Source organism: Esox lucius, chromosome 20 (assembly GCF_011004845.1).
Source record: "Esox lucius isolate fEsoLuc1 chromosome 20, fEsoLuc1.pri, whole genome shotgun sequence".
In the NCBI taxonomy this organism is placed as follows: domain Eukaryota; kingdom Metazoa; phylum Chordata; class Actinopteri; order Esociformes; family Esocidae; genus Esox; species Esox lucius.
In genome coordinates this window covers 38,387,771-38,448,718 of record NC_047588.1, presented here as the reverse complement: position 1 = coordinate 38,448,718, position 60,948 = coordinate 38,387,771, and the positions used below count along the sequence as shown (strand labels likewise).

At 42.9% G+C, this 60,948-nt stretch overlaps 3 protein-coding genes across 4 annotated transcripts; 2 read left to right on the top strand and 1 right to left on the bottom strand.

The window, feature by feature from the left end:
- Positions 1 to 4,668: 4,668 nt before the first annotated feature.
- gtf2e1 (general transcription factor IIE, polypeptide 1, alpha) lies at positions 4,669 to 19,541 on the bottom strand. 2 transcript variants are annotated; one of them, XM_010902901.5, is made up of 5 exons: positions 19,427 to 19,541; positions 18,308 to 18,920; positions 8,071 to 8,272; positions 7,688 to 7,932; positions 4,669 to 6,110 (listed from the first exon to the last, which is right to left on the bottom strand). In XM_010902901.5, exons 2-5 carry the CDS (start codon positions 18,753 to 18,755, stop codon positions 5,635 to 5,637), a joined length of 1,371 nt encoding a protein of 456 aa, XP_010901203.1. In that variant the 5' UTR covers positions 18,756 to 18,920; positions 19,427 to 19,541; the 3' UTR covers positions 4,669 to 5,634. The 2 variants fall into 2 exon arrangements, with proteins under 2 accessions (XP_010901203.1, XP_010901204.1); XM_010902902.4 differs by lacking the exon at positions 19,427 to 19,541 and adding an exon at positions 19,138 to 19,323.
- Positions 19,542 to 20,066: 525 nt separating this feature from the next.
- rabl3 (RAB, member of RAS oncogene family-like 3) lies at positions 20,067 to 27,434 on the top strand. Its single transcript, NM_001303955.1, is given in 8 exon segments — positions 20,067 to 20,121; positions 20,476 to 20,567; positions 20,963 to 21,092; positions 22,366 to 22,480; positions 24,210 to 24,360; positions 24,505 to 24,576; positions 26,856 to 26,894; positions 27,009 to 27,434. Coding segments are annotated over 8 exon segments (702 nt in total). The 5' UTR covers positions 20,067 to 20,075; the 3' UTR covers positions 27,066 to 27,434.
- Positions 27,435 to 43,583: 16,149 nt separating this feature from the next.
- Positions 43,584 to 44,540, top strand: LOC114829717 (trace amine-associated receptor 13c-like). The gene has a single exon (XM_029115534.2). It carries the CDS (start codon positions 43,584 to 43,586, stop codon positions 44,538 to 44,540), a length of 957 nt encoding a protein of 318 aa, XP_028971367.2.
- The last annotated feature ends 16,408 nt before the right edge of the window (positions 44,541 to 60,948 follow it).

Below are 60,948 nucleotides of genomic sequence, written 5' to 3'. Positions count from 1 at the left end.
GACAGACAGGCAGAGAGACAGAGACATACAGTCTGACAGTGACAGACTGAAAAAAGACAAACACAGACAGAAATGGAGATGAATAGACAAAAACACACAGACAGACATGCAGAGACAGAGAGACAGAGACATGCAGACAGAGACACAGAGACATACAGACAGAGACAAACAGAGACATGCAGCCAGAGAGACAGACAGAGACATACAGACAGAGAGAGAGAGACATGCAGACAGAGAGACAAACAGAGACATGCAGCCAGAGAGACAGACAGAGACATACAGACAGAGAGAGAGAGACATGCAGACAGAGAGACAAACAGAGACATGCAGACAGAGAGTCAAACAGAGACATACAGACAGAGAGACAGAGACATGCAGACAGAGAGACAAACAGAGACATACAGACAGAGAGACAGAGACATGCAGACAGAGAGACAGAGACATGCAGCCAGAGAGACAGACAGAGACATGCAGACAGAGAGACAGAGACATGCAGCCAGAGACATGCAGACAGAGAGACAGACAGAGACATGCAGAGAGACAGAGACATGCAGCCAGAGAGACAGAGACATGCAGCCAGAGAGACAGAGACATGCAGACAGAGAGAGAGAGACATGCAGCCAGAGAGACAGACAGAGACATGCAGACAGAGACATGCAGCCAGAGAGATAGAGACATGCAGCCAGAGAGACAGAGACATGCAGACAGAGACATGCAGACAGAGAGACAGACAGAGACATGCAGCCAGAGAGACAGAGACATGCAGCCAGAGAGACAGAGACATGCAGACAGAGAGACAGACAGAGACATGCAGACAGAGACATGCAGACATGACTGAAGATCAATCAGTATGTAATCTCTTGATCATCAGTCACCATTACAAACCCCACCAGAGACACTCTACCCCACCCAGCCACCCTCTCCTCCTCACCCCTCAGACCGGCAGCACTCCACACAACCCCATGAGCTTCCGCCGCAACCCAACCAGGGGGGCCAGAAGCCAAACCTAATCCCCGGCTTGTTCTATAATTCCCTCTCAACTGCACCGACGGGCACGCCCAGCTCCCACAACACACCAGGGCAAGGCAGAGGAACCAGCCAGGGCTGTTCCGCCCTCCCATGCCACCACCCTCTGTGCCAGATCAGGGGTCTCAGTGTGAGGCCAGGGCTTTTAATGAAGCGGTGATATGAGGCCAGGTGAGTTTAATGAGCTTGAGGTCGTGTTTCATTCTGACCTTTGAGGGTGGGCCCTGCAGGTGGACATCCTCTCACATCTCCAGAGGTCTCGGTACTATATGAAAATCAACATCACTATGGTATTTATGGAACTCTTTGCTTTTAAAGGTAGGTTCGTAGATGTACTAGTTCCGACAGCAAGGTGTCATCTATCGCTCAACAACTAAGATGAACCTGGGCACATTGTCAGCTGCTGTGTGTCTGTGTAGCATAATCTTGCATTTTGCTCATCTCAACATCCGCCACTCTGCTCAGTGTCATTTAGCAACTCTGCTCAGTGTCATTTAGCGGAGTCCACAAGGAATCAAGGGGTGAATGGAGGCCAGGTGAACTAATTATTTAAAGACTGTGATCATGCTGAGTTGGAAATGTATTTGACTAGGTGGATGTATTTGACTGATTATAAATGTATTTGACCGACTATAAACATACTTTACTAGGTGGAAATGTATTTGACTGGAAATGTGTTTGACTGACTGAAACTGTATTTGATTGACTGTAAATGTATTTAACTGACTGAAACTGTATTTGACTGACTGGAAATGTATTTGACTGACTGGAAATGTATTTGACTGACTGAAACTGTATTTGATTGACTGTAAATGTATTTGACTGACTGAAACAGTATTCGATTGACTGGAAATGTATTTGACTGACTGGAAATGTATTTGACTGACTGAAAATATATTTGACTGAGTAGAGATCTGGGGAACATGGACATTCTCGTAGTAGAAGTGCTGAACAACGGTCATAATCCACTCTTAAAAAAGATCAATCTTTGATGAGCACTTCTACACACACACTCTGAGTACAGACCCATAGCTAATTGGTCCAGAATATCCAAAACATTTCAGGCATCAGCATGGGCAATTAGTTGCCTGACTAACAGAATGTCTTTAAATAGCTTCTCCTCCTGGCCTGCTCTACGACCACAGATCTGACAGCACAGGTTAAACCTACGCTTGCTATGTGGATGGAGTCACACATGGACAGCCACTGAGGGGCTTAGCTTGTTTTTCTTCACTATTTAATTGGCCCATGCTGTAGATGCATTGGGAAGCAGTGCCGTCTGAGTGCGTCTGTGTGCATGTGTTTTAACCGAGTCCTGTGGTATAGCATTTTACCTTATTTAAACTTCACGGCGGACATCTGAATTAATATGAATTGGCAGCCTTTGTAACAGCCTGTTGGCAAAGTTCTCGACAGCCCCATAAGCAAGCTCAAGTTTCAAAGCCGAATTGAAACTTTTCACTGTTGACGAGGCAGCATCAACCTCTCAGAGGATGAACGGGAAGACAAGGCGACAGAAAACACATCCTCTACAAATGATGCAGCAGAAAGAGTGCCGAACCAGACTGACCGTGCATTCAGTTTCATCCTGCGATCCACTAGTCTATTGCTCACAGCTGTTAGCGCCGGACACCATAGAAGCAACATCCCTAGGTGACCTCAGCGGCTGAAAAAATTTACTATAAAGGGGTTATCTGGGGTTTCTACATCAAACTTATTTTGTATAAGTTCTCTATGCTCTTCACAAAATAATACAACATAAATACTTCATGTGCTTGGTTTAACTGTTCTCCCCAAGCATAAGCCAACAGTTTGTTGCAGTCCAAAGTTTGGAAACATTCTCCACAGCTCCAGAAACATGGTTTTAAACATCATTTATGTATCATGGAAGTTCAGTCCTTGCACTTCTAGCGGTCTCTGAATTTTCAGGGTGGCAAGGTGGTCTTGTGTTCAGGGCATAGACTGTATATATAAGGTTCAGGGCATTCAACCACTGTCTGAAAGGACTAATTCTCCTAGTGCCAATTTGAATGCTAAATTGTTCTTTCACTGAGTAAAGCTTAACAAATTGCTCCCTTTTCCCTGAAAAATTCACCCCAGGTAATTGCTGTAAATAAAGGTGTACGTTTTATTTATATCTTGAATTCTAAAAACTCACTGCTGATTAGCCTTATCACAGTGGTAGCTTATGCCCCTATTTGAGCACGGGGGTCACAAGGTTTGAACAACTTGAGCATTGGGTTCACCGCTAGTGTACGGCCAACGGCTAATACTTGGTCTTTCATTGATGTCTACACTACAGATTACGGTATTGTACTAGCCTAGACAGTATCCCAACCCATAGAGAATATATGTTTGAGAAATTAGCTAGTCTGAGTTAGTCTGAGAAGAGACTGGAGAATTCATCAATATTTTGGACACATCAGAATCAAATGTATTTTTTTTACTACTCACCCCAATTTAGTGACATACAATTTGTAATTGAGTTCCTGCTTTATTGCAGCAACACCCACGTGACTCGGGACAATCGATGTCAAGATATGCATTTCTGAAGCAAATCCAAAGCTTTTTTGGTTCTGATCTCACTGCTCCATCAACCAGGAAATCTAGACTGGAATCGACCAAGCCATCACAAGGAATGACTAGAATGCGATAAGGCACGGCAGCCCCATTTGATTTCTAACCCCCAAACCCAGATGGTGCTGGCCAATTGTCTGCAAGCATGATTTTAACGCTGGTGCCTCATAAAGACAAAGCTAAACGCGTTGCAGTGACTTTACCACTGTGCCCCCAAACTTGTGTACTTTCAACAGATGTCAACAGCTGAAATTAAGATATCAGTGTGTCAAAAACATAAATAAAAGGCCTACAGAAAACGAAACGCACATTTTCCACAGTGCTCAGGATATGCCATTCCATGTGTGAATTTTTTTGTCAACATTTGTTTTAAGTAATAACCTTAATTTGCCCTCCATGAAAATGTTTCCATTTTTGGTTATTTAGCAGAAGCCTTTAACCAGAGGTACTTAAAGTGCATTCGTACAAACCCACTGAACTCTGTCTCCGTCGAGGTGATTGTTGGCCTCTATGGCTTCTTCCACAAACATCATTCTATGAGCGCTGGATATTGAGGGCCAGCCTTCTCTTGGCAGTGCCTGGCAGGTTCGGTACCATCCACTCACGGATGTGTGATCTAACTGTTCGCTGGGATTATTCTAACGCTATTATTTTGTACCATTTTCCTGATATGCATAGTTAAAACTTCATCTCTAACTTCTGTAAAATGCTCTTTGGTCGGCAAAGAGAGGTGTTGCCTTTTAGGGTCATTTCTTTCATCTGTGGAAACAGGGGGTTTTATAAAACAAGACATTTAACATATAACAAAATAGAATTGAAATACCAATCACAACAAACGTAAAATGTACCATTTGTAATTCAGTAAAATTACGGAATTGGTAAAGGATTTGAATTATTTTAGCAAGGCCCTGTATATAAACATTAACTTTGAATAACCATGACTGTTTTAAGGTACTGGACGTACGGCGTATCGCCATACAGTATGTAAAGCAAATGGGAAGAACAGTGACATGGATCCAACAAAGACCAGTGGACCAATACTGAGAAACAAATTCTTGACTGGAATCATCAAAAAAATACCATCGGTTTTATTGCAGAAGCATTACAAATCATTGAGCTCTAAGTGGGGGACAAAGGGCCCTCCACTGACAGGTTTAACTACAGACAAAAAAAGTACTGTTCAGAACCAAAGTAGAGAAAAAAGGAAAAAGAAATACCAGCCTGTGCAGTCAATGTTCACGTTCAGCCTCGACGTGAGAATCAAGACACTCTTGGCACATTTATTCGTTTATATTTCAAAAGGTTATATAAAACAAAGTTAAAGACATTTCAATATCTTAAATCAGTCTTCTTTCTCCCAATGTTTAAATAAAAACAACACTGACAAAAGGAGTTCCCCATGCACCGTGACTCCCACATAGACCGCTACAGACACACTGCCGTGTACTGTCGCATCCCGGAGAAGAAGAAACAAGCCACACACGCTCGGCAAATGTCACCCCCACACCACAGATAAAGGGCCCGGTCACCCTGTCCCGGGGGTTACCGCGGTAACATCAAAGCCGGTATTATTCGCTTCCAGAGTCGTCCCTTTCTCTGTGGAAGGAGCCAAGGGAGGGAAAAAAAATCCCCTCATAGGACAAAAAAAGGGGGGAGATTGTCTGTGTGTGAGCTGTGTGTAGATGGAAAGAGGAGAAATAAATAATGTACAGTGCGGAGCGCTGAGGAGAAAGGGAAAGAGTGATGGATGTAAGGAAAAGAGAAGGGATGGTTGGATGACAATGAGGAGGGTTCAGGGAGAGGCTGTGCCCATCCAGTAAGGCAAGATTTCATTCTTCCAAACAAAAACCACACCAACACTGTTGGTCCTGTCAGGACATGCAGATTTTTTTTTTTTTTTTTGCTATAGCTTGAAAATATGGCAATTGCTTGAAAAAACACATGCAACTCTGGATACATAATGATGTTTGTTTCAACCAAAGGGGGGGGGGGGGGGGGGGTCAGACCCCAGTAAGGACAGCGTGTGTTCAGTCAGAAGTACATGTCTTGGAAGAGGTTCTGCCCCATCTCGATGTAAGCCTCTTTCTCCTGAGAGCTCATCTGGTCCACCAGCTCAGGTCTCTGGCTGACCTCCCGGTAGGAGAAGGACCTCCCTCCTACCGTCACCATGGGCTCATCGTCCCCCACCTCCTCAAACTCTTCGTCGTCATCGTCATCCTCCATCTCCATGCCCGTCGGCCGCCGCTGGACCGTGGCGTGAGCCACAGGCGGTGGAGCCCCCGGTGAGTCCTCGTCTGATTCGCTGGTGTCACTCTCCGAGTCGCTGGCGTTGGCTGCTGACGAGGAAGTGAGAGCCCTGGCTGCCGCTCCGGCCCCGCTTCCTGCCGGCCCAGCGCCACTTCGCTTCTCATGGATGAGCAGGGCCCGCATCACTTCCTCGTTCTCGTCCAATTGGCCACCGCCAAGTCCGGCTGCACCCGTCTGAGATCCTGCCGCGTCTTCTCCGGCTGAGAAGAGGAGATCAAGTGTCAACCAGCAGCGCCTCATCGACTGTGTCCTGGCACAGCCAAGCAATTTAAGCCTGTTCCTCCAGGACACATGCAAAACTTAGCCAGCATGGGCTCAAATCCAATCCACAGGCCATTTAGAACACATTCTCCTACTTCTCAGCCCTGTCTCTAACCAATTTACATACAAAGTAAAAAAAAATTAAATATATATTTCACAATGTGAAACTTACTTCAACCTTCATGATCTTCTCTTAGGACTTCACTTAATTATGATTAGTGGTTTTTAATTTCATAGATATTGGCTGATTGTTACTCCAGTAGACCAAAATGTGAACACGTTAAGTGTCATTAAGTGTCCTTTATCTGGAAATCTACAGCCTCTGGAGCCAGTAGAGGAAAGCCAGAGGTAGTTCCACGACCCAATAAAAAGGCTTTCCATGAGTCCATCTGAGAATAAGGGGCTTCAGTTACTCGGCAACATGAGACTTCTGGATTACACCCCAGTCAGACATCAGGGTTAGGCAGGATAATGAAACACCTGATATTGCCAAGCACTAGGCTTCACTTGAGGAAACCATGGTAGAAATGATTAGAGGAGCCTGGTAGATCTGTAAATCCCCACTCTGGCACTGGCTAACAGGGGAAGCACTAAGCTAACTCTGCGTGTTGACATGGAGCACAAGGAATCGGTCTTCAGTGCAACAGAAATGTGTCCAGACACATTGATGCTGTCAAGTGAAAAGTTACAGGTCATATGGTGAAATATTCAGGCAAATGTGACCATAATGGCTGCGCCGTAGAGCAATGCAGCCAGCAGCGTACACGTAACGTTACAGCAGTGTAACAGTATACCCGTAACGTTACAGCAGTGTGACAGTATACCCGTAACGTTACAGCAGTGTGACAGTATACCAGTAACGTCACAGCAGTGTGACAGTATACCCGTAACGTCACAGCAGTGTGACAGTATACCCGTAACGTCACAGCAGTGTGACAGTATACCCGTAACGTCACAGCAGTGTGACAGTATACCCGTAACGTCACAGCAGTGTGACAGTATACCCGTAACGTCACAGCAGTGTGACAGTATACCCGTAACGTCACAGCAGTGTGACAGTATACCCGTAACGTCACAGCAGTGTGACAGTATACCCGTAACGTCACAGCAGTGTGACAGTATACCCGTAACGTTACAGCAGTGTGACAGTATACCAGTAACGTTACAGCAGTGTGACAGTATACCAGTAACGTTACAGCAGTGACAGTATACCCGTAACATTACAGCAGTGTGACAGTATACCCGTAACGTTACAGCAGTGACAGTATACCCGTAACATTACAGCAGTGTGACAGTATACCCATAGCGTTACAGCAGTGTGACAGTATACCCGTAACGTTACAGCAGTATGACAGTATACCAGTAACGTTACAGCAGTGTGACAGTATACCCGTAACGTTACAGCAGTATGACAGTATACCAGTAACGTTACAGCAGTGTGACAGTATACCCGTAACGTTACAGCAGTATGACAGTATACCCGTAACGTTACAGCAGTGTGGATAAGGGAGCTCACCATTCTTAAGTGGGTCTGGATCACTGTACGTCCCTCCGTGCACGGTGCTCTCCGTCAGCCAGACGGGCCTCTCCCTGGGAGCTTTGCCCTCACTGGCCAGCCTCCTCTGGTGCTCCTCCTGCTCCCCCATGCTGATCTCCACGTTCTGGGTGTACATGTCTGCATACGTCGAACCCTTGGTGGACCAGGCCTCACGGTGGTGGCCGCCAGCTGCCGTCCCCGCTGCTGCGGCCGCGCGGTCCCGACTGCCGGAGAGGTCAGGAGGTCAGTGTGACAGGACAGACACACAAGAGTCTGGGACCAGCAGAGCCCAGACGTTTCCTCGTGAACCCCGAACACAGACTGTCCGACAGCAGCTAAGAAGCGGCATGGCTGTGACAAACCTCTGTTTCAGGGCAGGGATCTCGCCGGGTTCGGGCTCCAGCAGGTCGTTGGACAGGTGAACATCCTCGGTCTCCCTGAGCAGCACATATATGGGCTCGATCTGCTCGTTGAAACGGGCCACCAGGGTCCGGGCGTCCTTCTTAGGCACCGCAGACTCATCCTCCTCCACCTCAGTCTGACAGAAGGTGCAGCGAAACGTCCCTGGGGGGGGGAGAGAGAGGAAGAGCAAGAGATGGGTATGAGTTTCAGGCATCTAGATATGGCGCAGGGCTTGGTGCTGTAAAAAGGCTTGGCACTGTTAAAACGCTTGCATTTACATGGCTGATGAATATGCATGTAAGTGCAGCTCCAGAGAACAGATAAGACTGTGACTGTGTGTGTGTCCCTCAGCTCTGCTGGCGAGGTAGTTTCACAGCCCCCCCGCCATAGAAAACCCATCTACACCCAGCCACGGGGCGCCAGCGTCCAGGCAGATGGAGAAGAAGGCAGGAGACTTCAGACTGTAAGAGGGTCGGTTGCTATCAGTTTAGAGACATATAACATCACCCGATAATCACCACTATCACTTCCTAGCGGCCTGACAACGTGCATTGTTATTAATTAAATGTTTTATTTTTTTTAAGAACTATTAGCTCAAAGGCACATGTGACAGGAGGGGGTTGAGAACTGATGAAAACGTTTATACGGCTGAGCAGTCAAAAGTTTAAGTGGAAACAAATGTGTTTAAACAAGCTGTTCCTCTTTGGTGGGAGCTGTGGGCAGAAGACGACGATAGCAAAGAAATTCCAGGGCACGGAGCACATATCGGCAAAACGTGACAGTTGTTCCGGGGACCCATTTATGCTGAACAAGTTGTCACCACATGGCTACAGTGTTTTCTTTGGCTTCCTAAAATCAGCCTCAACGTGGGCTTTGTTGATTAATGGCATCCTTCCTGGCACCCTACCGTATCGACCAGGTTTTATTATGGAGTACCTTCATTTCTATCGCATTCAGTTTACTGTTCAACAACATGATGACTACATAGTCTGAAGTGAAAATAGTATCCCTGCAGACTGATGCAGCGGGGGCATGAGTCACAACCAACAGAACTTTGGAAGAACTTTGTGTTTCTGGAGGACTTTCCAGTTTGTACATTGACAGACGAGAAGAAAAAGAAGGAAAAAAGGAAATGTGCCAAACAGAGACAGGGGAGCAGATGTCTACGGGTGGGAACACCCTCAACATGACAGCGAATGGTATCGACCAGCAAGAGGCCAAGAAAGGTGCGATCTCGCGTCAGACCTTTCACATAAACACACATTTCTCTCTTTCTCTCTGACACATTCCAAAACACATCACTTGTCGCGGCAAAAACACAGTCTGGTTTTGTCCCTCCGTTTCGGAAGTCCTCTGGGCTTCCGGCATAAGTGACACAGCACCACAGCCTCCAATGAACCAGATAGTACCAACAGAAACAAAATGGCCGCCGGCTAACGAGAAGGTGAGCTTCGTCAACACTGACACCTCCACACAGAGGAATAGTGACTGACAAGAAGGGAGGTGTCACATTATCATTACTGCCGCAGGATGGAAGGAGGAGAGGTGACATGACAAAACTCTGGCAGACAAACAGACCAAACTCTCTGCAAAAAGAAAATCTAAATGAAAAGCATAAAATAACTCCTTAGTAACAACTGCCAAACAGCGCTATCAGGAGAAGTCTGATAACACAGACGAAGTCAGCAGAGGAGCAGAGAAACCTAGACTTCATCAAGCACGCAGACATGCAGGCACACCAATAGACAGGAAGACAGACAGGCGATTAATGAGATTTATAACAATGTTACAACAGCACTGCCTGTTGCACTGTAGTCTTGAAATAGTCTGTGGTAGTCAGTCTCCCTCGATTAAATCCTACAGTCTGACAACAACAGTCTGGTAGTATTCTATGGTAGGCTGTTAGTAGTCAGTCTGCTTCCATGTATCCTACAGTCTGACAACAACAGTCTGGTAGTAGTCTGTGGTAGTCTGTTAGTAGTCAGTCTGCTTCAATGTATCCTACAGAATGACAACAACATAGTCTGGCAGGAGTCCAGGGCTAGTCAGCCTCCTTTCACTATGTAGTCTAGCTCAGATGGGGCTTCGGTCAGACACCATTGGAGATGGTCTTAAACAGGAGAGACCAGAAACGAGGAAAGAGAGTGTGTTGCTACATGAGTTCTCCCACATACAGGTTCTACATACAGTATAACACTGTGTTTTACCAGAAAAGACCTACAAAGGAAAAAATTAAGTGCCAGTGGTGTCCACCACCACCACCACCACCGTTATCCCCTCTCAGACAAAGAGAATAAAAGAAAATCATTTTGTCTTTGATTCTCATCAAGATAGCGCTTCGCAATTTACACATAATCACAGGCGAAAAGTAGAGTGTTGGCTGGCTGACATGCTTAGACTAGAGAAGGCAACAGAGAGCCTCAAGACAATTAGACTGGGTGACTGAGACAATGAGCCCCGAGGAGGCCTTTGTCACGAGAAAAGAGGAGATCTGGAACTATCCGAAATCCTAATTACAGCTCATCGCAGACTTTGGTAGATTTCTTTGTTTGTGCCCACACTCCCTTTCCATTCGCCTTAATGCTTATCAAGTATGAATATGAAGTTAGCCCCCACCATTGACAGTTATGAGGTGGGGGGGGGCAAAACCCCTGAGCATCTTTTGTGAAGAAGGCCAAGCTACATGTCGGTACTGGGACAGCAGATGGATTAAACTGGGAAGCAAGCGACTGATTGCGTTATAGGCACAAACAGGGAGTTGGAGAAGACTGCCCGTCTGCGTTTGATGTTCACTCAATTTAAAGGTAAACTCACTGAAATGCTGTCACAAGTAGTAGAGCAGATGTATAAGACATTGCTGTTACTGTCACACACAAACACACACACACACACACACACACACAAGCTGAGAAGTTGAACAATGTACTTTTGCTTTCCTTGTCGTTGCAGAAACGCTCCCACTATGCCGTTTACCTGCATCCATGACATTTAGCTGAGTCCACCCCACGAGGAGGCCTCTAATGTAATGGGTTTGGACCCGGGCTTGACTTCCAGGTTAATCAACGGACTCGAAGGAAGTGAATTCCAGAAAACAGATTATAAAGGTTCATATACAAGGATGAAGGTAGATTTAATTTCCGACCAGTACTGACCTGTGGATGCTTGGTGTGTCCAAACGTTTGACAGGCTCAGTATAAACATTACTTTTTTCTTACGCTTTTATTCACTGCATTTCCTATTTCAAGAACTTTATATTCTGTATTGAGCAGGGCTCATTAGTAAAAGAGGGCTGATTCCCAATTTGACCCACTTAAAATACACAGTGCATTCATTAAGTATTCAGACTCATTCACGTTGTCCACATTTTGGCAAGTAACAGCCTCATACGCATTTTGTCCCCCATTAATCTGCACACATTACCCCACGATGACCAAGCAAAAACAGGTTTTTGAGAAATCATTGCCAATGTATGAAAAAAGAAACATCACATTTAAATAAGTTTTAAGATCCCTTTACTCAGTGCTTTGTCGAGGCCCCTTTGGCACCGATGACAGCCTCTAGGCCTCCACAGATCCTCTCTTTAGCGCCATCAGGCTGGATGGGGAATGTCGCTGCACAGCCATGTCCAAGTTTCTCCAGAGATGTTCCATTGGGTTCAAGTGCAGGCTCAGGCTGGGCCACTCGAGATCATTCAAATGTGTGTCCCAAAGCCACTCATGCGTTGTCCTGGCTGCATGCTTAGGGTCGCGTTTGGGGCCTGCTAGAAGGTGAACCTTCACCCCAGTCTGAGGTCTTGACCGCTCTGGACCAGGTTTTCATGAAGGATTTACATATGTCAACTATGGCAATGTCATGGGTTGGCTGTTGCTCTGACACACAGTGTCAACTATGGTAATGTTGCAGCAATGTCACGGCTTAGCTGTTGCTCTGGCACGCACTGTCAACTATGCCACCTGATATATACAGGCATCTATTTTCAAATCGTGTCCAATCAATTGAATTTACCACAGGTGAACACCAAACAAAATGAAGAAACATCTCAAGGATGATAAATAGATACATAATGCACCTGAGCACCATTTCGAGTGTCAAAGCAAAGGGCAGGCATACTTATGTAAATGCCAGATAATTGTTTATTTTCTTAATACATTTACGTATTAACCTAACAAACTGTTTTTACTTGATCATTGTGTTATATTCTGGTTAGGGTGATGAGGGAAAACCTCAATTTAATCCATACAGTGAGAGAAAAAAAAGTATCTGATCCCCTGCTGATTTTTGTACGTTTGCACATTCACAAAGAAATGATAGTCCATCATTTTAATGGTAGGTTTATTTAAACAGTGAGAGACAGAATAACAACAAAAAAATCTAAAAAGTTATGAATTAATTAGCGTTTTAATGAATGAAATAAGTATTCAACCCCTCTGCAACCCCTTGTAGGCAATCACAGGGGTCAGACGTTTCTTTTAGTTGGCCACCAGGTTTGCACACATCTCAGGAGGGATTTTGTCCCACTCCTCTTTGCAGATCTTCTCCAAGTCATTAAGGTTTTGAGGCTGACGTTTGGCAACTCGAACCTTCAGCTCCCTCCACAGATTTTCTATGCGATTAAGGTCTGGAGACTGGCTAGGCCACTCCACGACCTTAATGTGCTTCTTCTTGAGCCACTCCTTTGTTGCCTTGGCTGTGTGTTTTGGGTCTTTGTCATTCTGGAATACCCATCCACGACCCATTTTCAATGCCCTGGCTGAGGGAAAGAGGTTCTCACTCAAGACGGTACATGGCCCCAACCATCGTCCCTTTGATGCGGTGAAGTTGTCCTGTATCCTTTGCAGAAAAACACCCAGAAAGCATAATGTTTCCACCTCCACGTTTGACGGTGGGGATGGTGTTCTTGGGGTCATAGGCAGCATTCCTCCTCCTCCAAACACGGCAAGTTGAGTTGATACTAAAGAGCTCGATTTTGGTCTCATCTGACCACAACACTTTCACCCAGTTCTCCTCTGAATCATTCAGATGTTCATTGGCAAACTTCAGATGGGCCTGTACATGTGCTTTCTTGAGCAGGGGGACATTGTGGGTGCTGCAGGATTTCAGTCCTTCACAGCATAGTGTGTTACCAATTGTTTTCTTGGTGACTATGGTACCAGCTGCCTTAAGATCATTGACAAGATCCTTTTGTGTAGTTCTGGGGTAATTCCTCACCGTTCTCATGATCATTGCAACTTCACGAGGCGAGATCTTGCATGGGAGCCCCAGACCGAGGGAGATAGACAGTTTTTTTGTGTGTGAAAGCCCAGACCTGAATCCAAATGTGAATATGTGAAGAAAAAGGTTGACAAAAGTTGTTCACAACTATTTTGCAAAGAAGAAAGGGCAAAAATTGCTGCATTCGCATGTCCAAAGCTGGCAGAGACTTATATAAAAAAATATAGATATAATCTGTAAAGGCTACGGGGCCTCTACCAAATATTGACTGAACAGGGTGAATACATATGAAATCAATTATTTTCTGTTTTGTATTTGTAATTAATATACAACAGTTGGTAGGTCTAATTTTTCACTTCGACATTATTGTCTTTTCTGTGATGATCAGTGCGGTAAACTCCTAATCAAATCCACGGTGAGTTCACGTTGTAACATAATAAAACATGGAAAAGTCCAAGGGACTGAATACTTTTGACAGCCACAGAAATACTATTCTATTTACTACTGTCATTATCAATATTAATGTCTGCCATTGGTCAAACTATAGTTGGCCAATGACATTCAGTTTTAACAACAACTAGAGAGACTCAAAAGCAGAAAGGATTCTGATCGATTCCCACGGTATCCATGAGAGTCGCAATCCAAAGATGTGTTACAGGAAGTGGTGGAAACATCTGCAGTGTCATTGGTTACTCCCTACGATGAGGCGCTGAGTGCTGCTGACCCTTCAGAAACGCACCAATCATATTGGGCAATGTTGAACCCTGCCCCCAACCCCCCTGCAGGCAGGCCTAGTGCCGGAGTACTGCCAGTGCCACGGCAGCACCACCTGATATGGACGGCAGGAAAAGAAGTGCCTGAGAGAGACGGCATCTCAATAGAGTAGGGAAACAGCAAAAAAAGGGTGTGAGCAAAAAAAATTCTCCGGAGATTTTCCAAACTTTAGTCTTACATAAGCCTGCGGTCTGAATCGATACGCTTCCTTGTCCTTTTCAGGGGCCTTTAAGAGAGTGGGCACGACATGTTTGGCACACCGGCTAAAATGTATTTTAGATTGTGACGTTGATAGTCAAAGCATGTCTTATCCGCCAAAGACCTTCCATTAAGCCAGTAATTTATGAAGGCCTCAACCACTAATTAAGCCACTCCAGAAAGTTTTTAAATGGGTATCAAGGTTATTCTATCAAACAAGTTAAAAATGGCAATTTGATGCCCATGAAAAAGTTGGAAAGGTCTCATCTAAACAGGGTGTCAGGGTTTCCATGATTAGGGCATCTGATGTGTAATCGAGAAGTTGCCAGTTTGAATTTTGTGTGGCCAAGGTCAAAATCTGTTGTTCTTTATCTGAGCAAGACAAGTAAGCATATTTTACATTCAGCAAAACAAAAATGTATTTTGTAGACCAGCTGTTCAGTTCCAGTGTGTAGTTCTAGCAAAAACTACGGTATAATTACACTTGTGCTTCGTCACAATACATACATTGAAGACTGGCATGGTATTAAGAAAACAGAAAATTCATGTTTTCATGACTTTGAAGACAAACATTTGATGTTCCTAGCCAATAAAACTCCAGAATGTGCCCAAATGAGTCAAACAAAAGATCAGTTTATCTGCCAAAGACAATAACTTATTTTCACGACAACCATTCAACTGTAAGAAAAGAAAATGTTGACGCTGTCCTAGCTCTCGGTCTGTGGCTTTTATCCTTACTCAGTGGAGATGACACTACAAACCTGCTGAGAGCAACTACACAGATGTAATCAATGCTGGTTGAGGCAACAGTGAGAACCACTAAAAGCAACTTTGCACCCAACTCTGCAGACATTTTAAGACATGCCCTTCCCCTGCAGAAATCAAAACTAACAGTTTCTTCTAAAAACAGCTCAGCTTCAAGCCACCATTTCTGGTTCACTGTATTTGTATGCAGGATGACTGGAGCACTACCCCTTAGCGGACTGTCTTCCACACCGCGTATCCTAGCAACAGCTCTGGTTCACTGACGTCTTCCTGTTTGGCGGAAGACAGAGTGCTCACAGCACGGCGCGTCACCTTGACAGAGAGACAGTCAAGACTTCACCCTGGTGATGATGAATGCGTGGCTAATACTGTTATGCAACGGTGCAACTAAACTTCCATATATTTCCGGACACACATTAGCAATGTGGGGCAGACCAGCGCAGACACACGCCTGGCAGTGCCAGCTAACCGTACAGTGTACGGACTCTACCCCCGGGTCACAAGACCAGTCTAGCTTCCTGGAGCCAACCTAACACTGTACGGCTTCTACCCCCGGGTCACAAGACCAGTCTAGCTTCCTGGAGCCAACCTAACACTGTACGGCTTCTACCCCCAAGCTACAAGACCAATCTAGATGCCTGGAGCAAACTGGACACATTGTACGACTTCTACCCCTAAGCTACAAGACCAATCTAGATGCTTGGAGCAAACCGGACACTGTAGGGCTTCGACAGCCAAGTCACAACACTAGTAAACAGCGAATCAAATGGCAAATGACAAACTGTACACCCACATTCACACATGTCCACACAAATGCCCATGCTCATGGCTTTGCTCTCATCTTTTTTAATGTTTCCATCCACTGACATCTATTCTTCTCATTTGAATACAATTACTATATTGCCTTCTCGTTGTCCTTCAACGGCATCTTTTTTTTGGTAGGCACACAGTCAACCACAAGGCCTGTCGTATGCCGGATGTGCTGTGAACACAAATGCAATTGATTTGGCACAGACAGCAGAGCGTGCCATAGTGCCCTGCTCCCGGCACAGCAGGGGCAGGACGTGACGTTCTGTACCAGCGCAGCCTGGACATGTGCCAGTCCTCCAGGCGAGGGAACGAGGAACGAATAGACACCAGCCTCCTCCCTCTGTCACAGAGACTGCCCCCCCCCCCCCCCCCGTCGGCACTAACCAGGACCCCGGTGTGTAAGCGCACGGGCACAGCATTGCACTGGCGCTGAGGACGACCGTGGCATTAGCCGGCGCTTAGGGAGCCGTGTGTCTCTATTAGGCCATTAGCTTGTTATGACCGCACCAGTGGACTCCTGCTCAATGTTTGTCTTGGCGGCCGCAAGTCTTTGGCTATTTTATGAGCTCTTAGTTGAATTGAATGAACCAGAGTTAGAAATGAATTTGTTCAGAAATTATATAAATGCCTCGCTGCCACTTAGGGCTAGATAATCACAATTATCTTCCAGGTGAAGCAGGAACTACACTAAAGGCTAATCACTCCCACAGCTTGTTCAGAGCATAGCCAGGGCCCCAGAACCACTTTATATACAACACCATTACCAATTAGAGCTTATTGGTGCTGAATTTAAGAATCCATAGGCCTAATTCTATCACCAGGTGGTCTGATTGGCTAATGCACTAACTGGTAACTGTATTGTTTATAAAGTGGTTCTGGGGCCCTGGTTATGCTCTGAACAAACTGGGGGAGTGATTAGCATTTAGTTTAGTTCCTGCTTCACCTGGAAGATAATTGTGATTATCTAGCCCTAAGTGGCAGCGAGGCATTTATATAATTTCTGAACAAATTCATTTCTAACTCTGGTTCACTCAATTCAACTAAGAGCTCAGAAAATACAGACAATATTCCCCAAAAGTAACTCCCAATTTCTCATCCTTGGAGCAGAAAATTAGGAGAATAATCAGAAAGCTTATTATAGGAAACATTGCAGAGTAATAATGAGTTTTCACAACAAGCGTAATTCTGGACGGTCAGATGTCACACTAGGCTTCATTGAAGCACTGCTCACTAAGACACTTCGAAATCCTCTGTGAGACCTTTACTGGTGCTGTAGCTAATTAAAGAGGCATTGCAGGTTTTTAGACAACTATTTGTAAAAGTGATGCTGTTAAGCCAAAAAGGGTCCCTGAATTGGGTATGATGTCATGTATGTGCAGATATGTACACCATGCCACCCCAAAACATGAGCTTTCAAACTTGGAATTTCATGGCTATCTGATTGTGATTCTACTTATAGATTACGCACATAAACAGCATATTATCCAGCTCAAAAAAAAAAAAAGAATTTGTTCCTTGCAACAGCCCCAGACTGCATCTATAAAGTACAGGTTCGGAAAAAATTAAGAGACCACTGCAAATTTAACGCTTCTTTTCCTGACAAAAAAATTTCCTTTTCAACTTTTTTTGGAAAGAAAAAGGTGCAGTGATCTTTTATTTTTTCCCAGAGCTGAGAGTTTAAACATCTTCTGATGAAGGACAAATCATTCACAGGTCTGGGGCCTGGTTCCCTGACTGGGCCTGCATGTCTGGGGCCTGGTTCCCTGACTGGGCCTGCATGTCTGGGGCCTGGTTCCCTGACTGGGCCTGCATGTCTGGGGCCTGGTTCCCTGACTGGGCCTGCATGTCTGGGGCCTGGTTCCCTGACTGGGCCTGCATGTCTGGGGCCTGGTTCCCTGACTGGGCCTGCATGTCTGGGGCCTGGTTCCCTGACTGGGCCTGCATGTCTGGGGCCTGGTTCCCTGACTGGGCCTGCATGTCTGGGGCCTGGTTCCCTGACTGGGCCTGCATGTCTGGGGCCTGGTTCCCTGACTGGGCCTGCATGTCTGGGGCCTGGTTCCCTGACTGGGCCTGCATGTCTGGGGGTTTGTTCCCTGACTCTGCTTGCCGACCAGGGCCCTGCTCCATCCTTTCTGCCCTGTTGGTGCCAAGAGAGCGTGTAGCTGGAGTACCACTGTTTATCTTGGCATCTACTGCCATCTAGTGCAAAATCTCATGAACAAAAAGCAGCAACAGACATGCCTGAAAGGCAGCCTATGTTACAACTCCCCTCTCTGCCCATTCCTCCAAAGAAAGGCCAAATACACAATGCTTACACATGCCCTGTTCTACACACACGTGCATACACATAAGTGTTGTGTGTGTCTGTGTGTGTGAGAGAGAGAAATGAAAATAAGTGTTAACATAGACCTTTTCACTCTGCCCCACCTCCTCTCTCACCTGTCATGGGGTCAAACAACTGATTGGCCTCCAGATCAGTGAAGGTGCTGAAGCAGCAGGGACAGCGGAATGATGCCCGGTTGGTCGAGTCCCTCTCGTCCGTCTCGATGCGCCGCCGCATGTGATCCAGCTTGTACTTGACCACGTTGACCAGCAGCCGGTAGTTTATGAAGTAGTAGTTGTGGCGCGTGGTCTTTCCATCCGGCGCTGTCTCCACCCGCATGCGGCACTTGACGAACTTGTCCCCCTTCAGCGTGTTGAGCACCGAGCGCAGCTGCTTGCGGTCGAACTTGAGCAGCTCCAGCATGTCCTCCTCACGGACACAGGGGTTACGTATGAGGACATCCAGGGCCAGCGCATGCTCCACACCGTAGAAGCCCCGGACAACCTGCTTGGCCAGACGCTTCAGAGACGCTGGGACCTCTGTTAACACTTCTGGTTCTGACATGTTTTATGCTAAAAAACAAAGTGTTTCCAGAATACAGGGCTAATAGGTAGCCTGAAAGGCCTTTTTGGGTGACAGTTGAAAGATGGAAAATGCAAGGCAGAAATTAGATGTTCTTGAGGGGAGAAACGAGGCAAAGTTCTATGGGGTCCTTCTCTTTGGTGGTATCTGCAATGGAAATGGAAACATGTATATCATATACCATAGAAGGCAACACATCACTACCTGAGCAGGACTAAATGAAGGTTCAGCACTTCCCAACTTTATGTTTATACAACCGTTTCAAAAAAGAAAACAGGAAAACGTGTTTGGCAAACGTGAGTGTACAGCGGGAGGCAGGTAACGAGGTTAGCTAGTATGTATTTTATAAATGATAGCTATATACTTGAAATAGATTAATTGACTTGGTCGCAGTAACCACGAGGTTAGCCAGCATGTGATTCATTAAATTATACCGTTAGTTAACTATACTCGCGAATTTAAACGAAATAAATAGCATTCACACCGGCAAGCTAACGTTAGCATCTATGCTAGCGAAACTTGTCTGATCTATCTAGCTCGAAATCTCAGTGAAGATAATGTATCTACTAAATGAGCAGGTAATATTAGTATTCTTATTACATGTATGTATTATATGTAGGTTACAACACGTGTGAAGAACAGACAATACGAACCTCACTCAATAAAATGTGCTCTTTTGTAGCAACTTGAAAGCGTGAGGCTCATGATCTGCCTTGTACTTTTTCAGTATTTGTTATTTTACCAGCGTCTTGTCAGCGACATTATAAACCTACTTCCGGGTGAAGAAATTCATTTTTTCTTCAGAATAAAGGCTCACCCAGTAAGAGGACTTTCAATCAACATTTTACAAATAATTCTCAGAATATTATCTACGATTTATTTTGTTTTACATATTTAATTATATATTTTTTTTTTTACCATCTTCCATGGTCACAGAAATAGTGAAACATACAACCAATGTAGAAGAAAAACAATAATAAAATAATCGTAAAACCTTAGTCCAGTCTACTCATTAGAGACCCCACAACACAGAACAGGTATTTTGAAGAAATATCCAAAATATGGAAGTCAAAATTATGCTTGCGGTTGCCCGCGTGATGCTAGTCTTGTGGCTGTGAAAAAAATGGAAAGAAACGCTTTGACACGAAATAATATTACATCCGATTGGCTAGTACGTAAGGATTTACTTCAAAGGCCAATAAAATGTCCGGTTTTAAACGGAAATAGTTTTCTTAAACCAATCAGGGAACACGAGGTTTTTTTTCTGGGCGGGAGTTTTATTGTTTACTTCCTGGACGAAAAATGGCTTCCCTTGACAGAGTGAAAGTGCTAGTTCTGGGAGATTCGGGTTGGTATCTTATTAATTTATGAGTGGATAGAGGTTGTATTATTTTGTGAATGTTGTGGAGTTGTATGTTATGACTCCATTAGATCAAACAGTATTGTTGTCTCTTACAATAATGCCCTGTTGAGTGTTACCGTTAGCTTGCTAACGTTGGCTCAGTGTCACATTCATTAGTTAGCTAGTTTGCTAACGACCTGGACACTAATGTTGGATGTTTAAGACTTTTGGCTTTACTTATGCTCGTAGACGTATATTATATCAAAATATAGGGAAACATAAGCATACCAAGTGCTTTAAAAACAAAACATTCCAAGTGCTTTAAAAACTAAACTGGATGTCTCAACCATCATTATCCAGGTGTTGGGAAGTCCTCACTTGTACACCTGCTGTGTCAGAACCAAGTCTTAGGAAACCCATCATGGACTGTAGGTTGCTCTGTGGACGTACGGGTGAGAATGGTTGCCAATTTTGAACTATTGACTTTTGATGCTAATCGTCTATTTTCTTGTCTGTGGTGTTTTATGACGATTGTATTTTATTTTTATTTCTGTTTTACATATGTTCATGCGGTTCTGTGTGTTGCCTTGGCACCTTGCAGTCAAATTTCAAATTGCCTTTGGCCCAGGCGATGTAACTGGTGAAATATAATTAATAAATAAAATGTCATGCATATATTTGTTTTGTGTGTTGTCTTGTCATCTTGCAATCAAATTGCCTTTGGACAGGGTGTCATTGGAAATTAAGAGCTTAACTGGTTAAATAAAATTTATATTTTAGTTTTTTATCTTTAAAGATGTTTTACTTTAATCTCTGTCAGGATAATTTATGTTATCTGTTCTTTTAGGTCCATGACTACAAAGAAGGCACACCAGAGGAAAAAACCTACTACATAGAGTTATGGGATGTAGGAGGATCTGTAGGCTGCGCCAGCAGTTTGAAAAGCACCAGAGCAGTCTTTTATAACTCTGTCAATGGTAACATCATTGCATTTGCTGGCTGTATCGCTCATTACATTTAAGAACCTATTTAAATCAATGCTATTTATTGTTGACATCATTAGGTAACACATAAGTACTGTATGTAAATCACTGTGTATATACAGTGATGAGCCAAAACTTTATGACTGCCTGCCTAAAGCTGTTGGTCCTCCGCGTGCCGCTAAAACAGCGGCCACCTTGTGGTGTGGTGTGCTGTGGTATCTGGCACCAAGAGCAGCATGTCCTTCAAGTCTTGTACATTGTGAGGTGAAGGCGCAGTGGATCAGACTTGTCAGTCCAACACATCCCACAGATGCTCAGTTTGGAATTTGGAGGTCAGGGCAATACCTTGAACTTTTCATCGTGTTCCTCAAACCATTCCCGAACAATTTGTGCAGTGTGATAGTGCGCGTTATCCTGCTGAAAGAGGCCACTGCCATCAGGGAATACATTTGCCATGAAGGGGTGCACCTGGTCTGCAACAATGTTTAGATAGGTGGCACTTGTCAAATTGACACTTACATGAATGCCTGGACCTGAGGTTTCCCAGCAGGAGATTGCCCAGGGCATCACACTCCCTCCTCCGGCTTGTTGTCTTCCAACAGTGCATCCTGGTGCCATCATCTGGAGCACACGGACACGGCCGTCCACCAGATGAAAAGAAAGTGGGACTCATCGGACCGGGGAACCTTCTTCCACTGCTCCATGGTCCAGTTCCGATGATCGCCTGCCCATTGTAGGTGCTTTAGATCATCATCATGGGCACTCTGACCGACCTGCGGCTACGCTAGCCCACACGCAGCAGGGTGCCAAGCACTGTGTGTTGTGACACATTCCTCCCGTAAGCATTAACATTTAATGTGACTTGTGGCACAGTAGACCTTCTGTCGGTTCAGACCAGACGGGATCGACTTCATTGCCCTCGTGCTTCGATGAGCCCCGGGCACCCCCGTCGTCGGTGTGTGGCTTGTCTCTCCTCAGACCGCTGTCGGTGGGTACTCACCACTGCTGACCGGGAGCACCCCACAAACCCTGACCCACTCGTCTGGCCATGACAATTTGGCCCTTGTCAAAGTCGCTCCTGTCCATTTCTCTTACGTCCAACACCCACTGACTATGAGTGAAAGCACTTTGTGACAAATGCTGATGTAACGTTATTCGCCTCACCTTTGAGTGGTCATATTTTTTGGCTCATCTATGTATATGTTGGTAGCATGTACCAACATATACTGGCTTAGATTGTCATGTATGATTTTTTTTATCCTTACAGGCATTGTGTTAGTTCACGACCTGACCAACAAGAAATCCTCCCAAAATCTGTATCGCTGGTCACTTGAAGCCTTGAACAAAGACTCCTCCCCAACAGGGGTAATTGTTTCGAATGGGTAGGTAGGCTACCAGGTCCTCTATCTCATAATGTTGTAATTAAAAAGCTTCCATGTGGGTAAATCCATTTTAGCAATTAAAAAAATGTATAATTTACTTAAGTTTATTATGACTGCACTGCTCAAAGGCAAAACAAGATTCATATTTCATGTTGCTATGTCTGGGAGTTCAACAAGAAATTATCAATTGGTGGGATTATTAATGAAACCTTGTCAGAAAAAATCTCAGATCAAGTGTGGGGAGAGACGTACGATGATCCCCTAGTGTGATTTACAAAACTATCGCACCTCTTCGAAATGAGTGTAGATGTCATCACAGATTGATAAAGCCGTGAGAACAAGCTGCACCTGTCTTTATCTACATAAGACACACTCTTAATTTATGCAGGTGTGGCAATCATCAACCTATACATTAACAGCTTTCAGCATTAATTATAGCCTAAAACCGCTAATTAGCCATTCATCATTTTCCATGAAAAAATCTGCATGGTCACTGAACACTCTTTTGCGTCTCAGTTGTAATGACCATGCATGATCTCCAAGTACGTCGATACTGTAGGCATGAGTGACTTAGGAAAAGCAAGGCAAAACAAGTTTATTTGTCAACCACAGTGGTTCCCAACCAGGGGTACTTGGCCTCTGCATCTCAAACAGACTTCAGAAAAATGCTCAGAAGTCAGTATACTGTGAAGGATACTTTTATTTTGTATTGTTATTCATTAGTTATTATACTGGCTTTTCACATTTATATTTTTAATACGGCAAAATATATCATTGGGGTACAGAAAACCTGGAAGAAAAGTAATTTCCCTTATTATAATCATATTTGATAGAAATCTAGAAACACTGGTGACACTCTTCATCTGTCTCCACTCATTTGAATCCAGTACACATTGAGCAAGACTTTGGTAGGCATGGGTAGTATCTGTCAGGAAAGTGTAGCATGTATCTTCTGCAAAGTAATGTGTGACAATTAAGATTTTCACCTGTTTACACGATACATTTTTTAAATCTCAGATGCAAATCTGTCCACAGTCTCAATAGGCTTCAGTATAGTTAGTCAAGTGATTCCTCCTTGACTAACTATAGTATTTATTAGTATTAGTATTAGTATATTAGTATTAGTATAGTATTTATTAGTAGTATTAGTATTTTCAGGTATGTATGTATTTTTTTTGAAAGATCAACCACCTTTCGTCTTATTTGTGTTCTCTGGCCTGTCCCATTTGTGTATTCTCTGGCCTTTTCTCTGGCCTTTCCCATTGTGATTGACTCCTGAGTTCAGCCTGTGTGTCATCAAATTCCTGTACCCCAATTAAACTGGATTTCATGGATGACCACAGAGTTCCCAAAGACTCAGATAACCTTAATATGTAAAATGTTAACCAGAGTCTACATCCATTTCTTCATCGCAATATGCATCAACATATTTTTGTTCATAAGATATTTTAGGGGTGCCAATGATTGCCGTGCACATGTCTTTTAAGAAAATAATTATTATTCTTAGTCTTCTCAATTCCCAATTTTCGCACAATTAAAGGTTAGATTCATACGATGTTTGTAGTGTAAGATTATGAAGAACAATTACATTTTCATATTTAGCTATAGTGCCATTACTTCTGGAGAACACTGTATATTCAAATGTTTACAGTTCATTAGGAACTTTGAATATTTTTTTATACAATCACAAATCTGTTTTCTATGTCTTCCCTTGTCTGGAAACGTCCAGTGATTACGACCGAGAGCAGTTTGCTGACAGCTCTGTGCCTTTGCTCTTGATCGGCACCAAGTTTGACCAGATTCCTGAGAACAAGAAAAATGATGTTCTCACGCGGACAGCTTTTCTGTCTGAAGATTTCAACGCAGAGGAGTTAAACCTGGTAGGTTAACCGTCGCCTCAGTACTCACTTACTCGCCACTCGGTCAGTCTGTGGGCAGTGTTCGCACATCATATGTTTGGTTATTGCTATTGTTTTATGGGAAGTATTGAGACATTTACATCACTTTTTTAACTCATTTGACAGGACTGCACCAACCCAAGATACCTTGCTGCAGGCACATCCAATGCTGTGAAGTTGAGCAGATTCTTTGACAAGGTGAGGTAGTCAGGGGCCATATAGAAATATATAGATATAGATAGAGATATAGATATAGATGGCCCCTTTTGTGAGATATTTATCTCACAAAAGTGAGTACACCCTTCACATTTTTGTAAATATTTAATTATAAACAACTGACAAGACCGAAGAAATGGTTGTATAACAGTGTTAATTTGCTGTCCCCTCAAAATAACTCAACACACAGACATTAATGTCTAAACCGTTTAAATTTCCAAATTGGGCCCAAAGTGTCAATATTTTGTTGTGGCAAGGTGAGGTACTCAGAGATATATATATCTGGAAAGATTTAAGAGACCACTGCAAAATGAACAGTTTCTCTGGTATTACTATTTATAGATATGTGTTTCAGTAAAATCTACAGTTTTGTTTTATTCTATAAACTACTGACCAAGCCCTTCATCAATGACAAGCAAAGAAGAGCCAGGCTGAAAATGGCAAAACTTTGTCTTCTCTGACAAGTCATATTTTCAGCTTTGCCCAACACCTGGTCGTCTAATGGTTAGACAGAGACCTGGAGAGGCCTACAAGCCATAGTTTCTCGCACCCACTGTGAAATCTGGTGGAGGATCTGAGGATGCTTCAAGGCTGGATTCAGGCAGATTTGTCTTTGTGAAGAACACATGAATCAAGCCAAGTACAAGGTTATCCTGGAAGAACACCTGCTTCCTTCTGCTCTGACAATGTTCCCCAACTCTGAGAATTGGTTTTTCCAGCCAGACAATGTTCCATGCCACAAAGCCAGGTCAATCAAGGTGTGGATGGAGGACCACCAGATCAAGACCCTGTCATGGCCAGCCCAATCTCCAGACCCAAACCCCATTGAAAACCTCTGGAATTTGATCAAGAGGAAGATGGATGGTCATCAAACAAAGCCAAGCTACTTGAGTTTTTGTGCCAGGAGTGGCATAAAGTCACCCAACAGCAATGTGACAGACTGGTGGAGAGCATGCCAAGATAAAAAATCTGGGTTATTCCACCAAATATTGATTTCTGAACTCTTGTTTTCTTTGCATTATTTGAGGTCTGAAAACAAATTTCTTGGGGTTATTTTGACCAGTTGTTGTTTTCTACATATAAATACTCTAAATGGCAATAGTTTTATTTTGAAATTGGGTGTAATCTTTCCAGTAGTAGTCCAAAATGAGAGTTGTGTTCAGGTTCTCTGTAGTAAGTCGGACTCGTTCCAGGTGGGGGTTGGCCTCCGCCAGGGCTGCACTTTGTCACCAATCATGTTTGTAACTTTTATGGACAGGATATCGAGGCGTAGTCGGGGTGGGGAGGTGTTGCAGTTCGGTGGGCTGGGGATCTCATCGCTGCTTTTTGCGGATGATGTGGTCCTGATGGCATCATCGGTCTGTGACCTTCAGCACTCACTGGACCGGTTCGCAGCCGAGTGCGAAGCGTTTGGGATGAGGATAAGCACCTCTAAATCTGAGGCCATGGTTCTCAGCAGGAAACTGATGGAGTGCCTCCTCCGGGTAGGGAATGAGGCGTTACCCCAAGTAAAGGAGTTCAAGTATCTCAGGGTCTTGTTCGCTAGTGAGGGGACAATGGAACGGGAGATTGGCCGGAGAATCGGAGCAGCGGGGCGGTATTGCATTTGCTTTACCGCACCGTTGTGACGAAAAGAGAGCTGAGCCAGAAGGCAAAGCTCTCAATATACCGGTAAATTTTAGTTCCTACCCTCATCTATGGTCATGAAGGCTGGGTCATGACCGAAAGAACAAGATCGTGAGTACAAGCTGCTGAAATGGGTTTTCTCAGAAGGGTGGCTGGCTTCTCCCTTAGGGATAGGGTGAGAAGCTCAGCCATCCGTGAGGATCTCGGAGTAGAGCCGCTGCTCCTTAGCATCGAAAAGAGCCAGTTGAGGTGGTTCGGGCATCTGGTAAGGATGCCCCCAGGACGTCTCCCTAGGGAGGTGTTCCAGGCACGTCCAGCTGGGAGGAGACCTCGGGTTAGGCCCAGGACTAGGTGGAGAGATTATATTTCGACACTGGCCTGGGAACGCCTCGGGATCCCCCAGTCAGAGCTGGCAAATGTGGCTCGGGAAAGGGATGTTTGGGGTCCCCTGCTGGAGCTGCTGCCCCCGCAACCCGATACCAGATATGCGGATGAAGATGAGATGTTTCCAGTAGTTTATAGAATAAAACAAAACTGTTAAAAGGTGCAGTGGTCTCTTTATTTTTTCCAGAGGTGTGTGTGTGTATGTATGTATGTATAAAATAACAATATACTTGTCTTTCATGTTTATTTAGGTTATAGAGAAGAGATACTTCACCAGAGATCCCAGTCAAGTAAGTTTTTCTCCTTAAGTTTCCATAATAAACATGAAACTTGCCAATGATCCTATGATCTTGCCAATGATTGAACCATGACAGTGAACATGAAATCGTCTCTCCATTCACCAGGTAACAGGTTTCACAGAGAGGAAGCGCTTTAATTTCAAAAGCCTCCACTATGATTGAGACAGCGGACCTCAGCACTGCAGTTTGAATAATTCAGACATTGACTTCAATGAGAGACAAACACCATTTGGTTGATGTTGCAGACTCTCAATAAACCAAGAATTTTGTTTTGACGGGAACATGGAAAAAGGGTTCCCCTACTGTCAGTAGCAGAGAAAAGCAATGAGTCATTTCATTGAAATTCTGTTTCTAGGTGAACTTTTCTTCTTCTAATCCCCAATGATTTGCTATGATAGCAAGTTGGTTATATGTTTTGTTTAAATGACTAACAGCTGTATGCTTACGCAGTGAGTATTTTGAAGGAATTTCTATTGTTTTGTTTTCCATTCCTCTTGTTATCAATAATAGAATAAAAAACGTATTCAAATGTTGCATTTGCTTCCTAATATTTGTGTTGTAATGTATTGGAGTTTAGGCCACCAAAGTGTTTTAGAAACAAATATTTTAGCTTTAGCCACAAAATTAGTTTTGGACCTTAAGTTTTGAACCTGCTTGTTAGAGTTTAGAACTGGATCAGAACCTAAATGGTTATTTGACTGACTCCCATGTATCCTGTACTGTTCTAGTAATAGCTGGTTTTGGATGTATTTTCATTTATGGCTGTTTGTCTAGGTTGAAATTGCAACCCCCTGTTTGTTGTGTGTGTAATACACATATATTGTGTGTGTTTTACCAATATTGTAAAACAAGCTTGTCAGTGTGTAGGGGCAAACATTTCCCGAATCCACAACCCAGTGGTGTTGACTTTTAGTGCCATGCTTTGACATGCTCTACCAGCTGACCTAAGGTCATGGCTTGAGCAGAAAGCTGCCGACTGGTGATCCTGTAGGTCAGTTGGTTGATCAAAGCACTTGCAACGCCAGGGGGGGTAAGGGTTTGATTCCCATTTGGAGCCAAAGTGAAAAAAGGGTTAAGAGCATCCGCTAAAGTTCATTGTACATTGTTTTAGAAACCTCTATATAATGTATTTTAGTAGACCTAGAATCTGATATCCTTGAAGGTCACTTCAAAATGTCCACGTAATTCTTCAGTTTTCCCGGTAATTACATTTGTGATGGAGAGAAATATCTGATGTGAGATGCACGTCATCACGCGAGTATACCAGCTTTTACATTACCAGCTCATGTTAGTAACTCTTGACAGTGATCATTTGACTGATCTTAATACTATATGGCTCCCTGTTAAGAGGAAAGACTCCTAAAGAGGAAAGGGGTAGTTGGGGAGAAAATGGTATGGTGTTCTTTCTCACGACATGTGACATAGTCATGATCCATGGACTAATTTAGGGTTGGACTGAGCCCGATTTGCTGAGGCCAACAGTGTTTTAATAAAAGTTTTACTTTTTGTGCATAAACACATTTGACACTAGAGTTGTACTCCGTGCCACTGCAGGTTAACTTTGTATGTTGATGTGGTATTAGGGCCTATTGAGGCCCTGGAGTAAAGCATGTGTCCGCAACACCTTTAATTGGGGGAACTCCTGAGGGTTTTGGCCCCATATTATTACAGTTCCTTGTGTACAGATGATGACGGAACCCTCTGGTGTGAGGAACTTCCTAAACAAGTCTAACATCATTAAAGAGTTGTTCACTAAACCAATAGAGACAATAAGGTGACATCAGCCAGAGCAGTGTTAGTTTGGCTGATGTAATATGCACTTTGGAAAAGGTAATGGCACACTGAGAAGTGAGGGGCCAACCTTAACGTTGACCTTTAAGTATCAAATGAAGCCCTCTGGTTACAAAATTGACCTATATTCAGGATTGCCATCAACTGACAGGTTTGTGTGAAATTATGTGGTTTAGTGATTAGTGAAATAACCTGTTCATGAGTGGATAGCTCTGTCCTACTTCAGCAACATCTGATTGAAGGTTAACAATATACCATGCCTAAGGGCTGTATCCTGTTGTGCTGTGCCTAAGAACCTCCATTAGTCTTGGTACAATGATCATATACCAGACCCACTTGTGCCTTATAGCTAAAGTATACAAAAACTGTGTACATATTCTGTATGTATAGTAAGCAATACACAATCTGGGCATAATACAGTGCAGTATATTCCACATAATACTATAACATTCAGTTTGGTATTCTATAGCAGCAGGGCCTGTTCTTTTTCAGGAGGCAGAACCAGGGACCAGGGACCCTTCACATCCAGGCCACAAACTGTTTGTCCTCCTACCATCAGGCAGGCGGTACAGGTCTCTTCGGTCCCACACCAGCAGGCTCAGTTTCCTTCCATCTACTGTAACCCTGCTGAACCCTGTGACCCATCACTACCCATACCCCCCCTTCCCGCCACTCAGGGACCACGACTCCCTTTGTACTACTGGACTCAGTTGTTCCATACATGTCTACCTCAAGGCGTCAGTGCTGCTATCTCATTCCGGTTGCACATGCTACCCTACCCCTTCCTTTTGCCTTGATCGCTCATCTTAGAACTGCCCTTTGTACCCGCGCAACTATTTATCCCACTTGTAACGTACACAATACTTAATGCTTACTTTTTCTCATTTTACTGAAACACGTACATTTCTCTGCCCTCCTCTATTGCCTTAATTGCCCACCTAGTATTGCCATTTGTAGTGCTTTTGCATTCTTTGCTCATCTATATATTCCACTTGTAATATACATTTACTTAATACTTGTAAATGTTCAGCCATCTTTTATTTGCACTTCTGGTTAGATGCTAAGTGCATTTTGTTGCACTGTCCTCGCATTTGTTCAATGACAATAATAAAGTTAGATCTAATTGAATCTATTAAGCATGACAGGTTCCATGGATACCATATACCATGGCTATAATGGCTGTTCAGGTTTCATCACGGCTAAGAGCTGTTCTTATGTGCAACGCATCGCCGAGTGATGTTTACTGCCGTGGTATATCGGCCGTATATCAAAAAAACCCTCAGGCCTTACGGCTTATTGTACCACGGCTATCAGCCAATCAGCATTCATGATTCAAATCTGCGGTTTATAAGACAGTATACCAAGGGTATGACATCACATCACTTACTGCTTGAACTGCATCACATCTTACTGCTTGAACTGCTTTCATAACCTGTTCAATAAGCGAATAAAGGCATATCGGGGGTTTGTGATATATTGTCAATATAGCATGGCTAACCGGTATTCTTAGGCACGACACACCAGCACAAGTTTAGGCTGAACCAATTTGCCCTTGCCTTCGACGTGACTCCCGTCTCTGTCTGTGTTGCTGCGGCAGGGATAGCGATGTGGGGTCTGAGACTGCTGGTCCCTACAGGGTTCCCCATTTGAATTAACGGACGCTAAGCCTTGTTCCTGATGGCAAAGTTGAGTCAGTCTCGTGATCTTGTGCTACTGCAGCCCAACCTGTGTCTTCTGAATCAATGTCATCCTTGGTCAATCACTCGTCAATCAAATGTATTTATAAAGCCCTTTTTACAAAACTGTTTTATAAGAGAGACTTTCCCAGTGATGTGCCACTGGACTTTTTACTTGGCCTGTTTGTTATTAGTTAAGGTTATTTTTAAACAGGGTATCAAGGTACAGATCACACAATGAAAGAGTCATGATTAGGAGGTGGGACACCTGTCCAGAGCAGGTTGGACTTCAGCTGAGGGTTGTACTGAGGTCATTTTAGTGTGTTCATAAAACATGTTCATGCATACAAAGTACATTAAAGTTGTATTCAGTGTCACTACAGGTTAACCTTGTATGTTGATGTTGTATTAGGACCTTATTGAGGCCCTGGAGTAAAGCATGTGTGTCTCTAACACCTTTAATTAGGGGAACTCCTAAGGGTTTTGGCCCCATATTATTACAGTACTTTGAATACAGATGATGACCGAACCCTCTGGTGTGAGGGACTTCTTAAAGAAGTCAAACTGACATCATTAAAGAGTTCACTAAACCAATAGAGACATGTCATACTGACATCATTCAGCAGAGTTTAGTTTGGCTGATGTAATATGCCCTTTGAGAATGGTGAGGAACACATGGGTGTGTATGCATGTGTCCTCAACGTATGACTTTGCTAGCCTTTAGTGTACACAGAAGATGTGCATGTCCAAATTATGGACGAATCATAAACGTTAAAAGCTAGTCCTGATGGAGAATCTATATCACACAACCTTTCTTTGACTTCTAACAATGCTGAAACCTGTCACTAGTTCCTATCTTGACATCAGCATTCGCTACTGTTTAAGAAAAATCTAAGTTATCACAGAATAACACAACGTCATTCAGAACAATGAAGTCGTCTTCCCATGTACAATTCGGCTGAACACAAACTGTACAGCTGGAAGTGCATGTAGGTGCACAGTGCCACTTTACAATAGCAGCCCCAACTGTGTTATGGAATTCAGGTTCCTGAGCTTATGATCAAACTAGATAGAGGTTCCTCATGGCCCATAGGCTGTCTTAGAATGGGGCAGCACCAATTATGTTTTCTTGGCCCATAGGCTGTCTTAGCATTGGACAGCACCAATGATGTTTTCTTGGCCCATAGGCTGTCCTAGCATTGGACATCACCATTTGTGTTTTCTTGGCCCATAGGCTGTCTTAGCATTGGGCAGCACCAGTGATGTTTCCCCCCATTTCTAAATAGCCAAATGGGTACCTTGGTAAGGGTTAAGGAAGAATGTTTGAACGTCCAGTTTAGCAGGAGGTAACAGACAATTACTTAAAATCCTAAGCAACATTCCAGAACCTCAGGTGAGACGTTGGTGTTTTGATTAGACAATTTCCTCTTTATTGGCCTATGAGTCTTCTCAGGTACCCACTGTTAATAGGCCAATTACACTCAGGGGTCCTAGTACTCCTGGTTGAGAAGAACTGGACTATGTTATCAGCCTTGGGTTGAGGGAATTGATCTAGGGTATGTGTTTCTCAATTCTGGTCCTGGGGATCCAAAGAGGTGCATGTTTTTGCACAAGCACTCAACACCTGATTCAAACTAAAGACTTGGTGAAAGGTTCATTACATCAATCAAGTGTGTAAGTGGTAGGGCAACAGTGAGTATTTGGGGACTGTAGTTGGAACCCAGTGGCCTAGGCTAGGTATAAGCTATTGGCCCAGGATATAGGCTATAGGCCCAGGGTATAGGCCCTGGATATAGGCTATTGATCCAGGATATAGGCCATAGGCCCTGGGTATAAGCTATTGGCCCAAGGTATATGTATTGGCCCAGGATATTGGCTTTAGGCCCAGGGTATAGGCTACATGCCTAGGGTAAATGCAATTGGTTGGTCATATTTACATATATTTTTTTCTTTTTACAGTAGGCATAATTGTGATGCACTGGTCTTTTGAACAATCAGATAAACTATTTTGGAAGTAAATGGTGCCAAGTATGTCAATGCAGCCAGAAAGACATGTCCTTTCCATCATTTATGTGACTGAAGTGATTCTGTCATGTGAAGAGTAGTGAGGAATGAGGAAACTCACATGTACCACTAAATACATGTGATAACCGATGATAAGACTTTTACTGTGAAGTTTAATGAGTGCGTATGTTTCACGTTGGTCAGAAATGTACAATCCAGAAATATCACACCCTGTTGAGCAGATATACAAATCTAACATTTAACAATGTCAAAGATGTGACTGATTTACTATTTATATCAGTAAATACATCAGCAAATTAATTAGGTCATTTCACAAAGGGTGAAATAAGGGTTTTGTGCACATGGGACATTTCTGAGATATTGTTAGTTCAACTCCTGTTACACTGAGAGTGAGGAGAACAAGTATTTGATACACTGCCAATTTTGCAGGTTTTCCTATTTGCAAAGCATGTAGAGGTCTGTAATTTTTATCATAGGTACACTTCAACTGTGAGAGACGGAATTGTCACGTCCTGGCTATGCCTCTAGCCATCTCTGCACTGGGCTGGGGCCATAGTCAGGACAGGACGGAAGGTGGTGCCTTTAGCCACCTCTGTTCCTTTTGGACTCCCCAATCGGAGGTAGGTGTAGATTGTTGCCTCCGATTGGGGACCCTATTCATGTTCCATGTGTGGCCACACCCAATGTGGTTCATTTTGGTTTTCTGTTTCCACTGGATGCCTCATGTCACTGGTTGCTGCTTTTGTTTTGGTTTGTCTCCTTTTTTGATTAAACATGGATTATTTCCATTACTTTGACTCTGCGTCTGTGTCCTACCACAACCACGACCGTGACAGGAATAAAAAATAATAATCCAGAAAACCACATGGTATGATTTTTAAATAATTAATTAGCATTTTATTGCATGACATAAGTATTTGATCACCTACCAACCAGTAAGAATTCCGGATCTCACAGACCTGTTAGTTTTTCTTTAAGAAGCCCTCCTGTTCTCCACTCATTACCTGTATTAACTGCACCTGTTTGAACTCGTTATCTGTATAAAAGACACCTGTCCACACATTCAATCAAACAAACTCCAACCTCTCCACAATGGCCAAGACCAGAGAGCTGTGTAAGGACATCAGGGATAAAACTGTAGACCTGCACAAGGCTGGGATGGGATACAGGACAATAGGCAAGCAGCTTGGTGAGAAGGCAACAACTGTTGGCGCAATTATTAGAAAATGAAAGAGGTTCAAGATGACGGTCAATCTCCCTTGGTCTGGGGCTCCATGCAAGATCTCACCTTGTGGGGCATCAATGATCATGTGGAAGGTGAGGGATCAGCCCAGAACTACATGGCAGGACCTGGTCAATGACCTGAAGAGAGCTGGGACCACAGTCTCAAAGAAAACCATTAGTAACACACTATGCCGTCATGGATTAAAATCCTGCAGCACACGCAAGGTCCCCCTGCTCAAGCCAGCGCATGTCCAGGCCCTTCTGAAGTTTGCCAATGACCATCTGAATGATCCAGAGGAGGAATGGGAGAAGGTCATGTGGTCTGATGAGACAAAAATAGAGCTTTTTGTTCTAAACTCCACTCCCTGTGTTTGGAGGAAGAAGAAGGATGAGTACAACCCCAAGAACACCATACCGACCGTGAAGCATGGAGGTAGAAACATCATTCTTTGGGGATGCTTTTCTGGAAAGGGGACAGGACGACTGCACCGTATTGAGGGGAGGATGGATGGGGCCATGTATTGCGAGATCTTGGCCAACGACCTCCTTCCCTCTTTAAGAGCATTGAAGATGGGTCGTGGCTGGGTCTTCCAGCATGAAAACAACCCGAAACACACAGCCAGGGCAACTAAGGAGTGGCTCCGTAAGAAGAATCTCAAGGTCCTGGAGTGGCCTAGCCAGTCTCCAGACCTGAACCCAATAGAAAATCTTTGGGGGGAGCTGAAAGTCCGTATTGCCCAGCGACAGCCCCAAAACCTGAAGGATCTGGAGAAGGTCTATATGGAGGAGTGGGCCAAAATCCCTGCTGCAGTGTGTGCAAACCTGGTCAAGAACTACAGGAAATGTATGATATCTCAATCAAATTTAATCAAGCGGAGCTGTGGCCGCAAGGTCTCCGGTGCCTGTCGAGGCGACAATCCCCGAACCCGGTGGTGGACACCGGAAGTAAGGGATGCCGTCAAGCTGAAGAAGGAGTCCTATCAGGCCTGGTTGGCTTGTGGGACTCCTGAGGCGGCTGACGGGTACCGACAGGCCAAGCGGACTGCAGCCCGGGTGCTTGTGGAGGCAAAAATTCGGGCCTGGGAGGAGTTCGGTGAGGCCATGGAGAAGGACTATCGGCTGGCCTCAAAGAGATTCTGGCAAACAGTCCAGCGCCTCAGGAGAGGGAAACAGTGCCCTACCAACGCTGTTTACAGTAGAGGTGGGCAGCTGTTGACCTCAACTGGGGATGTCGTCGGGCGGTGGAAGGAGTACTTCGAGGATCTCCTCAATCCCGCAGTCACGTCTTCCATTGAGGAAGCAGAGGATGATGGCTCAGAGGTGGACTCGTCCATCACCCGGGTTGAAGTCACTGAGGTGGTCAAGAAACTCCTCGGTGGCAAGGCACCGGGGGTGGATGAGATCCGCCCTGAGTACCTCAAGTCTCTGGATGTTGTGGGGCTGTCTTGGTTGACATGCCTGTGCAACATCGCGTGGCGGTCGGGGACAGGGCCTTTGGGATGGCAGACCGGGGTGGTGGTCCCTCTTTTTAAGAAGGGGGACCGGAGGGTGTGTTCCAACTATAGGGGGATCACACTTCTCAGCCTCCCCGGGAAAGTCTATGCCAGGGTTCTGGAGAGGAGAATACAGCCGATAGTAGAACCTCGGATTCAGGAGGAACAGTGTGGTTTTCGTCTGGGCCGTGGAACACTGGACCAGCTCTATACCCTCTACGGGGTGTTGGAGGGTTCATGGGAGTTTGCCCAACCAGTCCACATGTGTTTTGTGGATTTGGAGAAGGCATTCGACTGTGTCCCTCGCGGCATCCTGTGGAGGGTGCTTCGGGAATATGGGGTCCTGGGTCCTTTGCTAAGGGCTGTCAGGTCCCTATACGACCGAAGCAGGAGCTTGGTCTGCATTGCCGGCAGTAAGTCAGACTTGTTCCCAGTGCATGTTGGACTCCGGAAGGGCTGCCCTTTGTCACCGGTTCTGTTCATAATTCTTATGGACAGAATTTCTAGGCCAAGCCAGGGGCCGGAGGGTGTCAGGTTTGGGGACCACACGATTTCGTCTTTGCCCCTTCAAACCAGGACCTTCAGCATGCGCTGGGACGGTTTGCAGCCGAGTGTGAAGCGGTGGGGATGAGAATCAGTACCTCCAAATCCGAGGCCATGGTCCTCAGTCGGAAAAGGGTGGCTTGCCACTTCCGGTTGGTGGAGAGTGCCTGCCTCAAGTGGAGGAGTTTAAGTATCTAGGGTTCTTGTTCACGAGTGAGGGAAGGATGGAACGGGAGATTGACAGACGGATCGGTGTAGCTTCTGCAGTAATGCGGTCGATGTATCGGTCTGTCGTGGTGAAGAAAGTGCTGAGTCGCAAGGCGAAGCTCTCTATTTACCGGTCAATCTACGTTCCTACTCTCACCTATGGTCATGTGCTTTGGGTCATGACCGAAAGGACAAGATCCCGGATACAGGCGGCCGAAATGAGCTTTCTCCGCAGGGTGGCTGGGCGATCCCTTAGAGATAGGGTGAGAAGCTCGGTCACCCGGGAGGAGCTTGGAGTAGAGCCGCTGCTCCTCCACAACGAGAGGGGTCAGCTGAGGTGGCTTGGGCATCTGTTTCGGATGCCTCCGGAACGCCTTCCTGGGAAGGTGTTCCGGTCCCGTCCCACCGGGAGGAGACCCCGGGGAAGACCTATGACACGCTGGAGGGACTTTTAGGAAGAAGGCCGAATTTTAGGAAGAAACCTAGAGAGGACCCAGGCTCAGAGGGGTGACCAGTCCTCTTCTGGCTGTGCCGGGTGAGATATTAAGAGATCTGTAATTGCAAACAAAGGTTTATGTACCAAATATTAAGTTCTGCTTTTCTGATGTATCATGCAATAAAATGCTAATTAATTACTTAAAAATCATACAATGTGATTTTCCGGATTTTTGTTTTAGATTCCGTCACTCACAGTTGAAGAGTACCTATGATAAAAATTAGACCTCTACAATCTTTGTATGTGGGAAAACCTGCAAAATCGGCAGTGTATCAAATACTTGTTCTCCCCACTGTGCATTTCTGTTCAGTTTATATTGTAATTTCAGCGTATGATCTTGACAGTTAATATTGTTATTTCAGCGTGTGGTCTTGACAGTTTGTATTGTAACTTCAGCGTATGATCTTGACAGTTTAAATTGTAACTTCAAGCGTGTGGTCTTGACAGTTAATACTGTTATTTTAATTTGTGTTCTTGACAGTTTTTATTGTGACTTCAGCGTGTGGTCTTGACAGTTTGTATTGTGACTTCAGCGTGTGGTCTTGACAGGGAATTGAACCTGGACCCAGGCACCAACACGAATAGACCCCGGGGGGCTTTCACCTCTGCCCTTTTCCCCTCGGACTCAACGAGTGGCCAGTTTCCCCATGGGTCATCGATGTCTGCAATTCTATCCATATGACACGTTTCATTAGGTCCGTGAACTGCCTTGCTTTCAGGCCAAGCCCTTAAATGTTCACAATAGGTTTAGACCCACCAGCTAACCAACTAAGTTCTCATCAAAATCCTAAAATGTGATTACGTTTTTTTTTTATGTTTACCTATATTTTTATGTATTTCTTTCCAGAAAAAAAAAAAAAGCTGTATTGAATTTTATTAGGAATTATACGCAGTCCACTCCCCAACACTGGTGTGTGTGTGTGTGTGTGTGTGTGTGTGTGTGTGTGTGTGTGTGTGTGTGTGTGTAGGAGAAACTTCAGGGCAAACAGGGATAAAAAGAGACTCAGAGCTCAGAGTTTGTCAGAAGGCTGACCTGACAGGGTCACACACAGGACCAAGCAGGAGGAGGACCTCAGCATTTTACCCTTTATTACTAATGGAGGAACATGAAGATGACCAATACTGTTATCAAGACAAAAACTCTTCTTGCAGAAAGAATTCAATATCAGCATCTTTTTATATAACACTGTACATTTTCATATCAATAATTTCAGCTGTTATAGCATTTTTGAACTTACTGGTGATCATCTCCATTTCTAAATTCAAGCAGCTCCACACTCCAACCAACCTGCTCATCCTCTCTCTGGCTGTGTCAGATCTCCTGGTGGGACTCATTGTGATACCAGCAATGACGGTATCAATAATGGAACCATGCTGGGGTGGTGGGGGATATTTCTGTGCATTGCTTCTCTTCATCAATATTCTATGTTCTTCTTCCTCACTTGGCAATTTGGTCTTGATATCTATTGACCGTTATGTTGCTGTCTGTGATCCATTAGTGTACCATTCGAAAATTACAATAAGACGAACTATATGTTGTATATTCATTACCTGGATTTGTTGTGTTATCAATGATGCTGTTGTTATAGAAACATATATAAATGTACAGGTACCCAGTAGGTGTGTTGAAGAATGTTTTTTTGCTGAAGGAGATTTCTTGGTTAGAACAATTGACGTTGCAATTTCTCTGGTTGTCCCATTTTCTATTATTATGATACTTTATTTGAAAATATTTATAGTCGCCACATCACAGGCTAGAAAGATATCTTCAAATGGGTTTACCGATGTGTCTGCTGTTAAAACTGTACAGGCAAATAAATCTGAGAGAAAAGCCGCAAAAACTCTAGGTATAGTTGTTTTCAACTATCTCATATGTTGGAATCCATTAATTTATGTGTTTTTTTTATTTCTTCCAAGTTCCCATTTAGCATCATATATCATCACCTTTCTTCCACTTGTTAACTCCTTTATTAATCCAATAGTTTATGCCTTTTTTTATCCATGGTTCAAAGTGACAGCTAAAAGCATGTTATCTCTGAATTTAAGGCATTTATAGTTCTTGTGTTTTATTCCAATATTTGACCAATATAGGCCTGATAAAGTTTCTGTTATAATGGAATGTTTTGCTATTGCTTTTTCATCTAACAATTCTGTGACCTTATTGCCTGTTTTCATCACAGACGTGATGTCGACACAGACTTGACCGGATTGAAATGACCTGGAAATGACATAGGAATGTTTTTTGCAGACAATATTCATACTGGGATGAATATTCCAAATATTTCCATTTTATTTAATGATAAAGTGGATGCAATAATTATGTGTGTACATTCTGTGTGTCTAAGGAAGTCTGCTACACCCGTAGCTACAGTGGCCATTGTGTTCAGTCTGTGCTGTTTAACATCTCCCTCTAGTGGCTCAGTTGGGATACTGTGGCTGCATCTAGACAGAAAAGCTGCTTGTCCATTGACCAATCACATGAGATCTTTTCACAGCTGAGAATGGACACCAAATGAGAAAACATAGGTATTGATCTGTGCCTGTACTCTTCTCAAATTAGCTGTTCTTTCTTTTGGCCCAAAGTCATCTGAACTTTTTATAGGTGAAATCCTGAGGGTATCTTCAGGATATGGAGATACGTCACCTTCACTGTTTGTTGTTGTATAACTGCCATTGTGAAATCTTTGTTAATTGCATATACAGAAAATATAAAATCACCTTGCTGTGATGGTGCTTTGTTTTTCTTACTACCACTTCACAAGGGACAAAGCACCTTTTATCCTCATGCCTGTTTGCTGTGGAAGCTTAGCTGGGTCAGTGCTGATCAGTACCTGGCTTTACTGAAAGTGCTTTGACACAAATAACAGGTTCAGAAATGTTTTGTGTGTTGTCATTTCTCTGCTTTCAAGTATTTGAAGCTTTGAATTCAGTGAACAGATTACTTTTGATTTGTCAGTAGCCTTGATATTATTTTCTAACTAGTTCCACATTTTCGTTTACACAAATAATTTATTGTTTATGGAAAATACACTATAGGTTTTGGCCCAAAAATAAGTCATTTGACACAAAAAGCTGACTAACAAAAAAATAAAGCTGTTGCACAAATTAATAAAAATAATGTCTTGAAACCCCTTGGAATATTTTCCAAATGCTGTTATTGGTTGGATTCATGAACAGTTATATTTATTGATACACTGTCAGGCTTCATTAATGGAGACGAGGCAGGCGCATAAGTTTGAGTCTCCTTTTAATAATGTTCAGGAGTACAGCAGTACAGGAATACACAAAATATGACAGGCGCACAAGCACAATGACCAACAGCGACAGGGAGAAAATGGCCAAACTAAATACACAGACAAACGAGGAGAACAGAAACAGGTGGGGGCTAAACAAAGGTGAAATGAATATACTGATTAACTGAAACAAGAACAGGAAAGACCATACAAGGACAAGACAGGGACAAACAGAAAACACAAAGTAGAACGGTCCCCTCAGGCAGGGACCATTACATACACACTGTTGAAAATGTGAATACAATTTATTTCATGAAGCACATCAGCAGTTGTCACAAAGTGTTACTCAGCCATAACATTAAAACTAGAATACTGATTAATATCAAAGTTAGGTCTGACTCAGGAGCTTAGGATTTAATTTAAATAAAATATTGTATAGAAATGAGCAACATGTTATTATAATGTATATTTAAAAAAACATATTTAGTGTATTACAGTTTACTTATCATGTATTACCGTTTTTCTAGACTGTGAAAACACTTTTTTTCAAAACCGTAAACTTGCAGGCCAAAACATAAACACTGTTAGTCAAAATGACAATAATGTTGATAAGCTCATCCGTGTTTTGGAAAAATTTATGACTACATCAGTGAGAGGGTTAAAGGAAGACAAAGAATAAGAGAAGATGAAGAATGAGAGGAAAAAGAACAATAATCTTCAAGGTACAACACTATTCAAGGTAGTGCTCCTAATCTCAGCTTGTTACCTGTATAAAAAACACCTGTCCACAGAAGCAATCAATCAATCAGTTTCCAAACTCTCCACCATGGCCAAGAGCAAAGAACTGTCCATAGATGTCTGGGACAAGATTGTAGACCAACACAAGGCTGGAATGGGCTACAAGACCATCGCCAAGCAGCTTGGTGAGAAGGTGACAACAGTTGGTGCGATTATTCGCAAATGGAAGAAACACAAAAGAACTGTCAATCTCCCTCGGTCTGGGGCACCGTGCAAGATCTCACCTCGTGGAGTTGAAATGATCATGAGGACGGTGAGGAATCAGCCCAGATCTACATGGGAGGATTTTGTCAATGGTCTCAAGGCAGCTGGGACCATAGTAACCAAGAAAACAATTAGTAACACACTACGCCATGAAAGACTGAAATCCTGCAGCGCCCGCAATGTCCCCCTGCTCAAGAAAGGACATGTACAGGCCCGTCTGAAAATTGCCAATGAACATCTGAATGATTCAGAGGAGAACTGGGTGAAAGTGTTGTGGTCAGATGAGACCAACATTGACCCCTTTGGCATCAACTCAACTTGCCGTGTTTGGAGGAGGAGGAATGCTGCCTATGACCCCAAGAATACCATCCCCACCGTCAAACATGGAGGTGGAAACATTATGCTTTGTGGGTGTTTTTCTGCTAAGGGGACAGGACAACATCACTGCATCAAAGGGACGATGGACGGGGCCATGTACCATCTTGGGTGAGAACCTCCTTCCTTCAGCCAGGGCATTGAAAATGGGTCGTGGATGGGTATTCCAGAATGACAATGACCCAAAACACACGGGCACGGCAACAAAGGAGTGGCTCAAGAAGAAGCGCATTAAGGTCCTGGAGTGGCCTAGCCAGTCTCCAGACCTTAATCCCATAGAAAAGGTTTGAGTTGCCAAACGTCAGCCTCGAACCCTTAATGACTTGGAGAAGATCTGCAAAGAAGAGTGGGACAAAATCCCTCCTGAGATGTGTACAAACCTGGTGGCCAACTACAAGAAACGTTTGACCTCTGTGATTGCCGACAAGGGTGTTTCCACCAAGTACTAAGTCATGTTTTGCAGAGGGGTTGAATTCTTATTTCACTCATTTAAATGCAAATCAATTTATAACATTTGTGTTATAACACATCAAAAGTGTTTTTCTGGATTTTTTTGTTGTTATTCTGTCTCTCACAGTGCAAATAAACCTACTATTAAAATTATGGACAGATAATTTGTCAGTGGGCAAACGTACAAAATCAGCAGGGGATAAAAAAACAAATCCCCCACTGTATAGACCATCAAAGTGCAACTGTTCAGCCATTTCAGAAATGTACCATTTGTGCAGACAACACTGTTTTTTATATTCTGAATCTGTGACCATTAGCATAAGCAGAACAATGCAAGACAATTATTAAAATGTGTGACATATTCTACATAATGATAATGCAAATGTGGATGGTACACGTCTTTTTGTAGAAACACTAGATATCTGTTGTCAAAAGCAACTTTGTAAGTTCAGAGAAATCCGGTCAACAAGAATAATTCAAGACAACTGTATTTGTTTAAGGTATGAAGATTAGGCTTTAGCTTAAAATCTCTGGCCCAGTTCAGGGACAGGATGCTGAGGCAGAATAATCGATTGGGTGACGCACCACATTCACAAACTGCTGACAGTGTGAAGAAACCAGTATCTACAGTGACTTCAAAAGTATTCATGTCCATTTCATTTCTCTGCATTTTGTTATATTATTGACTTATGTCATCATTGATATGTATTTATTTTTTGCATCAACCTACAATATCCCACAATTTTGTAAAAATTTAAAACAGAAGTTTCTGAAATGTATAGTTATTCAGACCCTTTATTACAAATGTTTTGGTAGTGATCATAACTTTCAGTCTATTGGGTATGCCTCTACCAGCTTTGAGTCTATTGGGTATGCCTCTACCAGCTTTGAGCCTATTGGGTATGCCTCTACCAGCTTTGAGTCTATTGAGTATGCCTCTACCAGCTTTGAATCTATTGGGTATGCCTTTACCAGCTTTGAGTCTATTGGGTATGCCTCTACCAGCTTTGAGTCTATTAACTCTGAGTGGCTTGACACTAGAAATGCGACATTTGTATCCCATTTCTTGGACGCATCTGTGTGTGGCGGCTCTTGATGCACCGACTCCAGCCTCAGGCCTCTCCTTGTGAAGCTCCCCCAAGTTCTTGAATCGCGGCTTTGCTTGACAATCCTCTCAAGGCTGCGGTCATCCCTGTTGCTTTTCCTACCACACTTTTCCCTTCCAGTCAACTTTCCATGAATGTGCTTTGATAAATCCCTCTGTGAACAGTCAACCCTTGCAGAAATGCCCTTCTGTGTCTTACCTTCCCCGTATACTGGACATAGGAAGATTGGGAAAAAGGTGTCATGGACAGATGGATCTAAATTTGAGGTGGTCAGATCAAATAGAAGAATATTTTTGAGTCGCAGAGCAAATGAAAAAATGCTGGAGGAGTGCTTGGAATTAAAAACTAGAATAGCAAGGATCTGCAAGGCTGTAATTGCTGCAAATGGAAGATTCTTTGATGAAAGCAAATTCTCTCAGACAAAATCATTTTCTATTTCTAACCTTTTTAGTTACTAAACTTCATATTCATGTTGCTATATTTCCTATTCAAACTCCCTTCACATTTGTTCTTATGGAAAACAAGCGCCCATAACTTTTGAACTGTAGTGTACATGTAGACTTTTGTTTGAGTGTACTGTACTTGTACTTGTTCAATGACAAAGTTGAATCTAATCTAAATTGTGTTTCAAAACAATTACATTTTGATTCATAAACCTTTATCAGGAGGGTGTTTCCACATTTTGATTCTGTTACTGGTCTTTTGATCAATCATATCAACTATTATTATGGATTAGCAAAAATACAGAAAGTTTGTGCAGCCAAAATAACATGTCAATTCATATCCTTTTTGTTGTTGTTGAATTATTTAAAGAAAAGCAAGGACTTTTTCACATGATCTTTTAAATCAAATAATGAATAATATACAATCCCTCCCCCCTACACCAGTGTGTGTGCGTGTGTGTGTGTGTGTGTGTGTGTGTAAAGACTCATTAAGGGGCTGCCCACTCAGGAATAAAATGAGAGCCAGAGCTCAGAGTTTCTCAGAAGGCTGACCTGACAGGGTCGCACATATGATGATGAAAAAGCAGGACCTTAACATTTTCAACATTTATTTCAAATGGAGGAACATGAAGATACTCATTTCTGTTTTCAAGACTGGAACTCTTCTTGCAGAAAGACTTCAATATCAACATCTGCTTACATAACACTGTACATTTTCTTCTCATTAATTTCAGCCATTATAGTATTTTTGAATCTACTTGTGATCATCTCCATCTCTCACTTCAAACATCTCCACACTGCAACCAACCTGCTCATCCTCTCTCTGGCTGTGTCAGATCTCCTGGTGGGACTCATTGTGATACCAGCAATTACTGTAGCAATAATGGAACCATGCTGGATTCTTGGGGAATATTTCTGTGCGTTGCTTTTCTTCATCAATATTCTATGTTCTTCTTCATCACTCGGCAATTTAGTCTTAATATCTATTGACCGTTATGTTGCTGTGTGTGATCCATTAATGTACAGCTCAAAAATAACAACAACAAGAATTATGTGTTGCATATTCATTACCTGGTGCTTTTGTATTATCAATGATGCTGTTTCTGTTAAAACATATGTAAATGTACAGGTACCCAGTAGATGTTTTGAAGAATGTTTTTTTGCTGAAGGAGATTTCTTGGTCACTATCCTTGACCTTGTAATTACACTGGTTGTGCCGTTTCTTATTATTCTAACACTTTATTTGAAAATATTTGTAGTAGCCAGATCACAGGCCAAAAAGGTATTTTCTAAAGGGGCTGCCACTGTGTCTGGTGTTAAAACTGTGCAGGCAAATAAGTCTGAAAGAAAAGCAGCAAAGACGTTAGGTATTATTGTTTTCAATTATCTCATATGTTGGAATCCATTAATATATATATTTTCTATATGTTTTTCAAGTTCCAAATTAGCAGCATATATTATCACTTTTCTGCCACATGTGAATTCTTTGATTAATCCAATAATTTATGCTTTCTTTTACCCATGGTTCAAACTGACAGCTAAACATGTTTTAACTTTGAATGTAATGCATTAATATTTCCAATGTCTCATTCTTATATTTGACCAACATTGGTCTGTTATAATTTTTATTACACTGTTTTGTTCTTGCTATTAATTTGTAGTTAACAATACTCATCTCATGACATTACTTATCTCTGACACCTGTAGTAATCATAGATTCATGTGATGTTGATGACTTAAATGACTGACCTGGAGAAGACATAAGGATGTCCACTTGCTTCAATAGTTTATTCCAAATTCCAAAGTTGGTGGTTTGACTTTATGATATATGTAGTATGCAATAATTCTTAGTGTACATACTGTGGGCACATCAGATTTTTTCTGGGCTGATCTGATTGGTCAAAGGACAAATTATTGGAACAAAAATATCATACTTTCACTGCCTGTGTAAACCCAATGAATGCCATCCATACCTGGCTTGAATAGATGTTTAGGTCTGTTTATTCTATGAAACTAACTAGAAATATTCAATCTCTATCTCTGATATAAACATTTTAATGTTTGTGTATTCCATGCAATTTAGAGAACACAATAAGTATCTGACTTGATTGTGCTGTACTGGCCACATAAAAATAATCTGCGTAACTTTAAATTTCATTCAAGTTTAAAGTTCATTCAAGTTTAAATGTACAATACTGATTGATTCTGTCACGATGCAGGTGTAGTGGAGGTTGTAGAAATAACTGCCAAACGCAGGGAGGTGATAACGAAACTGTATTCTTGAATAATCAAACTCAAAGGCACGCTATAACACGGCGCTCAAACGCTCAAACGACCGTGCCTCTCTCCACAAATGAAAGACATAGAACAATACCACACAAAGACACCCAGAAACACAGGAACTAATATAGGCAACCTAATGAGGGAATGGACACCAGGTGTGTGCAATAACAAGACATGACAGTGCCGTGGGAGGAGGAACGGCGTGGCTAGAAGGCCGGCGATGATGCGCGCCGAATACCACGTCGGGGGGGGGGGGGGGGGGGGGGGGGGGGCGTCCTCCATGCCCGTCCTCGTTACAGATTTCATAATACGGCTCTGGCTTTATATGTATAACTCTATATTTTAAGGTTTTTACTGTTAAACTGTTAATACGTGAGATTAATTTAAAATGCTTAACAGCGTTAATTTTATTGTTGAAATTCTTTTTGGTTTTTTTTTAGCTTCTGAACCATTCGATTCATGATCATTCTCCTTCATGGGAGGTAAGCATTATATTCAGGTCTCAGTAATAGTAATAGTCACAGTTAGTAGTTACAGACGCAATAAAGTAACTAATTATGTTACTCAGAAGCCTCCAGAAAATTGGAGCGAAAGTGGCGCTCCACCAAGTTGGAAGTATTTAGACTAGCCTGGATAGACAGTACAGTACAATACCGAAAATCACTCACGTCTGCTCGATCAGCTTATTTCTCCAACCTGATTGAGGCGAACAAAAACAATCCAAAATTTCTCTTTGATACAGTTTCAAAGTTAACAAAAAAGCAAAGCTTAGCAAGTGAAGTGGGTCTTCACTTTAGTTGTAATGAATACATGAACTACTTTGATGAAAAGATCGTCACCATTAGAAAACAAATAACTGAATCCTTAAATAGTTATGGTCCTAAAAATCTCAGTTGTCCAAAAAATTTCCGGAACCTCCCTGATCAGGTGTCTATGGGGACACTTGAGTTTTTTGATACCGTATCGCTCGACACATTTACAAAATTTGTAATGAGTTCTAAACCCACAAACTCTCAGCTAGACCCGATTCCTACAAAATTACTTAAGGAGTTATTTCCTGTGCTAGGTCAGCCAATGCTGAACATAATAAATTGCTCCCTTTCCTCCGGATGCGTACCAAACTCATTAAAAATTGCGGAAATTAAGCCTCTTCTAAAAAAATCTAATCTAGATCCCGACATATTAAACAATTATAGGCCAATATCGAACCTCCCGTTCCTCTCAAAAATCTTAGAAAAATGTGTTTCCCAACAACTGAATGCCTTCCTAAAGACAAAAAACATTTATGAAATATTCCAGTCTGGTTTTAGATCTCATCATAGTACTGAGACTGCACTCGTGAAGGTAACAAATGACCTTCTAATGGCCTCAGACAAAGGTTCCGCATCCGTCCTGTTGCTTCTTGATCTTAGTGCTGCTTTTGACACTATTGATCACTCCCTTCTCTTAGAGAGACTGGAAACCAATATTGGGCTACGTGGACATGTTCTAGCCTGGTTTAAATCTTATTTATCTGAAAGATATCAGTTCGTTAGTGTGGATGGCATATCCTCTGACAAGTCAAAGGTATGCTTTGGAGTTCCTCAAGGCTCGGTTCTGGGCCCATTACTTTTCTCACTATACATGCTCCCTCTGGGCGATGTAATCCGAAATCACAATATTAACTTTCACTGTTATGCTGATGACACACAGTTATATATTTCAATGAAGCATGGAGAAGCCCCTAAATTAGCTATTTTGGAAGCATGCGTTTCAGATATTAGGAAGTGGATGACAGAGAATTTCTTGCTCTTAAACTCAAATAAAACAGAAATGCTCCTTTTAGGACCCAAAAAACAAAGAGCGTTGTTAGCAGATCTCACTGTGAACCTCGACGGCTGCATGGTCGTATCCCAAAAAACTGTAAAAAACCTTGGCGTTACCCTTGACCCTGACCTCTCCTTTGAAGAACATATAAAATATGTCTCAAGAGTTGCTTATTTTCATCTTCGAAACATCGCAAAAATTAGAAACTTTCTATCAAAAACTGATGCAGAAAAATTAATTCATGCTTTCGTTACTTCTAGATTAGATTACTGCAATGCTCTTCTCTCTGGTTATCCAGACAAATTAATAAATAAACTTCAATTAGTGCTGCACACAGCTGCTAGAATCCTAACTAGAACAAAAAAATTTGAACACATTACTCCTGTCCTGGCTTCCTTACATTGGCTGCCTGTTAGGGTTAGGGCTGATTTTAAGGTTTTACTCTTAACCTATAAATCAATACATGGACTTGCTCCTACTTACCTTGCTGAAATGATCCAGCCATACATACCTACACGTAACCTTAGATCGCAAGATGCAGGCCTTTTAATTGTACCTAGAATTTCTAAACAAACAGTTGGCGGCAGGGCCTTTTCTCATAGAGCTCCACTCCTGTGGAATGATCTGCCAATTAAGGTTAGAAATGCAAACTCAGTGCAAACTTTCAAGTGTCTACTAAAAACTCATCTCTACAGCACGGTTTATAATAAGGTGTAGCCTGGCCCGGGGGCGTGAAGGTGACCAGTAGGCTTGATACTGTCCACCCTTGCTGTCTTGCCAGGTGGGCTCTCGTCGCCACTGGGATGCCCTCCCTCCAATGCCCTTCGGGGGAAGAGTCACTGGCTTGTTGTTGACTCTCTATTGCGCACTTGTGCAGTTGGGCTGTACGCTGCTAGCAATACTCGGCCCTCATTCAGGGGGGTTGCGGTTGGTGGGTGTCCCTTTGGTTGATGCCTGGCAATGTGGTTGGATTGATTTCCTGCCTGTTGGGCCCTGTCCGGGGCCTCCCCCGGGTAGGGCCACAGTGTCACCGGACCCCCCCCGTCTCAGTTTCCAAGGTGTTACGCTGCTATATTATTGTGCTGGGGGACATGAGGGATGTACTACTAACTTTTCTCAGTTTCCTCCAATTTTAAATTTTAGAAGGAGATGAGGTCCTGGTCCACACCGGCGGATTACCTGGTTTGGGGGACCGTTGCTGTTCCTGTCCTTGTCCACCTGGTCATACTTCTGACCTAATCTAAAATCGAATAAACTCTGGATTTAGCCAAGAGAAATTTATTTATTATTCCAATTGGACTCTTAATATCTCACCCGGCACAGCCAGAAGAGGACTGGTCACCCCTCTGAGCCTGGGTCCTCTCTAGGTTTCTTCCTAAAATTCGACCTTCTTAGGGAGTTTTTCCTAGCCACTGAAATTCAACACTGCTGTTGTTTGCTCCTTGGGGTTTAAGGCCGGGTGTCTCTGTAAAGCACTTTGTGACAACTGCTGTTGTAAAAAGCGCTTTATAAATAAATTTTGATTGATTTTTGATTGATTTGACTCAGTTACATGCTGTAGAAAGTAATACGTTACGTTACTAGTCAAAGTATTTTATTTATCAAGTGCACCGAATTACATGTATTATTCTGAACAATCCAATTCTTGTGACATGGCACATGACATCTACGTAGTTATTAACTTGGGGGACTAAGGGACTAAGCCCCCCCCCCCATCGCTACTTTTACATTAGGCCATAAACAATATGTAATGTTTATGGACCATCATGAGTTTGGCTTCAAATCATGCTAAATAACCTCAACTAATATAAACATGCATGAAACATGCATGTACTTATGAAGGTAGTATTTGAGTGATAATGCACAATAAAGCAAAATTAGGTTTTTCTATATATCACTGAATACTGACCACAACACAACAGTCTCGATTTGTTTTCCCAACACAAATGTTTTCTGCAAACCCTTTTCTTACACGAATATGCATTGTATCACAATAAATGTGAACAGAACAATGAAATAATTCACCTTTTGTGCAAACTGTCCAAAATGTATTTGACACCCATTCTTCTATTTATCATTACATTTAGACCACAAAACCATGTGGAAAAGTTTTTCCAACACAAATGTTTTCTGCAAACCCTTTCTTACACAAACATGCATTGTTTCACAATTAATGTGAACAATGAAATAATTCACCTTATATGCATACAGTCCCATATGTTTATGACACATATTCAAATGTTTCTTTTTATCATTGATTTCCAGGTGATACCAGGCCACAAACACGCATGTGGAACAGTTCTCCCATTCCAAATTTGAGTTGATTCCAAATACGCAAAGCAGACAATATCAATAATGATCACATTTGTAGTACATTATTTCATGCTATATAGGTATATATATAGGTATAGGTATATATAGGTAAATTGTTTGCAATTACAGATATCTCTTAATATCTCACCCGGCACAGCCAGAAGATGACTGCTCACCCCTCTGAGCCTGGGTCCTCTCTAGGTTTCTTCCTAAAATTCGACCTTCTTAGGGGGTTTTTCCTAGCCACTGAAATTCAACACTACTGTTGTTTGCCCCTTGGGGTTTAAGGCTGGGTGTCTCTGTAAAAGCACTTTGTTGCTTTTACTGCTCTTGTAAAAAGAGCTTTATTAATACATTTGATTGATTGATTGATAAAGGTAAAAGTTGCATTAGGATAGATGACCATGAGCAGGAAAGACATGAGCAATAGACCCAGACATGATTTTTTTCAGCTCGATGTCAGGAAAACGGGGATGTTAACCGATTCTCGCTGTCATTAACTGTTTTAAAGATATTTCATATTTGGTGGATTCCGTGGAGGGTTTTAAGAAATATATGAAGCAAATATAATAACAGAAAATACAAAACATACATAACAATAGTGATTAGAAGCCATCCCAAATAATGTAGAAATGGGAATAGGTAACAGTTTATAGATATCAGTGTTGTAATGCCTATAAATGGATACATTAAAATGTGCTAACGTTCATGGCTTGTACATAGAAAGTCACCAGAACATGTGAAGTGTTCATGTGATCAACAGAATCAGTGTTGCTGGTTTAGGAGCCTCATGGTCTGGGGGTAAGAACTGTTTTTGAGTGTGGAAGTGCGTGTCTTGATCCTCGGGTAATGTCTACCAGACGGCAGCAGTGTGAACAAACCATAGCCTGGGTGGCTGTAGTCTTTGATGATGTTCCGTGCTTTCCTAAGGCATCGTGTACAGTCGTTTTTGCGGACATGCCAAACTTCTTGAGTGTCCTCAGGAAGTATAGGCGCTTTTTGGCAGTTTTTACCGCCGACTCTGCTTGCCTGGACCAGGTGAGGTCATCTTTGATGAACACACGAGGAACTTGAAGTCGGAGACTCTCTCCACTTCCGCTCCATCGATGTGTATGGGGATGCTCAGGATCAGTGTAGAGGTGAGTTGGCCCACCTCGTGTCTGTTGGTCAGGAAGTCCAGTATCCAGTTACAAAGGGAGGTGTTAAGTCCCAGGGTCCTGAGTTGGGAACAAGCTTAGTGGGCACAATAGTGTTGAATGCACATCTGTAGTCCACCAACAGCATCCTCACGTATGTGTTGCCTTTCTTCAGGTGGGAGAGGGAGGTGTGTGTCTTCAGGGCAATGGCATCATCAGGAAGGGTGGAACAGATGTGAGTTCTGACCAACTGCTCTGAGCACTTCTTGATGGTAGTCATTCAGACAGGGAATGGAAGGTTTCTTCAATACAGGGACAATGGTGGTCTGCTTGAAGCAGGTGGGAAGAGGTTGAATTTAGAGGTGAAAACCTCAGCTAGCTGGTCGGCGCACCCCCCTAAGGACACGTCCTGGAATGCCATTTGTCCCTGGTGACTTCCGAGGGTTCACTCTTTTAAAAGCTCTCCTCACGTCAGCCCTGGTTAGGGACGGAGTACAGTTGTCCAGGTCCTAAGCAATCCATCCAGAAGGAATGGTGTTGGTTGCCTCAAACTGTGCATAGAAGGTGTTGAGCTCACTGCTATTTCTCCCTAAATTGTGATGTGTTGCAGTCCACACCACATGCGTCTCGGGTCAGAGCTGTGGTAGTTAGACTCCAACTTATCCCTGTAGTCTCTTTTTGCATCTCTGATAGCCTTCCATAGGTCATTTCTGGATCTCCCCAAAGCCTCCAGACACCCAGAGCCATAGGCAGAGGATCATGATGTGAGCTTAGCACGAACATTACTAGTAACCCAAGGCTTTTGGTTGGGAAAGTCTTGACATTGACCCTCGGGATGACATCACTGATGCACTTGGAGATATATGCTGAGACAGAGTCTGTGTATTCATCAATGACTCCATCAGCTGCAACGCAAAACATCTGCCAGTCTGTGGTCTCAAAGCAGTCCTGGAGAGTGGTAATGGATTCCACACTCCAGCGCTGAACTACCCAAAAAACGGTTCTTCCTGTTTTAGTTGTTGTCTGTGGACTGGAAGGAGAGGAATGGAGGAGTGCTCCGCCTTAGCAAATGCAGGGCAGGGAAGGGGTTTGTATTTGTTCCGTATTTTTGGATAACAGTGGTCAAAAGTCTGATCACCACGGGTAGGAAAGTTTATGTGCTGATGGTATTTCGGTAAAACCTTCCTCATATTTGCCCAATTGAAGTCCCCAACAACAATAAAAACTGCCTCAGTGGGATCATCTTCTAGTCCATAAACTGCTGTGACTATAGCGAAGCAAAATTCCCAAAGGAGGAAGAAGGGCAGTACCTTTACAGTTCTGAGCTCCGGGTCTGGTGAGCAGTGTTTTAAAAGAACCGCAACATCCGAACCCCAACAAGAGTTAACCATAATGCAGACCCCTCCGCCTCCACGTTTTCCTGATTCTGAGGTTCTGTCCTGCCAGTAGATGGAAAAACCAGGTGGCGTAATGATCATGAGGAAGGTGAGGGATCAGCCCAGAACTACATGGCAGGACCTGGCCAATGACCTGAATAGAGGTGGGACCACAGTCTCAAAGAAAACCATTAGTAACACACTACGCTATCATGGATTAAAATCCTGCAGTGCACGCAAGGTCTCCCTGCTCAAGCCAGCGCATGTCCAGGCCCGTCTGAAGTTTGCCAATGACCATCTGGATGATCCAGAGGAGGAATGGGAGAAGGTCATGTGGTCTGATGAGACAAAAATAGAGCTTTTTGCTCTAAACTCCAAAGCCATGTTTGGAGGAAGAAGAAGGATGAGTACAACCCCAAGAACACCATCCCAACCGTGAAGCATGGAGGTGGAAACATCATTCTTTGGGGATATTTTTCTGCAAAGGAGACAGGACGACTGCCCGTATTGAGGGGAGGATGGATGGGGCCATGTATCGCAAGATCTTGGCCAACAACCTCCTTCCCTCAGTAAGAGCATTGAAGATGGGTCGTGGCTGGGTCTTCCAACATGACAAAGACCCGAAACACACAGCCAGGGCAACTATGGAGTGGCTCCGTAAGAAGCATCTCAAGGTCCTGCAGTTCCCTAGCCAGTCTCCAGACCTGGACCCAATAGAAAATCTTTGGAGGGAGCTGAAAGTCCGTATTGCCCTGCAACAGCCCCGAAACCTGAAGGTTCTGGAGAAGGTCTGTATGGAGGAGTGGGCCAAAATCCCTGCTGCAGTGTGTTCAAACCTGGTCAAGAACTACAGGAAACATATGATCTCTGTAATCACAAACAAAGGGGGGTACCCGACTAGGATGCGGCGGGAAGGAACCGGATGCCTGGCTTAACATCACCTCCTCCACCGTCTCCTTGCCGACGAGACCCCACAAGTGTTGCGGCAGGGGCTCCTCATCCCACACCTCCAACGACACCCATAGCCCCCCGCCCAAGGGCTTGCCGACATTGCCGCCGCTCCAGATCCTGAATGGATCCGGGTCTGCTTGGTCCTGTGGCAGTGGATGATTCTGTTGCGGTCATAGGAAGGCAGGGCACGAGGCACAGAGCGAGTGGAAGGAAACAGCACAAAAACAACAAAAGGAGAGTCAAAACTGCGACCTGAATAGCAGCAAACACAAAGCAAACTCCAAACAAGGATCCACAAAACAAAGGGCCAAAAGGGCAACCTAAATAGGGTCTCCAATTAGAGGCAATGCAGCACAGCTACCTCTAACTGGAGACAGCCAAAACTGCAGTGTAGAGATGCCTAGAGGCACCTTTGCGGTCAGGTCCTGACTGTGGACCCCAGGCGCATGGAGATGCCTAGAGGCCCCCAGCCAGGACCTGATAGTACCCGCCCAAGGCGTGGGCTCCCGATAGCAAGACCGGAACATCCAGGTGGGGGAGGGCGGGGGGCCAAGTGCCTCTAATTGGGGACAACCAAAACTGCAGCGTTGCTCCTCTATATCACTTTTATATGTGAATCTTCATCTCTTGGCAACTTGGTCTTGATATCTACTGACCGTTATGTTGCGGTGTGTGAACCCTTAAAGTACCACCTAAAAATAACAATTACAAGAATTAAATGTTCTATATTTATTACCTGGTATTGTCTTATTTTGTATAATGGTTTTCTCATATATATCTATATTGATGTCCAGGTCCCCAGTAGATGTTTTGAGGAATGTTTTACTCTTGAAGGACATCTCTGGGCTAATATGATGGACACTGTAATTGGATTGATTTTTCCGTGCTTTACAATTATAACACTTTACTTGAGAATATTTGTGGTAGCTAGATCACAGGCCAGGAAGGTATTTTCTAAAAGGGCTGTGACTGTGTCTGGTGTTAAAACTGTACAGGCTAATAAGTCTGAGAGAAAAGCAGCAAAAACACTAGGTATTGTGGTTTTCAACTATCTAATATTTTGGAATCCATTAATTTTGTTATTTTTTTTTACGAGTTACAAATTAACATCCATCATCGTCATCTGTCTGCCACTTTTGAGTGCTTTCATTAATCCAATAATTTATGCTTTCTTCTATCCATGGTTCAAAATGACAGCTAAACATGTTTTAACTCTGAAGTTCAGCCATTTATAGTTCATTTACATTCCTATGATTTTATTCAAATATATAACAAACATGGTTTTAATATAGGTGTTATACTGTATCATTGCAATTACGGCATATTTTATGTAACAGTACTCTGACATTACTTATCCCTGTTGTATACATATATACATGTAGTGTTGGTACAGAATGATATGAATGGATTTTTTTAGATTTTTTTAGAGTAGGACGAAGAAGACATAATCTTGTTTTTTGAAAGAGTGTACACATTCTGGTTTGTATGTATGAAATACCAAACTCTGTGTTTGATGTTGCTTGATAATGAAATTGGATGCAAGTGTTCTGAATGCACATCTTCAGGACGTCATAAATCAGTCCAACACCACTCTCTAGTGACTCTTTTGAAACATTGCGGTCGGTAGCTCAATTCTGGTATTTTTCTTTTTGATTACTGGTATTTCTAAAAAGAAACCTGGTGATCTGATGTCCTGATGTATTGATCCAAAATCAGAAAATATCTGAATTGGCCTGCCAGTGAAAACTAAGTCAATGTCTTCATCCTCAGATAACACTACAGTAGGTTTCCTGACAGTCTCAACTCCCAAACTTTTTCATATGAAGCCAACAAAACAAATGTAATCTTTAGCAGCTGACTGTTTTGTGTTCTACACAAACCATTTTCAATAATGTATGTACCTACATGTGATCTTGCAATATAATAAAAATAAATCTAAATGTGGTAATGCTTAAATGTGCAATTACTCAGGTAGGTATGACTTGGTATCAGGGTATAATATGCTATTACAAACATATTATAACAATCCAATCCAAAATCCAATTTCCCTAATTTGTATGTTAGTAAAAATGTAAATAGGTAATCTCATATTTTTGTTAATAACTACTGTGTATTCATAAGTCAGAATATTCTCCATACATTCCATGTAAATGTTTGTAAATCACTAATCTAGAAAGAGGACTATTCATGCTTTCTTATTGCTTTATTTTTTTTGTGATTGGTATGTGATGCATAGAGGTGGTAAATGTTTCAACAATAAGCAACAACATGAAAGAGAATGGTAATGTGCCAATGCAGGGAAAAATAAAGAAATACCCTTGAATGAGTATGTGCGTCCAAACTTTTGACTACTACTGTATACTAGTAACTTAGACATTGTACTGGAAAGAAAAGCAAATATTTTGTCCATTAAAATAACATCAAATTGCTCAGAAATACAGTGTAGTCGTTGTTCATGTTGTAAATGAAGGCTGGTAGTTAATGAAATATATACATAGGCACACGGAGGCCTATTATCAGCAACCATCAGTCCTGTGTTCCAATGGCACGCTGTGTTTGCTAATCAATCAATCAAATGTATTTATAAAGCGCTTTTTACAACAGCAGTTGTCACAAAGTGCTTTACAGAGACACCCGGCCTTAAACCCCAAGGAGCAAACAACAGTAGTGTTGAATTTCAGTGGCTAGGAAAAACTCCCTAAGAAGGTCGAATTTTAGGAAGAAACCTAGAGAGGACCCAGGCTCAGAGGGGTGACCAGTCCTCTTCTGGCTGTGCCGGGTGAGATATTAAGAGTCCAATTGGAATTATAAATACATTTATCCGGGCTAAATCCAGAGTCTATTTGATTTTAGACTAGGTCAGAAGTATGACCAGGTGGACAAGGACAGGGACAGCAACGGGCCCCCCAAACCAGGTGATCCGCAGGGGTGGACCAGGACCTCATCTCCTCCTAAAATTTAAAACTGGAGGAGACTGAGGAAAGTTAGTAGTACATCCCTCATATCCCCCAGCACAATAATATAGCAGCGTAACACCTTGGAACTGAGACGGGGGGGTCCGGTGACACTGTGGCCCTACCCGGGGGAGGCCCCGGACAGGGCCCAACAGGCAGGAGATCAATCCAACCACATTGCCAGGCATCAACCAAAGGGACACCCACCAACTGCAACCCCCCTGAATCAGGGCCGAGTATTGCTAGCAGCGTACAGCCCAATTGCACAAGTGCGCAACAGAGAGTCAACAACAAGCCAGTGACTCTTCCCCCGAAAGGCATTGGAGGGAGGGCATCCCAGTTGTGACGAGAGCCCACCTGGCAAGACAGCAAGGGTGGACAGCAGAGATGGGGACAAGTCACACATGGTCAAGTCCAAGCAAGTCTCAAGTCTTAACCATCAAGTCTCCAGTCAAGTCTCAAGTCACAGTTCAGATAAATCAAGCAAGTCAAGTCAAGTCAAGGGTTCACCCTAAGCAAGTCAAGTCGAGTCCTTATAAGTTTCAAGTCAAGTCATGTCAAGTCACAGTACTAAAGAGATGAACACACACACACACTGTCCTCTGTTTCTGACGTGCGCTCGGCGCGAAGCTCGATTTCAAAATCAAATACCGTTCCGTCTCTGGTTAGAATCCTGCTGCGTCCATAGCAACGCGCTGTTTTTCATGGCAACGGTCTGTTATCAAGAAATAACACGCATTCTGCACTGGAATTCAGCCAATCCATGTAATAAGGGCTAATAATAACAACCTTATAAACTAATTATTGTAACTGAAAAACTGCCTAATATGTAATTACGCTGTAATTATTCTTTTCTGTATGAGTAAAAAAAAATATATATTCGAAATGTTTAGGTGCTAGTAATCACATCGGCGCCTCCATGTTAGCCTTTCATGCAGTAAAGTTAACTGTTATGGTGTAAGCACAATGCTTTTTAGTTTCCACGCGCAGTCCACAAACACTTGAAAATGCGCACATTTAATACAGACATTATAGCCTACGTGTAATAATATACATGCCCGCTCATTTTAAGATGCCTATCAACATTAAAATTCAGGCTATGCCACTGTTATAGTCAAATTCCCTTACATCTATTTACCAGACGTATTCAGTAATGATAATGGTCACATTTCTAACAAGATAAAAACAAACACAATATGCAACCAAGGCCAAATTATGACAAACAAAAGATTAATTCATTACATTAGTAACTTAATCGTTATAGATCTTAGTGAAACTTAATATAAAGAGATTACTTTCTTACCTTTCCTTGTGGTTCTTAAAATGACAAATGAAATTTGACGTTGTTGCATATTTTGCATCTGGCAAATCTTTTTTTATTCACACGGTCCAGTTCAAAGTCCTTGTATCCAAACGATACTATTTGTGGAGCTCGACTAACGTTACAGTCTGCCATGTTTGGCGCGGTTTGAATTGTGCAGCGTTAAAGCCACATACGCTGATTAGTGGTGCTGATGTCACAACATATAGGCCTACAATAATTGTATTGCTGTTTGTTTATTATAAGTTCAAGTCATTGTCGAGTCTTCCACTTCAAGTCAAGTCAAGTCTCAAGTAACTTGTTCTCAAGTCAAAGTCAAGTCAAGTCATTTTCATAATTTAATCAAGCAAGTCACAAGTCCTGAAAATTGTGACTCGAGTCAGACTCGAGTCAAGTCATGTGACTCGAGTCCCCCACCTCTGGTGGACAGTATCGAGCCTACTGGTCACCTTCACGCCCCGGGCCAGGCTACACCAGTTCTAGTGTCTCAGAGAGAGTCACACATGCTGTTGCTATCGGTCTGTGTTGCTGGCTAGAGGTAGAAAGAACATTTGTGATTTGTGATTAAGTGTATTGTGTGTTGTGGCAAGTGTCTGTGTTCAAGCTTTATGTGCATTGTGTGTTGTGGCATTTGTTTGTGTTTAAACCTTTTCCATTTGTTTCCAGGGGGAAGGGGAAAGCCATTGTGCTTTAGGCAAGAGGCCCTGGGGCATACACCTCCCATAGCTTTACTCTGTCTAAAACCACTAGGTCAGACCTGGGCGGACCACCCACTGTAGTTTGGTTAGAGCACCGGCGCAAGAGGTGCTAGTTAGGTAAGATCTTGGTTTGACAGGTAAGGTAGGTTTAGAGGGTTTGGGTTTACCTTTATGTTCTTTGCTTTGGTTCCGTCCAGCCCCTTTTCCCTGATTTACCGTTACGTTCATTAAATAGTCCTGAAAACGGTAATCCTGTCTCTGTCATCCCTTCTCGCACCCACGACCCCATACCCATTCTGTCAAGTCATAGGGTGTTTTACGTGTAGCGGGGTGTTGCGCTCTCTCCTCCGGGAGGCGTGTGTAACATAATTATAAACCGTGCTGTAGAGATGAGTTTTTAGTAGACACTTGAAAGTTTGCACTGAGTTTGCATTTCTAATCTTGATTGGCAGATCATTCCACAGGAGTGGAGCTCTATGAGAAAAGGCCCTGCCGCCAATTGTTTGTTTAGAAATTCTAGGTACAATTAAAAGGCCTGCATCTTGCGATCTAAGGTTACGTGTAGGTATGTATGGTTGGATCATTTCAGCAAGGTAAGTAGGAGCAAGTCCATGTATTGATTTATAGGTTAAGAGTAAAACCTTAAAATCAGCCCTAAACCTAACAGGCAGCCAATGTAAGGACGCCAGGACAGGGGTAATGTGTTCAATTATTTTTGTTCTAGTTAGGATTCTAGCAGCCGTGTGCAGCACTAATTGAAGTTTATTTATTAATTTGTCTGGATAACCAGAGAGAAGAGCATTGCAGTAATCTAATCTAGAAGTAACGAAAGCATGGATTAATTTTTCTGCATCAGTTTTTCATAGAAAGTTTCTAATTTTCAACTTTTTTCAACTCTTGAGACATTTTATATGTTCTTCAAAGGAGAGGTCAGGGTCAAAGGGTAACGCCAAGGTTTTTTACCGTTTTTTGGGATACGACCATTCAGCCGTCGAGGTTCACAGTGAGATCTGCTAACAACGCTCTTTGTTTTTTGGGTCCTAAAAGGAGCATTTCTGTTTCATTTGAGTTTAAGAGCAAGAAATTCTCTGTCATCCACTTCCTAATATCTGAAACGCATGCTTCCAAAATAGCTAATTTAGGGGCTTCTCCATGCTTCATTGAAATATATAACTGTGTGTCATCCGCATAACAGTGAAAGTTAATATTGTGATTTCGGATTACATCGCCCAGAGGGAGCATGTATAGTGAGAACAATAATGGGCCCAGAACCGAGCCTTGAGGAACTCCAAAGCATACCTTTGACTTGTCAGAGGATATGCCATCCACACTAACGAACTGATATCTTTCAGATAAATAAGATTTAAACCAGGCTAGAACATGTCCACGTAGCCCAATATGGATATCCAGTCTCTCTAAGAGAAGGGTGTGATCAATAGTGTCAAAAGCAGCACTAAGATCAAGACGCAACAGGACGGATGCGGAACCTTTGTCTGAGGCCATTAGAAGGTTACCTTGACGAGTGCAGTCTCAGTACTATGATGGGATCTAAAACCGGACTGGAGTATTTCATAAATGTTCTTTGTCTTTAGGAAGGCATTCAGTTGTTGGGAAACACATTTTTCTAAGATTTTTGAGAGGAACGGGAGGTTCGATATTGGCCTATAATTGTTTAATATGTCGGGATCTAGATTAGATTTTTTTAGAAGTGGCTTAATTTCCGCAATTTTTAGCGAGATTGGTACGCATCCGGAGGAAAGGGAGCAATCTATTATTTTCAGCATTGGCTGACTAAGCACAGGAAATAACTCCTTAGGTAATTTTGTAGGAATCGGGTCTAACTGTGGGTTTAGAACTCCTTACAAATTTTTTAAATGTGTCGAGCGATACGGTATCAAAAAATTAATGTGTCCCCATTGACACCTGGTCAGGGAGGTTCTGGAAATGTTTTGGACAACTGAGATTTTGAGGACCATAACTATTTAAGGAGTCAGTTATACGATCTTTTCATCAATGTAGTTCATGTGTTCATTACTAAAGTGAAGAACCACTTCACTTGCTAAGCTTTGCTTTTTTGTTAACTTTGCAACTGTATTGTTTTTGTTCGCCTCAATCAGGTTGGAGAAATAAGCTGATCGAGCAGACGTGAGTGATTTTCGGTATTGTACTGTACTGTCTATCCAGGCTAGTCTAAATACTTCCAACTTGGTGGAGCGCCACGTTCGCTCCAATTTTCTGGAGTCTTGCTTAAGTGCTCTAGTATTGTCTGTGTACCAGGGAGCAAGTTTCTTGTTGCGTATTTCTTTAGTATTTAGTGGTGCAACTATGTCTAATGTTTTTCGCAGTATTGAGTTTAGATCCTCGATTTGATCGTTTACAGATTTATTTACTCTGTCGTTAATGAGCAAACTTGTAAGAATATCAAGGAATTTATTTGTAGTCTGAGAATTTATAGTACGGCTTTTGAAACTCATTGTTTGGGGGGCAAGTGGATTTCTTGTTTTAACGGTAAATGTAATAAGACAATGATCCGATAATCCAGGATTTTGGGGGTAAATTATTAGATCTACAATATCTATTTCTCGTGACAGGACTAAATCTAAGGTATGATTGTGGCAATGTGTTGGACCTGAGACATTTTGGATGAAACCCATTGAGTCAATTATGGCTTCAAAGGCTTTTTGAAGAGGATCATTGGAGTTTTCCATATGAATATTGAAATCGCCAAACATTAGAATACTATCTGCCATGACTACAAGGTTAGACAAGAATTCTGGAAACTCATTGAGGAACAATGTGTATGGCCCGGGGGGCCTATAAATAGTAGCTATGTAAAATTATTTATTGGCCTGGTTAACTTTCATGAGTAAAACTTCAAAAGAATGAAACTCAGTGATATGTTTGAGAGTAAGTTTATATCCACTGTCATAAATATTAGCGACACCCCCTCCTTTTCGGGACGCACGAGGGATATGATCACTAGTATAACCAGGAGGAGAGGCCTCATTTAAGGTGGTGAATTCATTAGGCTTTAGCCACGTTTCACATAAACCAATAGCATCTAGTTTATGATCAGAAATTAATTAATTTACTGCAACTGCCTTTGGAGCAAGGCATCTAATATTTAGGAGTCCCTTTTTGAG

What these genes read in the sequence shown, in the direction of transcription:
- gtf2e1 (XM_010902901.5), bottom strand. Translation starts at nt 18,755, where the DNA reads ATGTCAGAACCAGAAGTGTTAACAGAGGTCCCAGCGTCTCTGAAGCGT. An exon ending in GTTGTTTGACCCCATGACAG is followed by an intron (nt 8,273 to 18,307) that starts GTGAGAGAGGAG and finishes TCCCCCCCCCAG; the next exon opens with GGACGTTTCGCTGCACCTTC. An exon ending in TCCAGACCCACTTAAGAATG is followed by an intron (nt 6,111 to 7,687) that starts GTGAGCTCCCTT and finishes TCCTCTTCTCAG; the next exon opens with CCGGAGAAGACGCGGCAGGA.
- LOC114829717 (XM_029115534.2), top strand. Translation starts at nt 43,584, where the DNA reads ATGGAGGAACATGAAGATACTCATTTCTGTTTTCAAGACTGGAACTCT.